This window comes from Cryptomeria japonica, chromosome 5 (genome assembly GCF_030272615.1).
Source record: "Cryptomeria japonica chromosome 5, Sugi_1.0, whole genome shotgun sequence".
NCBI lineage: Eukaryota > Viridiplantae > Streptophyta > Pinopsida > Cupressales > Cupressaceae > Cryptomeria > Cryptomeria japonica.
In genome coordinates, this window is record NC_081409.1 from 700,793,901 (window position 1) to 700,865,989 (window position 72,089).

Below are 72,089 nucleotides of genomic sequence, written 5' to 3' on the forward strand. Positions count from 1 at the left end.
GTGTCCGGGTGGGAATTTTTAAGCTAGGCATGCCCCTGTCATGCATCCCAAAGCACCAGAACATCGAGAGTCATACCCTATCGATGAGATCTCTCAAGTGCCCTGAGTCCAAAAATTTGTCAAAATTTGACAGACTGTTTCTTCCAATCCATGACACATACGGTCAATCTGTTTGATCCTATGGGGTCGAGTGAGGGTCCTCTACAATGGCCTATCTCAGTTTTCGATGACTCAAAGCCATTTTCAATTAGTAGCATTTTTTCGCCTGCTCAAAAAACTGTCAGTTGCTTGCAAGGAAAAGTTGCAAGATTGGCTAGAATTGATTATGTTCCTCGTGTGCATAAACCGATATCACGAGTATGTCCGGGTGGGCATGTTTACACTAGGTATGCCCCTATCATGCATCCCAAAGCACGAGAACGTCGAGAGTCATACTCTATCGGTGAGATCTCTCAAGTGCCCTGAGTCGAAAAAATTGTCAAAATTTGATGAACTATTTCTTCCAATCCACGACACATACGATCGATCTGTTTGATCCCGTGGGGTCGAGTGAGAGTCCTCTACAATGGCCTATCTCGGTTTTCAATGACTCGAAGCCATTTTCAATTAGTAGCATTTTTTCGCCTGCTCAAAAAACCGTTAGTTGCTTGCAAGGAAAAGTTGCAAGATTGGTTAGAATTGATTTTGTTCATCATGTGCACAAATCGACATCGCGAGCGTGTCCGAGTGGGCATGTTTACACTAGGCATGCCCCTGTCATGCATCCCAAAGCACCAGAACATCGAGAGTCATACCCTACCAGTGAGATCTCTCAAGTGCCCTGAGTCCAAAAAATTGTCAAAATTTGACAGACTGTTTCTTCCAATCCACGACACATACGATCAATCTGTTTGATCCCGTGGGGTTGAGTGAGGGTCCTCTACAATGGCCTATCTCGGTTTTCGATGACTCGAAGCCATTTTCAATTAGTAGCATTTTTTCGCCTGCTCAAAAAACCATCAGTTGCTTGCAAGGAACAGTTGCAAGATTGGCTAGAATTGATTTTGTTCCTCATGTGCACAAACCGACGTCGTGAGAACATCTAGGTGGGCATGCTAATGCTAGGCATGCCCCTGTCGTGCATCCCAAAGCACCAAAATGTCGAGAGTCATACCCTACCGGTGAGATCTCTCAAGTGCCCTGAGTCCAAAAAATTATCAAAATTTGACGGACTATTTCTTCCAATCCACGACACATATGGTCGATCTGTTTAATCCCGTGGGGTCACGTGAGGCTCCTCTACAATGGCCTATCTCAGTTTTCGACGACTCAAAGCCATTTTCAATTAGTAGCATTTTTTCACCTGCTCAAAAAATCGTCAGTTGCTTGCAAGGAAAAGTTGCAAGATTGGCTAGAATTGATTCTATTCCTTGTGTACACAAACCGACATCGCGAGCGTGTCTGGGTGGGCATGTTTACGCTAGGCATGCCCCTGTCGTGCATCCCAAAGCACCAGAACGTCAAGAGTCATATCCTACCAACGTAATGAAGAAGTTGCTTGACAACTTTTTTGACAATTTTTTTGACAACAATGACAATTTTTGCTCAAATTGTATCTAGTCTCAATCTATCACCCCTATGACCTGATAATGACTCAAATAATTATCCATGATTATACAAGAATCAAGAATGCTCATGATTGACCAGGGACACATCACATATACTCAAAACATACTCATAAAACATTGACACACAAAATAGTCACAAAACATTGTCACATATTATTCAAAAATTTGCCTCTAAATATGGTCAAATCAGCTCTTGGCTATTTGATTATACAAAAACTTGTCTTACAAATAATCTCATGGGCTTTTATAGAAAATTTGGCATTACAATATATGCGATTCAGCTCATCACCATTTTAATATACAAATCATCTCATGGGCTTTTATACAAAATTTAGCATTACAATATGTGCGATTCAGCTCATCGCCATTTTAATATACAAAATTTGGCATGTACATATATACAAATCAGCTCATTGCCACTTAAATATACAAATTATGCCCCTAAACATGTAAAAATCAGCTCATGGGCATTTATATATACAAAAAATGAATATAGAACAATTCGTCGATGATTTATACAAAATTCTCAAAATCATTCTACTCTAAACCGTAGAATCAATCAAGTGAGCCTTTAGGATCGGCTCTAACCCGTATTGTGTCAAGTATTGCCTCGTGGTTAGATTCATGAACTTTCCATAAAATCTTGTTATGAGGTCTACGACGATACTTCATCAAATGAATATTTGTTGCAACAACAAGGTTAGAGAAATGAAGAATATGTATGTGTGTTTCAAAGTCTTCGAACAACCAAACATCAGAATTCTTGATAGGGTATCTCTGAAGCCATGTTCTTGTCACGACAACAGACCCTATTGGGTACTCAATACCCTCTCCGTCAATGATTGTGGTTGTCAATTTTCTTTTAGGATCAACACAACAACACAAATAGTAATACGTTCCTTCTTCATTGTTCTCTTCTGCAACAATTGCATACACATGACCTGCATTTTATAAGGTGTTAATTAATACCAAAAATAAAGTATGATGTACAACAAAATGAACCAAAAAGAATACTAGCAAAAAAATTAACTCAAAAAATCACCTGAATCCACTAGGTCGGATACATGGTCCAAATCCATAATGTCTCCATCTGGCTCAATTATAGTGCTTTGGGAATTTGATATGAATCAATGGGAACCAATGGTCTACAAGACCATTTGTCAACCCACTCTTCTGATTCTCATTCTTCCCACAAACAATACATGCATGAAGAGCAAAAACATACCATCTATCTCGTATAAATTACTAGTGAACTTGAATTTGAACTCATAAATGAGTGCATGTCATTTGATCCTGCAACTGTACAACAATCTAGATAGTTTTCAATGTTAGATTCAATAATCAACCAAAAATATCTACGAACCAATGACGTACCTGGATTACCTGGACCCATCGTAGACTTACACCATCGCACAATTGTTTCTACATCTACCAACTCAGCACCACCTTCGTACTTCAATTCTTCCCTGGCTAGGGCTCTTTTCACACATGCTCCTGCACCATCATGCTCTCCCTTACCATGTCCAGCCTTAGTGAAATTCCAAAAATGTTGTACACCACTTGTCACATGCATCCTTGTCAGCCAATAAAACATCCTTGCATTCTTGAATTGTGCGGTGCAATTATCTGACCATATTAAGTGTCGGTTGTATCGTATGTTCCTTTCCCTTAAACTATCATAGAAAACTTTAAAGCATCCTTGTACAAACTCTGATGAATGAGTATGATCATCACTTATGTAGAAGTGATACTCTCTTACAACCTTTCTATCCTCCTCTATGCTATCATTTGCATGCATGAATGCTATGTGTACAAAAATAGAAACTTGTGTAGAGTGATAATACATAGATTGCACTTCATTTTGAGGTTGTATTGTATAATTTTCAGTGAAATAAATGATAGAGACAATGGTGCCAAGAGGAAATGTGTCCTTACACAACTTGAATTGCTCAACTAACCATCAAGCTCTATGTGTGCATTATGTACTCATAAACTAGTTTCTCTTGAAACATTTTCATAAATTGAGCTACACATATATCATTTTTCACTAGCTCACATCTCTTCAAATCTTTTCCATCTTTAACTCCATATGTGACTGTCTTGTATTTTCCAAAAGAAACTAGTTTCATACCAATTTCATGTGTGCTCTCCAAATGTATGCATCTTGGTAAACATTGTAAACCACCACATATAGCACAAGAACCTTCCAAACAAGGCATCTTATAATAAATGCAACCATCATGTCTATTACATAACACACTTGAAATAAATTCTCTTGCCGACTTAAGAGGTGCTTGTATATTACATTCCTGCAAAACATCATTAGTGTGCAAAGTAGAACAAATATGACGAAAAATATCATAATGCATGGAAAATTCAATATGCATCCTACAACAACACGTGGTGCGTACATGATTAATCTTAATATAAAAAGGTTTTGCCATTTCAAAAAATCTTTGAGAAATTTTTATTTGAGGAAACTTTTGAAGGAATCTTTCATAAAATTTATTTTGAGTCATATCCAAATAGTGTTTCGCATGTGGCTCACGATTTTTAGACCCAATTCACCTTCTAACAACATCTCTTTGGTTGGGCGATACTCTTGTGTTGTCATGCCAAAAAAATTCAATTAATATTTTTAGTGCATCTACAACAACCTTGTCTTTGCATGGTAGTCTACTTGAGAATGCCCAAAGAGAATTATTGTTAGGTTCCTCTATTTGTTCTCGCCTCTTTAATGCTTTACTTAATGTTGTTCTACTAACATTCAATGACTTACTTGTTTTGCTTATCAAACGATCTTTTTTTATTTTCTTGCTCATTATGGTTGATGTAATGACACGTTGAGTAGCATTAGAATCTTTACTACGTGATTTTGAACCAATAGATTGATATGCATCAAATAGATTTTTGACAATAGTTCTTTCACTGTTACTTTCAGATGATCTTAGGCCTAGAATTTTCATTGTCTCTCTAAAATTCAAATTTTTAATCATTTGAACAATTAATTGACATCTTGCGGTTTGATTTAAGTTTTTAAAATAGTTTTGCCATATTCTTTTAACCATTCTCCTACAAGTTTGTTCATTCATTTTATTGGGCAATCCCAACGGTATTCTTGACTGATAAGTAACGCATGCGTTACTAAGCCTAAAAATGTTATCCCAGGGTATTGAATAATGGGAATAGTACCACTTATGAGTAATAATTACCGCGTATGCGCTACTAAGCCTTTAAAAAGTTATGGAAGGGGTATGGAGGAAGGGAGAGGGAGAGAGGGAGAGAAGAGGGGGGGAAGGGAGAGAGAGGGAGAGGAGAGGGGGAGAGGGAGAGAGAGAGAGAAGAAGAGGGGGGGTGGGAGAGGGAGAGAGAGGGAGATGAGAGGGGAGAGGGAGAGAGAGGGAGATGAGAGGGGAGAGGGAGAGAGAGGGAGAGGTAGAGGGAGGAAGAGAGGGAGAGAAGAGGGGGAGGGAAGAGAGAGAGAGAGAGAGAGAGAGAGAGAGAAAGAGAGAGAGAGAGAGAGAGAGAGAGGGAGGGAGGGAGGGAGAAAACCCTTTCGGGTAAACAAATGGGGAAAACCCTTTCGGGTAAAATACATGGGGAAAACCCTTTTGGGTAAACAAACCCCATAAAGCATCATAAAATTAAAACACTTACAAATATAGTCTATAATAAAATAGACATGAACCTGGGGACACTCCAATACTTCCACATGGCCAATAATACCTCATATGCATAGTGATACAACTCACCATAAAGCTCCAAATTCACACACCTCTCAAATGAGAGAGAACCTCCTTAAATATAGGAGGAAGGGTGACTTCACTAGTCACACCTTTTCAATAACCCCCACTCATAAATAATTAATAATCTAATAGTTATTAGATTATAATTATTTCAAATGGGATATGCTTATAAAGCATTTAATATATAAGGTTTTATAACCTTATAATAGAACATTATATATAAATGTTATAAGGATGTGATCCCTAATAACATTATGTTCTAACAATACATCATCATTTATGGCTAACTTGCCAAACAGACATCGTGAATTAGAATTTTTTAAGAAAACACTAGAACTTGAAGATGACACAAATAACATTATGGATTGGACTAAGATAAGTTCATCACCCATAAATGAATACAATACTGAAGGGTTACTCAATATGGCATTTCCAATGCTCTTTCCTAATGAAATTGCACTACAAACGCAACCATGAATTAGGGAAGTTCAAATGCACGAGTATGCATTGCACTTGATGAGATATCATGACCAAAGATTCAAAAGGCATCCAAGGTTTCGATATTTTATGCTCAATCTTATGATGCGCCATCGTAGCCAAGGACTTGTAGTGGTTTTCATTAAAAAAAATACAAAATAAAATATGCCAACCACTATTGAAAACCTTGTGCAACTACCACCTGTGATGGACAAACCTATTTGCACATCACACTCAAATGCAAAAAGATAGTGGGACCAATTTATGACCATTGTCACCTTACAAATAGTTTTTTGCCAGCAAGGTGAGACTCCAACATAAAGACAATTTCGTTAAATATTGAAAAACATATGGAATGTAGAGTCAACACAAGAATATTGACAACTTTGACACGCACATACAAGCAACTCACATCAAGTGAAAAAGAATAATTTCACAACTCAATGCACTTGTTTGCTACCAATGATTTAGTTAGAATGCACAATGAAAGAATGTTGAGATTGTTGAATCATCCAATTGCAATAAGTATTGTGACAAGCATTAGGGCCAGAGTAGATATTGCAACTAATGATAAACAACTTGAAAAACAAGTACTACTTTGTAGAGGGAAACACATCATGGTCACAACCAACATATGGACAGAAGCGAGACTTGTAAATGGACCTCTTGGTGAAGTTGAAATCATTTACAACCCTAGTTCCAAACCACTAGATGTTCCAATGTATATTGTAAAAAGTATCGATAATTATAGTGGGTGACTATGGAATCAACATGACCCCAAAAGTATACCAATAATACCTATATCGCTAGGCAACTGGAGGTAGATATCACTCACAATGGTGTGGGCTATTACCATACACAAATCCCAAGGCCTAACACTAGAAAAAGAAATGATTGGCATTGGAAAAAAAGAAAGGCAATGAATGGCATTTATTGCCATATCCAGAGTTAATTTATTGAGTGACCTTCGCATTTAACAAACATTCTCCTTCAAGAGATACTCCAAAATGCAAAATAATCCATACACAATTAGAAGGATAAAAGAGGAAGCTCGATTACAACAACTATGTCTCTAAAAAATGAAGGTACATGAATCTTAGTCCTTTCTCCCTTACATCTTTGTCAATTGCCCATGGAGCATTAATTTCATTGTTACAAAATTCTCTTTTGTAAAAAATTTCTCCACGGCATGACAAAACCAACTACAACTAGGCAATATCAAGACTCAACAATAAAGAAGGCATTTAAACAACTAGAAACAAATGAACTTAATATAATTTTGTTAGGGTAATTGTGCTCATACATTTTCTCACACATTTTGTAATAATAGTAATGCTATACATTTATTACTTATAAATCATTATACAACTCAAACTTTAAACACAAAAATTAGTGCTTAAAATCTATCTAATTTTCCTCTTGTAAACACAATTATGCATTTTAGCTATTTACTCAAGCTACAAATTTTTTACTAAAATTTAATGCCTAATCTACACATCTAATCATCTCATTACTTTTTTTTCTATAGGTCTTAAATAAAAATGGTATATATTACAAAACCTTGTCATCAAGAAGGAAAAATGATTTTGGAGAATAAGATTCTTACAATATTATCATGATGCTTAATGGGGTGGGAAAACTAAACTGGAAGACCACCTCTCTCATCATCAAGTGTCACTCTCTCCTCCCTACTCTTAGTGATCTTAACTTCTACCACGCGTGGTGGGAGGGCAACTGTGTGGTGGACAAGTTGGTTGGGTTTGGCTCTTGTTTGTTAATAATTTTGATTTATATGGACTCGATTGCACAAAATCCTGATTGTGGCTCATGCCATGATTTTAAATGACTTACCTATTAATGATGCATAATCTCAAGATTATCCTTTTTGTAATTTCCATTCTCACCTTTTCCTTTCCTTTCTGCACTAGGCAATGAGACTTAAATTTTGTCAATACTTGCCACTCTATCTCTCAAACCCATCACTTTCTCAATCTAGCTTCACATTATTTGGATATGGGTGGTAATTTGAACTAGATTAAGCCTAATGAATTCTCTAAATTCAAAAACAATAAGGAGCCTCAGAGTAAGGTGATTTAAGGAAATTTGGACTCTTATGTGGAGGGAATGACTAGTCATGATCCTAAGTTTTTGACTGATTTTGTCCAAGCCTAGGATAATAGTGTCATTAAGATTGGAATGTTGCATTTGTGGTTTCTGTGGAGACCATCAGAAAGATGATTGGTTTGGTCATCAATGACATTCTCTTTCCTAAGAAGCCCAAACAGAGTTATAAGGAGGATTTTGAATGCTTCTTCAAACTTGGGGAGGGGGTTTCCAAGCTACAAAGAGGTTATAATAGGGAATAACTTCCTTGTATCTAGAAGGAGGTGACCCTTTTGTTCATGAAGTACTTTACCTTGGACAAAATGAAAAAGGAGATTTCATCTATAAATTTGTGGAGGGGAAAAAGCGAGACCGGGTGACTAGGACCTAATCCCACTTTTGCCAACACATTAGGAATACGAAAGAACCTAGGGAGATAGCTGACTTTGACTACTTCTTGTGGGAAAGAGAGAGCCAAGGATTATCTCTTAGGGTTTCTATTCCTCTTGTTGTATATGAAGATAAGATATGAGATATTGATCAACTAGACTAGGAGATGAACAATGAAGCATATATGAATTGAAATTGCATACACTTGCAGATCTAAAACTAAGATACTGAAAGAAGAGAAGGGGGAGGAATTTTTATGTGTACCTGGTGTTGAAAAATGAGCCAAACTAACCTAGATAGAAGTGCCACACTCTGGTCCTATTTCTGCAAACAAGAAGTAATTGAGAGACTGCAAACTGAAGGTTTTGAGCCCTCAACTTGCTAAAAACCACTGAAATTGAGAGGGAACAGGGTGCCATGCCCCTATCCTGGGAAGGACTAGGGCGCTACACCCATGTCCCTAATGGATTTGGGCCAATCTGAGGGTTTAGGATAGTCCCCATGTCTTCTACTGATCCGGGAAGCCTTCTGAGTACCTGTACTTGCAACTGAAAAGAGAGGGTTTGGGTGGCTATATAGGATTTTTCCTTAGTCAAACCCCTATTTTGGTGATTTCTACCTCAACAAATAGTTGATTTGTATAGTAAAATAGTGTGTGTAGGAATCTTTTATGTGTGCAGGAATCTTGTGTGTGTGCAAGACCTTGAAATGATGAATGCAAACAATCTAGAGCAACCCTAAAGAGTAAACCCTAAATGCTTGTAATTGATAAAGTAAATGCTCTAAATCAATGATGCAAAGTGATCTAAAGCATGAATGTAAATATGCAAATTGATGCAATGAAGCTCATGCAAAGACATGAGAACAACATGAAATCATACCGAACCCCTAAGGGGGGGATACAAGCCAATCGTCAGTTGGTGATCTCCTATTATTCTTCAATGTCTTCAAGGCTCCTAATTGATGATGAATTCTTGACAAAAACTTGATGAATCATTGATAAATATTGTTGAATGTTGTTGAAGACTCCACATAGACTTCTCTTTCACTACATAGAAGGCTCCTTATGCTCGAACTCCTTTTTCGTAGATCTTAGTTGCCTTCAAATGAAGAAAGAGAGATATTATGTATGGGTTAGTTTCATAGGGGGCCAAAAGGTGGCGATGTGAAAAGAAATAGCCTTTTCCACTCACCTAAAAATCTGAAAATCCGTGTTGACTTTTTGTTTGGCCTAGGTGTTAGTACACCTTGGCATGGTAAACACCTAAGCAAATCAAATATCGGATAAAATCGGTTAATTGATTAAATTGGATATCCAATAATATCAGATATCCAATTTTTATAGGTAATTTTAAATTAAAAAATAAATTATATAATATGTAATGTAATATAATAATATATTATATATTACATATTATATAATATATAATATATTATTATATTATACTATATATTATATAATATATAATAATAATAATAATATATTATATATGTATTGGGAGTACATGCCATGGAACGACCGTGTTCCAGTGTGAATTTCAGAACCCTCAGTGGCTTTTCATGGACACATCAATGATAGGGACCTCAACCAACTGTTTCTTCTGCACAACCCACAAATGAGAAGAGCAGTCAAAGATTTCATTGGTGAGGAGATTTTGTCCCCTCAAGCCAAAAGAATTCTTTTTCCCTATCAACTTCTTAGTTCCTTTATGTCCAACACTCTGATGTCCAAAAAAATTCCTCTTCTTGAACTTGTGTTTTTTAAGTTGGTAAGACATGATGTGCTTGCACTTGACTCGTTCCATGAAACCTTGGTCAATTATAATCTATGGTAGGGGTCGGATCTCCTTGGGGGCCTATTTCCACGATATTCTATTCAATCCAACCATGCTTACATGGTGCTTTATGACCGAATCAAGCATGCCCTCGAATGACAAAACTTTTGCCATGTGAAGAACAACCTACAGTAATTTGGCAGACAATTGGATGAGCATATTGTGCACAGAGTCAGAATCAAAGTTGGGGCTCTCATGGTGATCCTAGAAATAGAAAATGTTGATCCCAGTCTGCCAATTTCGTAATCGGTGGAAAGGGGACGGGCTCCAGATAGGGTGCCAGACCTCAACACACCAGTGCAGGATGAGGCCTTGGGATGGACTACCTCCTCTCAGCCCGAAGTGATAGAGGAGTGGGAAAAGATCGCATTGACCCCTTCGAGAGATGTCAGACTGTGACAACACACGAAGGTCAATATCTGGGAGGTCCTTCGTCGCCCTCAAGAAGATGCAGTGTTAGTGCAATGGGAGGTAAATATTCCAACCTTTGATGCCCCTAAAATTCAAACCTAGGGTGATGCAACCATGGACGAGTAAAATAATTATGGCTCTATTTTTTGCTGCTTAGAATATGCTCCATTTTGATGTGTAAGGAAATCTATTAGAAATCGATATGACCTGAAATTTTTTTACTGCTCCTTGTTTTTACCGGTGTTGGTCTATTCATTTATTTCCACCGATATAACAGAACCAATAGTGGAGTCATCTTGTTATTCAACCAACTAGTACCGGTAATGGAGGCTCTTTTATGAACTAGTTAAGAGGACAACATACTGGTATCAAAGTTCCGGTATAACATAACCAGTAACCGGTCGTGGTAGCTCTACAGTGTTCCGACATCTAGAATTTTGCTTTCCAAGTTTTCATGATAACCGGTTGTGGGGGTAGTTTTTTAAGGTTTCTTTTGGACTTGTCTCGACCCGCTACTCTAAATTTGGCCTCTATGAGGCTTATACTATGGATAGGTTCTATCTCTCTCTTCAGATCTTTGGGGGGCTCCTTCTCATAGCCTCTTTTCCTCTTTGTTCATTGTATCTGAGCAAGGATTTAGGGTTTTCTTCCTAATTCTTTCCCTATTGAGCTCTTGAATCAATTATCTTATTAATATATATATCAATGGTTTGCCACTTTTGTTCTGTATATATATATATAATATAATATATAATATATAATATATAATATATTATTATATTACATTATATATTATTATATTTTATAATCTAATATTATATAATATATAATATAATAATATATTATTATATTATATAATAATATATTATTATATTATATAATAATATATTATATAATAATATATTATTATATAATATAATAATATATTATATAATAAATAATATATAATATATAATATATAATATATATAATATATTATATTATTACATTATATTTAATTTATTTTTATTTTTTTTGGTAGGTAATAGGCCGAAGCCGTAGTATTTTGAATTATTATTATTATTATTATGTTTGATTAGATTGACCCTAGACCTTCCCCATTTTTATGGAAGGCCAAGATTCACAACTTAGAATTCATTTTAGATGTCCCTATTGGGAGTTGAACTTCAGTCTCCCCAGTGAGAACCCAGTGTTTTAACTAGTTAAGCTCAACCCCTTGGACACATTATATAATATATTATTACATTATATAATATAATGTTATTTTAAAATAATTAAAGTATAAAAATCAAATATCCAATTTTATCATATATTCGATTTTCTAAGACAATATAAGTCGATTGTGACAGCCCATGAGTTATTTTTCACCCACATGTTGCACGATTTTTTAAAATGCGATATCTGGTTGAACTTGATATTCGGGTGTTTGACCCAAATTTGCTAAAAAAATACATTAAAAGGTAGGTTTTTTATTGTTTTTCATCATTTTCATTCAATTTTTTGTATTTTTTTTAATGTTTATTTGTTTTTTCATTCAAAATATGTTTTTTTAATGAAAACTATGTTTTTTTAAATGAAATACAAAATTGTTCAAATTTTTTAACTAAATTCATTTGTTTACATTCAATTAGGTTAAAAATGGGGGATAATAGTGAAAACATTGATCAACCACAACCACAACAACCAAACCCTCCTGCACAAAACCCTCCTTTGCCAAACCCCCCCTCAATTCAGGATTTAATTGCACAAAAATTGAACCAATTGAGGTGGATTGCAGATGTCTATCGTAGGATCCCTCACCTGAACCCAATGTTTGATCCCCTCACGTCGATCATAAAGAGTATAGAAACCGTCATTGAGGAGCGGAATGTCTCTCTTTTGTGGCGAGATTCTATGAGGGAACAATATGCGGATGGCTTGTCCTATAAGGAGATCAAGGATCTCGAGATATCCAAAGCCGCTATCGCCTCATTGTTTGAGAATCCCCACACTAGTCAACCCATAGATCCCTAAAAAATAAAACTTTCTATTAAATGGTGCACAAATGATGGTATTGTGACAAAATTTTGGGATCGTTGGTGGATGGTTTTCGATAAACCACCCAACAACAATCTTGATGTCCCCTTCTACTTCATCAAAAAATTGTATGCTGAGTTTATTTTAGGAAAACATGTGAACTACTTTCACATCCAACCTTTCCAGGGTGTGGGTTTAGGTATGCCCCAAAATAGACCTGGGGCAGTCAGAGTAGTCCAGGGCCCATATGTCACCCTCCTCCTGTTGATCCCCCACCTCCAGTGCAGCATCCAGATATCATTTATGAGGCGGCATCATAGACCATATCGGTTATTCACTCTTTGAGTAGAATTTTGGTTTCTCAAGTTGGGGCAGTAATTCAGCCTACTTTTGATGGTAGCGGTGCATCTAGTGGTGTTGACATGTCCTCCTCGGCTCCACACATTTGTGTGCCCCATAGTTGTGTCATGTGTGGGCACATATGCTTGGGTCCAGTTGGACAGCCTGTTGATCCTCCTGCACACATTGTAGATTATGAGGTGCATGAGATGCACGATGCACCAGATGTTATGACACATACTAGAGGATACCTTGGAGAGTCCTCTCATGCTAGAGGCGAGGAGGCACCTTCATCATACATTGATGATGTAGTGGTAAGATTTGTATTTTCACAGTTCATTCTATATTTTAAATGAATATTTATAATCTAGATAATATTAAGTACTAATTTTTAGACACATACTAGAGGATACCCTGGAGAGTCCTCGCATGCTAGAGGCGAGGAGGCACCTTCATCATACATTGATAATGTAGTGGTAAGATTTGTATTTTCACAGTTCATTCTATATTTTAAATGAATATTTATAATCTAGATAATATTAAGTACTAATTTTTATTTACATGGTCTATTTAACAGTTGATTATAGAGGAGGAGTTGATATAGATCCAAGAGGGCACCTTGACGGCAATTTCATTTGGCCTTGATAGCTTTACGGTACATATATTATTGCACCTAGTCGTTTGTATTTTATTGTACATACATGCTCATTATTTATATTGGTATTAATTAGATTATGTAGTAACTTTCATGTATATCTTATTTTACTCTTGTAGGGCACAAGTAGCATGAGTGCGAGGCTGTGTGATTCAGGATAGATGGTAGTGCAGTTGGAGACAAGGGAAAGGTAATTGAATGCAAATATGATTGAATGAATAGTTTAAATAAATTATAATGATTATACGCATATAAACATAGTTGATAGTTTCATATACTTGTTGTGTATATGTACAGAGAATCTAGTTTACAAACTACTAAACTTTTTCAAAATTGGATAAGATTAAGGGGGTCAAATCCTTCGAGCACAAAAAATGGACACTGATTTTTTATTTAAAAAATAACAGTGTATGATGTGCGCATCAAAAAAGTCATAGTTAGATCTAGTATTTTTACAAATCCTTTGGAAGGAAGATAGTTAAGAGTGAGCACTAGAAGATTTGTATTTTTTGTAATTTTTTGTTGAGTATATTTTTTTTATGATTTTTCCAAATCAAGCACATCCTGAAAATTAGGTACCTGTTTGTGCGCAAATCATAAGTTAAACTAAACAAATTGAAAATACAAATTTATTTTTTTTAAATTGTAAGGAATCAAGTGCACTACAATAATATATAAAGTTTTTTAAATTTTCATAAGTATATCAAAAGTTATTAAAAAAATGGTGCACCTATGTCTGTGAGAACTATAGAGACACTGGTAAAAGAAATCAATAATAATATGTTATTGTTGTTCAAATTTTAAAAAAAATTATATGGTTAGAAAGCTCAGAAGATGGGTGAAAATATGGTGGCAATTTTAGAAATACCCACTTGATGAAGTGTAAACCTAATGATTACAAAGTCGATAAACCAAGTTGATAAAATAAAACACGTCAAAAATGAGGGCAATGGAGGGAAATCAAACTTCCAAACCATAGCTTTGTCATCCAGGCCTATTTCCAAGCCTAAACAGTCAAAAGCACGTACGGAGTACTTATGGTATAAAAAGCGCATACGAGGTACTTATGGTGTAAGAATTGTGTATGCGCTATGTTTACTATAAACAACGCATATGCGCTATGTTTACTATAAACAATGTGTATGCGCTATGTTTACTATAAACAACTCGTACGCGCTATGTTTACTATAAATAGCACATACACGCTATGTTTGTTTAAATTTTGGGTGTGTGTATAATATGATATTGTATATATAATATGTGTATATACATATAATATATAATTTTTATATATAATATATAATATTTATATATATATATATATATGTATATAATAATATATAATATATTACGTATATATATACACACATATAAGTATATTGTCTCCCCCTCTCAAGCACATACAAGGTGCCTCTCTTTCTCTCCCTCTCTCTCTCTCTCTCTCCCTCTATCCCCCTCTCTCTCCATCCCCCTCTCTCTCCCTCTCTTCCCTTCTCCCTTCCTCCATACCCCACCCCTCTCTCTCTCTCTTCTTCTCTCCCTCCCTCCCTCCATACCCCACTGCAACTATGCATGCACTTCTATAGAAGTAAGTAAATTTATTTCTTGTCTGCAACTTCCTCTTTGATTTTTATCATGTATGCTCTCCTAACAAAATTGACTGATGGATTTGTGTGTGTATATTGAATAGGAGGAAGAAGGGTCTAAAATTGAACCACTGGTGCATTACCGTGACAAATAAGGAAACCTGCAACAATATTCTTCTTGAATGTGTTTTTAATGAGCAGAGCAGATGTGGAAAATAGTGTCAACAAAGCAAAATGATGAGTCAAAGGTACCTGCAATATGTTTTTCAGAAGGAAACAACCGGTAGGAAGAGAAAGAGGGAGAGTAACACAGATGATGTCCTAGAGAATGATAGTGGTGGGTATGTGAGAGTTCCCATGTTGTTACACAACGCCTGTCACCTAAAGAAATTAAAGTTTATTGTAAGCATGGAAGTGGTAGTATATGATGACCATCACTTGTCAAAAGGCTTGGAAGGGTACATACCCATGAAAGAAATCAAGTGTGTAATTCCTATAGTCATAATCGAGATCAGTCCTATAACCTTGCAAATTTAATAGCATCATATGTTTTAAAAAGGCAATACTCTTAAGGTTAGGTCAAGCTCTTACACTTTCTTTTTAGTGAAGCCTCATTGTTTGTTTGCTTGGAGTCTCTCTTATGTTGACAATGGTCTAACTTAGCTATATCAAAACTAAACTATCGATGTTCTATTGTATGATGTTCTATTCATAACTTTAAATAATATATCATTTTATTAGCCCACCATATGACCCCTTAGGTGTCATTAGAGGTAAAAAAATTTCTTAAGAGATCATATGGTGTCTTGTGATTCCTTAGCACACCATATGACCCCTTAAGACATCATACAACCCATAACAACACCATATGGTGTCCTAAGGGGTCATAGGATGCCATATGACCCCTTGGGACACCATACAACCCATAACAACACCATATAGTGTTCTAAAGGGTCATATGGTGTTCTATGACCCCTTAGAACACTATTTGGTGTCGTTAGGGGTCATATGGTGTCCTAAGGGGTCATATGGTCTCCAACGACCCCTTAGGACACTATTTGACCCCTTAGGACTCCATATGGTGTCGTTATGGTCTTTCTCTCTCCCTCTCGCTCTCTCTCTCCCTCCTCCCTCCCTCTCTCTCTCTCTCTACCTCCCTCTACCTCTCTCTCCCTCTCTCCCCTTTTCCCTTCCTCCATACCCCTTCTTCTCTCCCTCTGTCCCCCCTTCCCCTCTCTCTCTCCCTCTCCCTCTCCCTCCTTCCCTCCCTCCCCCCTCTCTCTCTCTCCCTCTCCCTCCTTCCCTCTCTCTCTCTTCCTCTCCCTCCCCTCCTTCTTCTCTCTCTCTCTCTCTCTCTCTCTCTCTCTCTCTCTCTCTCTCTCTCTCTCTCTCTCTCTCTCTCTCTCCCTCTCCCTCCTTCCCTCTCTCTCTCTCTCTTCCTTTCCCTCCCCCTCCTTCTCTCCCTCTCTCCCTCTCCCTTTGTCCCTCTCTCTCTCTCTTCCTCTCCCTCCCCCCTCCTTCTCTCCCTCCCTCCCTTCCGCACACTCTCTCTCTCCCTTTTCCTTCACATTTTTTCTACTACAAATAGTGCGTATACGATACTGAACCTATTAGTTCACTTCCCTACCATAACATTTTTAAGGCATAAGAGCGCGTATGCGGTACTTATTACTTGTAAGTGCGTACAGGGTGCTAAGCCTATTAGTTCACTACCCTGCCATAACATTTTTTAGGCTTAGGAGCGTGTACACGCTACTTATTAGTACATAATGGGAAAAAAATACTGTTGGGTTTGCCAACATTTTATGGACTAGCAACGTGCACGCGGTTATTAATATAGTGCGTCGGGGGTATTTAGACATAGCTTTAGTTGCCCAAGATCCTCAACGGCCTCAAAAGAAGTTTTTAGGTCATTGAAGGCCCCACTGCATAATGCATACACATAGAGCTCAATAGTTAGACGAGAAATTCAAGTTATGTAAGGACACGTTTCCTCTTGCCACCATTGTCTCTATCATTGATTTTGCTGAAAATTATACACTACAACCTCAAAATAAAGTGCAATTTATGTATTATCATTCTACACAAGTTTCTATTTTTGTACACATAGCATTCATGCATGCAAATGATAGCACAAAGGAGGATAGAAAGGTTGTAAGAGAGTATCACTTCTACATAAGTGATGATCGTACTCATTCATCAGAGTTTGTACAAGGATGCTTTAAATTTTTCTATGATAATTTAAGGGAAATGAACATACGATACGACCGATACTTAACATGGTCCGATAATTGCACCACACAATTCAAGAATGCAAGATGTTTTATTGGTTGACAAGGATGCATATGACAAGCGGTGTACAACATTTTTGGAATTTCATTGAGGTTGTACATGGTAAGGGAGAGCACAATGGTGCAAAAGCATGTGTAAAAAGAGCTCTAGCTAGAGAAGAATTGAAGTATGAAGGTGGTGTTGAGTTGATAGATGCATAAACAATTGTGCGATGGTGTAAGTCTATGATGGGTCCAGGTAATCTAGGTACGTCAATTATTCATAGATATTTTTGGTTGATCATTGAATCTAACATTGAAAACTATCTAGATTGTTGTACAATTCAGGGATCGAGTGACATGCACTCATTTATGAGTTCAAATTCAAGTTCACTGGTAATTTATATGAGACATATGGTGTGTTTTTGCTCTTCATGCATGTATTGTTTGTGGGAAGAATGTGAATCACAAAAGTTGGTTGACAAATGTTCTTGTACACCGTTGGTTCCCATTGATACATATCAAATTCCCAAAGCACTACAATTGAGCCAGATGGAGACATCAATGGATTTTGAGCATGTATCTGACCTAGTGGATTCAGGTGATTTTTTGAGTTAATTTTTTTGCAAGTATTCTTTTTGGTTCATTTTGTTGTACATCATACTTTATTTTTGGTATTAATTAACACTTTATAAAATGCAGGTCATGTGTATGCAATTGTTGCAGAAGAGAACAATGAAGAAGGAACGGATTACTATTTGTGTCGTTGTGTTGAGCCAAAAAGAAAATTGACAACCACAATCATTGACAGAGAGGGTATTGAGTACCCAATAGGGTCTGTTGTTGTGATAGGAACATGGCTTAGGAGATACTCTATCAAGAATTATGATGTTTGGTTGTTCAAGAACTTTGAAACACATAGACATATTCTTCATTTCTCTAACCTTGTTGTTGCAACAAATATTCATTTGATGAAGTATCCCAGTAGACCTCATAACAAGATTTTATGAAAAGTTCATGAATATGACCATGAGGCAATACTTGACACAATATGGGTTAGAGCCGATCCTAAAGGCTCACTTGATTGCTTCTACGGTTCAGAGTAGAATGACTTTGAGAATTTTGTATAAATCATCGACGAATTGTTCTATTCATTTTTGTATATATAAATGCCCATGAGCTTATTTCTACATGTTTAGGGGCATAATTTTGTATATTTAAATGGCAATGAGCTGATTTGTACATATGTAGATGCCAAAATTTGTATATTAAAATGGCGATGAGCTGAATCGCACATATTGTAATGCCAAATTTTGAATAAAAGCCCATGAGATGATTTGTAAGACATTTTTTTGTATATTCAAATAGTCAAGAGCTAATTTGACCTTATTTAAAGGCAAATTTTTTAATAATATGTGACAATGTTTTGTGACTATTTTTTGTGTCAATGTTTTGTGACTATGTTTTGAGTATATGTGATGTGATAAGGTCAATCATGAGCATTCTTGATTCTTGTATAATCATGGAGAATTATTTGAGTCATTATCAGGTCATAGGGGTCATAGATTGTGACTAGATACGATTTGAGCAAAAAATGTCATTATTGTCAAAAAAGTTGTCAAACAACTTTTACATTGCGCCAGTAGGGTATGACTCTCAACGTTCTGGCGCTTTGGGATGCATGAGAGGGGCATGTGTAGCATAAACCTGCCCACCCAGATGTGCTTGTGACGTCGGTTTGTACACACGACGAACCGAATCAATTCTAGCCAATCCTGCAACTTTGCATTGCATGCAACTGACGGTTTTTGCAGCAGGCAAAAAAATGCTACCAATTGAAAATGGCTCTGAGTCATCAAAAACTAAGATAGGCTATTGTAGAGGAGCCTCACGTGACCCCACAGGTTCAAACAAATTGATCATAAGTGTCTTGGATTGGAAGAAATAGTCCGTCAAATTTTGACAATTTTTTGGACTCAAGGCACTTGAGAGATCACACCGGTAGGGTATGACTCTCAGCGTTCCAGTGCTTTGGGATGCATGATAGGAGCATGCCTAGTGTAAAACTGCCCACCCGGATGCACTCGTGACGTCAGTTTGTGCACACGACAACCAAAATTTGACCATTGCGAGCGTGAGGGTGCTCTCACACCAAACACATATTGTTGGTTATATTCATATTGTTGATTACATATGCAAATATTCATTTAAATTTATAAAAGGGAAGCCACCAAATACAACGAATAAACAATAATTAACTAAATACAAGGAGTTTTGTAGGGTTAATTCAACATTTTAAATTTTTTATCAAATCATATTCCACAATTGCAATGTTTTATATCATATATTTTTGTTGTTTATATTCATATTGTTGATTACATAGGCAAATGATCAATTAAATTTATAAAAGGATAGCCACGAAATACAACGAATACAAAATAATGAACTTAATACATGTATTGGTCATTCTATGACCAAAACTAACACTATATGATCCTAAACTTGTAGTGGATCATCAAAATCAAGCCTCTTCGATGCAGTTTGCGACTCTGTAGATGGTTGCAAAACTACAATTCAAAAGCCAAGTTAGAATTCTTTTGTAGAAAATAGTTCACAATTAACAACATAACTATGCATTTAACTATAATTCCTTTGCAATTGAAATGTAGATTACCTCATCGGTTGATCTAGGAGCTAAGTCTTCGCTCTCCTCTCCTTGTCACTCTTAGGAGTTTTCTTGATGACATACTTAAAAGTGTCCACATTATGGTTGTACTGCGAAGGGGTCTATTATAGATTAAATGTACAATTAATACAATGTACTAACATAAATATATCAAAAACACTTAAAAGATATAATATAGAGAATAATGATGTACCTGTGTCTGAGATGCTTCTCCAATGGACTGAGGATGGCTTACCATCGATGGAGAAACTGTCACTATTACCTATACAAAAAATGATCAAAGATTAAATACAATTAATATAATGATAAGTATTGTAGGTTAAAAATAATTAATGTAATATATCAAACAAAAGTGTATCAGATTCTGAGATGCTTCTCTAATGCATAGAGGAGGGCTCGCCATTGATGAAACAACTATGGATATTTCCTGTATGAAAAAATTATAAGATTATAATATATCACAAGTTCACATGTACGCGTGCATATAATCATGAAATCAAGAAAATAAAGTATAGATACATACCTCCACCCTCTCTTGATCCACGGGCGAATCAGGTGCATTCAACAAATCCACATAGCTCAATGGTCGTTGTACATGTAAAATAGACAAAAAAAACACTAATAAATCTACAAACCCCAACTAATACTTGATTTCAACATTTTCAAACAATTGTACAACTAAAAATTTGTTCAATTACCTTCTTCTCACGTTTTGGCGGCTTCGAGAAATTCTTTTTCTTAGGACGAGGCCTAGATGCGGAGGGGGTACCCTAAAAAACCAAAATTAACATGAGATATTAGTACAGATAATATATTAAACATAATTTTAAAAATCTAAAATGAAATGAGTTACATATTTCATCAAAACAATACATAAAAAGGGTTTTACAAAATATGATACCGTATAGCCTTGTAGGCCAAAATCGATCGCTGAGAGTGTGATGTCATCAATCTGGGACATTTGGTCCCCTATCAACACCTACAAATCAAAAATTGGACCAAGCATTAAAGATAGTTAGTATATCTTGTATTTTTTTTGAATTCAAAGTGTACTATTCTATTTTAACATGTTACAAAATTTATACGTCAGGCATCGAAGTTGCAGCTGTAGTAATCGGGGGAGGAATATGGGACACTGCTGCTGCATCCTGAAATGCATATTATTTCTCAATTAAAATCGATGTATAAATTAAAATTCATTTATGTAATTATAAATTTAAAGTGACTAATAAATACAATGTTATAAATTCAAATCATCACACCTGTGTCTGGTGATGATGGGCAAACACCATGTCCATCAACTCATCTGTCAGCATGAAATCCTTAGCCGTGCGGGCCTAACATCTATTAGGATTCCCAAAGATACTGAGAGGGGGGGTGAATCAGTATCTAACTGGTATAAATAATTTCTTAACTTATAACATGAAAAGCTTATCAAAACTGTGTACCAGTAAACCAAAAATAATGCAGCAAATAAGAATAACAAGCACAACATGAAAAGCACACCATAACACAATATTTTAATGAGGAAACCCGGTGTGGGAAAAACCTCGGTGGGATTTGTAACCCACAATATTCGCTTACTGGCCAATAAGGGAATATTACTCTTACAATAGGGACTTGCACATGCAAGAAGGCCAAGCGCCTAGAGCTCACTGCTCAATTACAAAGGAAGTCACACTGACTTACAAAAATGGATTATACTAATCCAATGTGTTGTACTGCTTCAGATTAGCATCTGCTATGCCAAATTCAGTACCAGTTTAAGCTCTGCTACATACATAAACCCTTATCCAATAATTTGCATATTAGGTTTGCTACCTTCTATTCATATTTCACATATTCTGCTTCTTACAAAATGATCTACAATGATCTCATACATATATGAGTCATGTTACAATCTGCCATGTCAGCTTTACAAAAGATTTTACAGTTAATTACAAAATACATTAATACAAAATTGTTGTCGGTCAGGGTGTCAATATTCTTCTTTTCGATGTCGGTGTTCTATATGTCGGTGTAAAATCTGTTGGTGTTGGTGCCTGTGTCTGTCTGTCGGTATCACATGATTGTAAGGTTGCCATCAATGACAATACCTTCAATCACCTAAAATTTCTCATTGGAGTGTGCATTTGCCAACAATCTCCCCCTTTGGCATTGATGGCAACACTCATGAGAAAAATTCAAGAATGTATCCAAAAACTGAAGTCCAAAAATCTTTGCCAAAAATTGTATGTCAAAAAATGTATGCTCCCCTTGAGCAGATAATCTCTACTTCCTTCTGACCATTTTTCTCTTCACACTACTTCCCCTTGGGTGAATTCACAAAGCTGGTTCCCACTTTTTACAACGAAGGAATTTGGCGAAAGTGGGAATTTCGGATTTTCCAGTGTTCGAGCGAAATACAAATGTTCGCTCGGACTACCCCTGGGAGTCCGAGCGAACCAAACTGTTTAGTTGGGTTCGCTCGAACATCGAGCGTGCCAAAATCGAGCTCACTTGTTCGAGCAAATGGGGGTTCGCTCGAACCCCTTTTGGTTCGAGCGAACCCAATCCGATCGAACTCGTGTTCGTTCGAACCCCAAAAATTAGAAGTTTCTCCCAAAAAATTTTAGAGTTCTGAAGAATTAATGACTTCGGAGCTCTGGTTCAATGCACGAATGAAATAATCTTGATAACCCAAAAAAATTAGATGGTAGTACTCGAAGCAAGCTTTCCAACGAATATAAATTTGATATATTTTGAATTTATTATGTTCTTGATTTTTTAATTTTATTAAAAATTGGTTTTTCACCGAACATGAACTTCTCTGTTCAACGCATTGGGAAAAATAAGAAACTAATTCAAAAAAATTCTGAAAAATATCTATGCCCTTGATATTGATGTCTTCTTTCTAACAAAAAAAAAAAAATTGAATTTCGATTTATATAGAACAAGTTATGTGTTCAAACGTAAACCTATGTTTGAATTATGACTAGTCGGACTTCAAAACTTTATAAAATGAAAAATATTGAACATATCACTATAAAACCAAATGCAAGCCCTGGATATTGATGTTACAAACCAAAAATTGAAAGAATTGAGTTTTTATCATTTATAGAAAAAAATTTATGCGTTTCGGGAGGCACACCACTCTTAAAAAATGTAGTTTGTTGTAAAAAACTACTTTTCGAGGGAGATGGAAAATTTTTAAAAAAATCTTTCAAAAAAATTTGAAAAAAATGTATATAGAATCTACAAACAAAATGCTAGAAATCACTAATTTACATCATCTTCAAATTTTTAATAGTTTAAAAGTTATAGTTCTCGGAAGTTGAAGATTATTTTAAAAATGTACATCTCAGTGTCAAAAGTGGCAAAAAAGTGGGAACCATTATTGTGAGTTCACCCCCTTTGACATCAATGACAAAGGTTGTCATTCACTATCAGTGGAGTCTTGCCTAGATTCTTGTAACCGGTGGGTTACGATCTGAAAAATATCTGTCAAAATCAAGTTTAAACCATTACTGAATGTTTTGTTGTCTTTTATTGCCTCTTGAGTTCTCTGCACTGTACCAGTGAGTATGTGCATTTGCTCTTTTGGTGTCTTCAGTTTGGGAACTAGAGCCTCAGATATTTCTCTTCTCAAAGAAATGAGGTAATCTAGTTTGGGACCAAGTCTACATTTCAAGTCCTTTGCTTTATCCTTTATTCTCTCTTTGTCCTTCTCAAACTTCTTGATTTTCTCTTCTAGCTCTGCAATCTTCTTCTCTATCTCCAAAAATGAATCTGATGTACCTATCAAATTGTCAACAATATTGTTTATCTCATCTTGTGCTTTGCTGATTTCCTTGTCTAGATCCTTTGTTAGAATGTTTGTTTTATAGGAATCTCTATACAGTTTCTTGAAATCAAAAATTATTTCTCCAAGTTCCAGTAATAGGGTATCCATTTTCTTTTTGTTCTTCTTCACAATTTCCTCAAAGAATTTCTCGTTTTCCTTAATCATTCTTTCTTTGAATGTATCCTTATTTATTTGATCAACAGTCAATATGTTGTCGGTGATGAACTTAGACAATGTGTCTAGTTGACCTAAAGAATCCTTATTATCAACAATGCACTTTGGTGCTATCAATTTAAGAATGGGAATTGTATCATCAATAGCCTTATAGGCTTGTGCATTACATTCTGTGATCTTCTTTATTCAATCCAATAAAACCTCTGTTACATTTTTAGGTCTGAATTCTGCTATAGAAGTACCAGATGTCTACCCAATTGTTCTTACAATATCCATACTACCGATTGTAGTGATCACCTTGCTTGATTCGACCTCTGGTAGGTCAGTCAGTGTCTGCATTTCTATAAGTAGAGGTTTGGGCTTTTCATTATTAGTCAGTGGCACTATTTCTGTCTCAACCTATTTCGGTTCCTATTTCTCCATCCGTGTCTCAGAAGATTTCTCTGAGCTCTCAAACCTCAAATCCATAATTTTGTTCTTACACCCATATATCTACCTCTTTAGGTTTTACAACAATCTAATCAACATAATCATCTTCAAGTTTCACTATGGTAGCCACTTTATCTCACTGAGTTGCACAGATAATCAGCCTCATCAATTACTAAGTAGACTAGCTAATGGTACATGTTGCCTATTTCTCTCTATTTTTTAATAATAGAACTTTGGGACTTGGCATAAAGCTTGCTTAGGTACCTATTTATAGTTGTTTACAATCACCCATCATTTTTGTATGTCTTTTAAGTTTTAACATTTTACTCTCCTCTTTCTTGAGTGATCGCAAGGTATCCTTCTCTACTTTCTTTTTTTTTATATTACCAAAGTTGAAGATTCTTCTAAACCATATGACACCTTTTTTCGCACCTTTTAGAAGTTTCTTGCAGCCATGCTCAGTGTGCAGTTTATGAGCAGTCAATTGATTACATTTGTTGGCATTTTTTAATATAATTTTATCTTGTTAGCATTTTGTTCATAGTAGTCGGAAACTCCTTTGTTTCTTCTTGGGCACGTGTATCCCCGTATCCGTTCCCGAATACACATTGAATATTGTACCCAAGCATGTCCAAAATCTCATGATTTACAACCATGTTAGATACGATTTTTAAAAAAATTTGATGTAAATCTTCTTAAATTTAACTTTAAAAAACTTCACTCATGCATTTTTGTTAAAAAAAATTGGTATTAACAAAACCTACACTAAATGATAAAGACAAATGAAGTGTTTTTCTATTTCAGTGACCCATTTTTTGGGTTATCTTCCAATGCAACTCTACTATTTTTTATTTATGTAGCAATTATGTGTCTATATTGCTTTTGAAATAATGAAAATCTCCAAATAACTTAGAAAATTGTGTTAAAAATGTGTGTATGTGTTTTTTATGAATAGATATGGAGCCATATCCATATTGGAGATCTTAATATCTGATATCGTATCCATGTCCATGCAACTTTGCTTTTGTTTACAGATGAAAGGAAGTTGTGGATTTATTTCCCTATCCTCTCTTTAGCATATTTTTTGACCAAAAGCCTTTCATGTTCCTTTTGTGCCCATATAATGAAGTCTTTACTGTATTGCTTTTTGTGTATGTTTTCTTTGTATTACCAGGGTTTGCAAAAAAACAAAATTCAGGTTCCAATAAAATTCTTGAAAGACAACTCTGGTGGCATCAAAGTGCTGCGCACTATTGGGATTTTTCTGAAAAAAAAATTAGAAAAATATTTTGCAAAAAATTAACGTCAAAAAATAGGGCAAATCAGAAACCCTAGGTTGGGTTTAAAAGAGAGCCGAAAACACTCGAAAACGTGCCCCAGTTGCAATAGAAACCCCTGTTGCAAAAAAATAATGTCGCTAAAAATACCACTGAAAATCGTGTAAAATACGAAACAGGTTGGGAATGAGAAAACCGCCAAAAAAAATGAGCTGCAGTTGGAAAACAAAACTCAATTTTTGGAAGAATCAAAACCTGCTGCCATTTGAAAATCGCGCTGTCTGTTGCGGAAATTAGACCCCCCAAAAACGGGAAAGCTTGAATTCGTAGGCAAAAGATGAAGTCCGCCACTGCCACCACAGGAGTTCGTAGAAAAAATGTGGGCGAAAATCGCGCGGGATGTCGTGCGAAACAAAACGTAGATAAATCGTGGGAATAAAAAAAATCCAGGAACGAACATGATCCATCATATTAACGCGATTCGCAGTATTTAAAAAAACCGTGACTTGCACCGACACGGAAGGAAGAAAACATATGACGCCGAAATAAAAAAAAATCCACCTAGAGATGTCGCGAAAAATGGTGTGAAATCCTTTAGAAAAATATCGCGATATACTTGCAAGAAAAAAACCTGCAAAAATCGTGGCTGAAAATTTGCACACAGGCCCTAAAAAAATCCGCGTAAACGAACTAAAACTGTCGCGAATATGAATCACGATTTTTTTTTTTCTATAAATCCGCGATTTTCTAGAAACGCCACAAACCACCAAACCCATCAAAAAGAAATTCTCTGAAAAACCCCTAGCTTGTGATTTGAAAAATCTCAATAAAAAGATTCGAATATGAAATTTTTTTAGAATTACAAATTTTCCAATATTCCATCTGGAACTCTCCCAAAATCTTGGGTTCTCTTGTGAGGGAGTCAAACCCAAACCCGCTTTGATATTATTATGAAAAATAATTGGATGAATTAATTATAAATATACAACATATATAAAAGAATTACAAGATGACGTTCTAACGACGTTCTAAAAAGAATGAATGGATAATCTAAAGCTTCATCAAGAAACTAAAAAGTTTAAAACACTAAATAAAGCTAAAAAGCAAACTATGCATTATTATAAAAGAAGCAATAGTTGCACTTAAAAGACTAAATGAACTAAAAAGCTAAATGACTAACTAAATTATCATTAATAGAACAACTAAAAAGATAACTGATTAAAAGAATTAATTATTCTAATAGTTGGCAAGGAGCTTCCAATCTACTTGTAGGAATTAACTTGAACACATTGTTCAATATATTCCCTATATGGATAGCAGTAGTTGGGGTAGAGATATAATTGCTCCTACTATGAGGACAACATACAAAAACCCAAAGCATGTTGTGAAATACTTATACTTTCTAAGTACATTGTTTTGTCAAAAAAAAAATGAATCATTTATCTTTATTTTTACTTGTAATATCATTTTCTTTTATATTAAATAATACATATGTTTAGTGCAACTCAAAGATGGCATGAGTTTCTTTTGTTGTATCATATCTATTAACTTCCATTTTTATAGGAAAGCTATAAATGCTATTGTTTCATTACTTGTTGCTACTCCATTTCTGCTGGCACTTCTCTTTAGAGGCCCTAATGTGGCTACATTTGATCTTTTCCCATAATTAGTTTAGTTAGGCCTTTTCAAATTAAAGCTCCAATACCTAGCTTAAATTGGCTTTGATATGAATTTGCATGTTACTTTATATGTATCTATTTGAGAGTTCTAGATTCTTGGATACTCATTTCTTATTGTGTATTTTAGCTTGCTTCAACAACTATTCTTGCAGCGAACAATCTCCAATATAGCTTCCAGCTTTGCAAGTTCTTGTCAAAATCTGCAATGTCGATATCATAATGTTCTTGGTATTGTCAAATTGCAAGTAAAACTTATGTCTAGTGAGTGTTGTAATTTCGGTGTTGTATTTTGTCTTTTAGTTATGGGTTGTTTTATTTTGTGGTGCTAATTTAAGCACCTTAAATCTTTAATCATGTTTAAGGCTCTTATGGGATATTGAGTAACCCTGCATTTGAATGGGTTGAAAATTCCCTTTTTTTTCAGTTGTACTGAGAACCGTCTTTTGTAAGTTGGTCGATTAATTAAGTTTTTATGTAATGTTTTGATTTGTCAGTTTTTGTTTAGTCTTTTTCCTAATGATATGTTTGTTATTATTTTACTAGCTTTATATTAAAACTTCACTTTTATCTTTGTTTAATTTGTTTTGTAATTGACTTACAATTGTTAACTAACCTTAGAATTTTGTAATGAACCTTTGTTGTACCTGCCTCGCCTTTCTAATAATTAGGGCCTGATCTATCCACCAAAGGTTGGATTTAGGGCCACAAAAGGAAATTACGGAGGTTGGATTTAGGGCCACAAAAGGAAATTACGGTTTCCTGCAACATTTAAATATTTTATTTTATATGTCAGTAGTAATATTAGATCAGTGACATAATTATTGCAGCATCCAGACCCATCCCGTCTCTTAGGGCTAATAGGGCCACCTGAGGATGGGCCCAGCATACCCCTGGCTTGCACTCATTATCTTGAATGTACTAACAAATAGAGGATATTAGAAAGATAACAAATGCATACAGAAAATATAGATTCATGACTATATTACTTGGTTAACATTTATCCATTATATATAAATTTGTAGGGATTAATTCATTATATTTGTGTCTAGTTGCAGAAACATGGCTATCATTAATTAGCATTCCTTTTCTTTACTTATTAGTTGTGTCTGAGAATGAATGAATTATTTTTATTCTTTTATCTGTCACTAAAGTGTATTTAATGCAGCATACTAAACCTGATATTGTAGGTTACCTATCTGGCGTGAAGATTAAGTTCATTTTATCCTTTTGTACATTACAAATGTGCTTAGTTCATTTGGCAAGACATTTTTTAGGCATGGAACTGATTTAGCAATTAATCTAAGCCACTAGTTAAATTATATTCATTACTGTTATATGAGGAATGAAAGCAGATTTAATACAACTTGCACAAAGACTACTTCATCATTTCGACATTTAAGCGGATTGGCCTAGGGGCATACCAACCTGTTGGCGATGGGGAGGGATGCTTACTAGGCGTTGGTCCTTCATTGCTGGGAAGAACCAGCACCTAGCCCTTTCACATCGTCTGCTGATTGATGCATTCCCAAGACAGTCCTCATGGTTGTCTAGGCATCATAAATTATGAAAACTGAAATAAATATTATTACTGAGTAATGAAGTTACCTGTTGGATGCTTCTCCTTGCCCTTCTCTCCTTGTCACCTCCTTTTCCATGTTTCCTTGGGGTATGGGTTTATACCTCTTTGAAACCACGTGATTCCCCTTGAAACATGGCGTCTATTCCGAAGGTGGCTTGGGAATGGACGCGTCCTTTCATTACTCCCACTAGTTAAAATAAAACGTATTTTAAGCAGTAAAAATAATTTATGTATTGAAAATATATATATTTATGTATATGAATTGTTTAATGTTTCTAATCATTGCCTGCTGTCTACAAGAGAATATGACAAATCAAGTATACTTTCTACAATCATACCATGAATTGTACCATATACAACTTTTGACACAATATACCAATGGTTTTAGATACTCTATTGTAAGATTCAAGAAAGATGCTAATGTTGTTGGCAAACAACTTTCACACATTATTCAACAGATTCCCTATATGGGTAGCGGCAGCTGTGGTAGAGATACAGTTGTTTCCTACTTATGTTGTAGAATACTTGTACATTTTGGTTTACAGAAAATTGAGTCATTTTATTTTATATTTTATATGTAATGTTATTTCCTTTTATTGTAATAGCATATATGCTCAGTGAATTGTAGAGATGGCAGAAGTGTCTTTAGTGTAGCATATCTACCAACTTCTAATTAACTAGGTAAGTTGCAAATGCTACTGTTCCAGCATCTGCAGCCATGCCATCTCTGCCAGTAATTTCCTTTGGAGGCCCGAATATGTTGCCATTGTGTTTTTTCCCACAAGTAGATCTATATTGAAATTCATGAAACCTTATGTATTAAATTTACATACTTTAACCTGATTTCTTTTTAATAGGGTGAAACCAATTTTGATGCTGTAGGTATTGGAGTTGGGGCTCAATTTCTTATGTGATCATCCACATTTAGTTTTCTACGCCACTTTACTTCTCTATATTAAGCTTCTTTCAGATGTAAATATCCATCAAGTTCAAAGTATGTTGGTGCATTATTGACTTTATCTGCATCATGAATTAGTAAAACTAAACATTTTTGATGTTCACAATATGGTATATAGTAAAACATGCAAAGTTCTGGGAGTTTCATATTGATTTTAGAAGGAACAAATATATAAATTTGAAGTTGACCAAGAGTTAGAGCTATATGGGATGCTTTTAAGCATCGGCAGTAACATTAAAGGAATTTAGGTATTTACAAATAAAATATCCTCTTTTGTAGATGGCATTCACTAGAAAACATAAGGAAGATGATCTTATTCTATGAGGATGTTAGGTGCTGTTTGAATTAAGATACAAAATTGAAATATCCACTTTTGTAGATGGCATTCATTAGAAAACATAAGGAGGATTATCTTATTCTATTAGGATATTAGGTGTTGTTTTAATTAAGATACAAAATTGGCTCTTTTTAGTATTGATAAAATAGGTAAACATGATAAATGTTGTTTTAAGATATTATTAGTTATTTGAGGTTGTCGCTTAACTTAACATTTTTGCATTCACAATTCTTGCTTAGGCAGATTTGCTGAGGGACATTCCTTATTTTTGCATGTGCTACTCTTTATGTGTGAGAGTATTTTCAATATGAAACCTATTGTATTTCTATCATCTTATTTACATTGTAGTCTTTCTATCAATATTTTTCATATTGAATTGCAAATGTTTATTTGTGTGAATCAACTCATTTAAGAGATCTTAGATTTAGTGATTCTAATGCATTTACAATGCTAACTTCTATATTATCTTCAAACAAAATATAGGAATTTTATATTGTAATGTCCTACCCTGCTTGCCCTTAATTTTTTTTTATTTTCACTAGTAAAGATTTTTTTCTTGCCCAATGAAGTTAAGTTTATTGCATGTGATTGCATAAAGGTTTTTCATACATCAAAGGTAATGGTATTCAGATATCGTGAATATGCACTGTTTCCAGGTGTTGTGGCAGCTGTTGAACTTTTGATTGTGTTCCAACATGTTGTTGGTCAAAGATGCCATCACGAAAATGGTGGTTGAACGAGTGGTGGTTGAACGAGGTCAACCTAGTGAAAGCATAAGACAGAAGAATCTGATTCAAAAATCAGAATAGAAGCACCTGCTAAAAAAATTGAAACCTTGAAGGAGAATTCAGGCACAAAATCTGAGGCAAATTTCGAGGTTTGGAAAAAATTAAAATTTTCTGCAAACTTAAAACTACGGCTCAAAAATCGAGGTATGAAAAATGATGCACCTAAAAAAATTTGACAACGACCTAGTTGAGGTCTCTAAAAACCCACCAAGAATCTGCAAACAAAATAAAATTTCAACTTGAATTGAAGGGTTGAAACCCTAGTCAAAAATTGCAGAAACCTAGGAAAATTTTCAACATGCAAAAAGAAAAATCTGTCCAGAAAGATAAAAAGAAGATAAAAAAACCCTACTTTCAAAATTACAAGACGATGTTCTATAAATAGAACTAATCATTAAAGTGAAATCAAATAAGCTAAAAAGCTTAAAAAGTTAAATATAACTTAAAAGGCTAAATAATAAAAAGCTAACTTAACAAGCTAAATAAATCGACAACTAAGATGACAACTCAAAATAAAAGATGACCATTATAAAAAATATTAATATTATTTTAACAATAACAAGCTTGAAGGTAAGAGTAATGAATTATTCATTCATAGTTTCCAAATTCAAAGTACCAAAGTACCTTATACACCTTCCTGAATATTTCAGACCTGTAGATAATCTCTACTATGACCAGTTTGTAACAGCAGCAATGAAACTTGTTCAGAACAAGGAAGAACCTTTCTGGGACAGCAATTTGTTATTTTGTCACTCCTAGGTTGAATAAAACACCATCCAATTGCTCAGAAATAATTTGCAATAACCTGCAAATGGAGTTGCAGCGCTCCAACCTTACATATCAGTCATCATGAACCACTTGAATCTTAAAAAGAAGTAACACCAGGCCTCTCAATTCTGTAGCAGCAGGTACATACTAATGACAGTCAACAGAGCAATGTTAAAATGAACATTTCATTGTTTTTTGCAGGAGTCCAATGGCAGCAATAAGGTCCCTGAGACTACCCAAATACACAAAAACTCTTCAAGCATGTTCAGATCCAGAAACTTGTTTCCACCAGCAAGATTCACTACTGTAATGACTGGAAACAGATTCAGAATGCCTTGAAACTCAGAAATGATAGTCTATTGGATTGCTATAGCAACATAACATGCAGGACAGACCTTCAGTTAAACTCCAACCATGAAATTAATCAACCAATAGGCACTTCCAGGTATGGTAATAAGACTGAAGTAAACCCAGCAAGCTCAATGAGGTCTAAAATAAAACAACTAAGGAGCCTCACACATCGGGAACCAATCTTCACAACTTCCCTTATTACTGATGCCACCATATATTAGCCACAACCCTTTGTTTTTACTCTGTTTGTCTTTTCTGAGACCTGCCTTCTTTAATTTGTCAAGTATCTGAGTGCTCACTTTTGTCTTATTCAGATTGTCTTACGTGACCTGTCTTTTAAGTTCCCTTCTTTCTTAACCCTCTGCGATTTGTTTCTGAAAGCTGGTTTGAGTTCGTCTTTTCCAGAATTTGTCTTTTATCAGCAGGTCAAATTAGGAGTTTTGTCTCCCAGCAGTTTGTCTCTTTCATCACCACGTGAGCACAAATCACACTCGCATTCTTTTCCAGCGGGCTCCTTTATTTTCTCTTGTCATATGAATTTTGTCTTTTGTGAATATTTAGGGCCCGACCTCTTAAACTTACGACTTTTCTACAAACAATTTGTCTCTATTTATTTGCCTCCATTCCTTCGAATCAGACAAGAAAGACAATAGCTGCCACAACGAAATCAAAAGTTCGCTACCAAACAAATACTCAAACTGAGCTGGCAATAATTTATGCAAACCTAAATAAATTTTTGGCCCCACTAAACGAGGGCTTCTGTCCTCACCCAACCTTCAGTACACTGTCAATCCCTGAATGGAATTGCTCCAAGAAGCATGAGGGTTTTCGTCCTCAGCTTCAGTCCTTTAGGGTTTCCGTCCAGCTGGCTAAGTTTGGCCTCAAGCACAAATCAGAAATATCCGCAGAGAAACAATGAATCAATTTTCTTCTGTATATGTCCAAAAGAGACCCCAATCCCTTTTTATAACTTGCTTGGGAAACTTCTGGAAAGTAAGAATTAAAAAACACTTTTTAATTTGATGTATCTTTATAACTCCAAAAAGTGATTTTATTTTAAAATATTAAATATATTATCATTAAGTCATTTAATAAATAATTAATTTAAACTTTAAAGTTGTCATTAAATATATTTTTGTTAGACAACTTAAAAATTAATTTAGCATATATGCAATGATTCTAGTAAATTTAGATCTCAAACTGCAATTTGAATATCTTTTATAAAATATGTATATTAACATTCAAGAATGATTACTAAAATTCGTATATGTAAACTTAATAAACAGTAAAATTGATTTTTGCAAATTGTGTATGTTAATGCTTGAGAATGTCACATCTTTTTTGTATTTGAAATCAATATGAAGGGAAGGGTTGGAATTAAACTCTTTTTAACTTGGTTTATCCTTGGAACTAATATTAAGGAAAGGGTTGAAATTATATTCTTTGAACTTGGTTTATCCTATAGTATCTTATGTTTGTAGGATAGTAAGATTGAGAGTTTGAGAAATCGATTGCACCAAAGCTATCACCAGTGATCTTTGTGTGTAATATAGAAAGAAATGGGATATAAATGCTTTGAATGCCCTGTTGGGGTTTGTATTGGGTCGTGCAGATAATGACGATGTACAAGAGGAACATAAAATTCCTCCCTTGATATTATTTGATATTATTTTCAAATGTTGAATGTGAGTAGTCTTAAATAAATCACACACATGATAAAATCCAGTTACCGATGTCTAGTTAATGAATTTTTTTTTCTGTAATATCTTACTTTCAGATAAAATTGTAAATTTAGAGAAGGATTGTTTCTATGCATTGTCTTGCTCTAAATCGCATATTTTTGGGTAGTGTAGTTTGAAGGATTGGAAGTGGTTTTATAGCAATGCTATAGAACTCGTGAGATCTCTTTTTTTATCTATGAAATCCTTTGGTTAATTTCATTAGAATGTCAATATGTTTAAAAAGTGTGTTGTCTTCATTAAAATTCGTGGATGGGCTTGGTAGAAGTTAATTGCTTGACTGTAATAGCTGGTCATGAGCATTGGCAAATGTTGATTTTATCTATTTGATTTTATCTATGAGATTCTTTTAGCTAATTTCATCAAAATGTCAAGAGAGGTTAAAGAACATTGTCTTACTCATTGAGAAAAGCAGTGAATTGGCTTGGTAAAAGTGAATTGCTTGACTAAAAAGCTGTCATGAATCTTGGGGATATTGCTTCGCAACAAAGATCAGTACAATGTTTTTTCAACCTTGGAAATGTTTTGAAATTTTCGAAATAGCTGGTCATGAGCATTGGCAAATGTTGATTTTATCCATGAGATTCTTTTAGCTAATTTCATCAAAATGTCAAGAGAGGTTAAAGTACATTGTCTTACTCATTGAGAAAAGCAGTGAATTGGCTTGGTAAAAGTGAATTGCTTGACTAAAAAGCTGTCATGAATCTTGGGGATATTGCTTTGCAACAAAGATCAGTATAATGTTTTTTCAACCTTGGAAATGTTTCGAAATTTTCGAAAATTTTTCGATATGATCAGAACTATTACAGGAATAAATTAATGAAAAATGTTGGTGTAAATGCATGATGGTCTTTCAAATTATGCTGATGTAAATGTATCGATCTTTATGATTGTTCTGCCAGAAGTTTAGCAGAAGTCCACAAACCTAAAATTAGTATACTATCTTGATAGAAACTTAGCTGTGTTTAAGTTGGTTTTGGAATTTCTCAAATGACATCATTTCGTTTTTAAGAAAATAAATTGTTGATTTTTGGATAGCTTGTAAATTGACACTATGTAGTTAGAGTGCTAGTAGAGTGAGAATGTTAGCTCACATTGTTATTAAGTTCATATATAAGCTTTCTCTCATTATACTCGAATTCTGTAGATATGCTGTTTTCTTTATCAATATAAATTGTTTGTCACTGGCTTTATTTGATAATGACTGATTCTAACTTTTTTTCTTGCATAACCAATGCTACAGGAGCTGAGCAAGCAGAATCCTCAATTGACAAGGCTTATTCAAGAGCATAATCCGATTTTCTATGCTTATTGAAAGAACTAGTCAAAGGTGTAGAAGGGTGAGCACCATTTTTAATTCAATATTTAAAACAAAATTCTAGCAGTGTGCACTATTTTTGTTGATATTTAGTTGTTTTCTGATGTTTAAAATCTGTGTATTGAAGATTTTGTTAATGATCTTACTGGAGTAATGCCCAGGTCATCAATATTACCCCAGAAGAATGCTATGCAATTGGAGTGCAAATGTTCAGGTGCATTATTATGTTCATGTTTGTTATTTTTTAGAATTTAAGATAATTTATTTATTGAAGTGCTAATTGAGTGAGAATGTTAGCACACATTCCTATTATCATACATAAGCATTCTCTCACTAATACTCAAATATTTTAGGTATGCTGATTTCTCTATCAATATAAATTGTCTGTCATTAGATTCATTTGATAACTACTAATTCCAATATTTTTTCCTCCATAGCCAATGCTATAGGAGCTGAACAAGCAGAATCTTCAAGTGATGAGGTTTATCCCAGCGAACCAATCTGATTTTCTTTGCTTACTGAAAGAATTAATCAAAGGTGGAGACAGGTGAGTACCATTTTTAATTCAACATTTAAAAAATAATTCTAGTACTGTGCACTTTATTTATTGATATATAATTGTTTTCTGATGTTTTAATTCTGTGTATCAAAGATGTTGTTAACGATCTTATTGGAGTAATGCCCTAGGTTATCAATGTTATCCTAGAAGAATGCTATGCAATTGAATTTGTAAATGTTTAGGTGCATTCTTATACATGTTTGTTAATTTTTAGAATTTAAGATAATTTATTTATTGAGAATTGCTTTCTATCTGCATCTTGAGGATTTGAGTTCTGATTGTGCCTTTTTATAAGACTAAGCAACTTACAGCAACTGAAAATATTCTCTACTAGAACTATATATGAATATTTATCATTTAGTTCTTGGTTTTGTCATTGAACTTATGCTATCAAAGGAGACACGATTGTTTTGTTGACTTTCATATTCGTACACTAAAGATACTTTACAATGTTGCAAATCCTAGATTGATGCCTGTTGCCGCCTTCATCCAAATGGTAATTTTGCCACTTCTAAAGAACTGAACATCAGGATGTATGTTTTATAATCATTTTCTATTTTGACTAGTTTCTTGTGTGAGGAATTTTGCCTCTAATATGGAGATAAAATTCTGAGAGTTTCCTCATTGTTAAAGTGATATGTGTTAGGGTTTCAAGCAGATCCGAAGCAAATATGAACTAACAATTATATGCAAATTTAAATACAAAAGATAAAGAAATAAAACAGGACACAGATAACACAGAGATTTAACGTGGTTCACCCAGAATGGGTTACGTCCACCATACACAGCCGTCCAATCTTTCTTATTATCCAGCAAAAATAGTACATCAACCTTACAATGCCTTAAGCATCCCAGCTGCTTATAACATGCATTTTTAGGGAAACAAACAAAGTCGGCCTTTTTAGGATACGTGCTGAGTGTACAGTACTTTGCTGATCAATCGCCACATTTCAACAATATGTGTGCTATTCAAAGCTGATAATTTATTGTTGAAGGTCCATTTGAAATTAAAGTGATATGTGTGCTATTCAAAGCTGATAATTTATTGTTGAAAGTCCATTTGAAACAATAATTATCTTATTTGAAGGACCTATTCCTATTTTTAGTATATGAAAACTTTCACAAATTGTTTATGCAGACATGCCTAACAGGGTATTTGCACTGATTTGATTTCCTTTTTGAAATCAAAATCTTGTTATTTTTATGTGACCAATTTGTTTTGATATATTTAAAATATATTTGAAAGTAGGTGTATAGGCCCAAGTACATAAAGAAATGTTGATGTTAGGCCATGTTGCAACAAATGGGAGTGACTGTAACTGCCAAATTATTGACCAAAGTTGAACAAAACAAAACTAATTCTACACTTTAGAGGTGAAACAGAACATAGACACATTTTTAGGGCTGTTGGAATTCTTGTTGTGGGCTTCTGCAATATTGTTTTTGGCGATCACGATCAGCTCAAGACCTGGGAGGATTTGGACATGTATTCGGTTGTCATCATCATGAGGCCCTCTGGTAATTTTGCATGCTTGTGGAAGGCTATATTCTGATTTTTTAAACAGGTGTAACAGCTTTCATATGCTGGTTACTGAACCACATTGTTACATCCCTCTTTCTAGAATGGTTTATTTTTGAATGATGCGATTGTATGTATGGTCAAACATTGATATTTTATTACTTCCATATGTGGATGAGTAGTCTCAAGTATAAATTGATAGTTAGACATGAATGATCATTTTTAAGGGATGACTGTATATATATATATGAGATTAATGAGAAGATAAGATTGGTCTAACTATTTTCATGTAACCAAGTGGATGCAGGATAAGTTAAGCCCTCAAGATGGAGGGAGAGTATCATCAAGGAGAGGATTGCAAACTTTGGAAGAGACCAAACTTGCTTGGCTTGTTAGTTAGCATGCTGTCGATCTTATCCTTTTATCGTCTTTGTGAGTTGCATGTATGTTGTTTTTCTTGAGCTTAATAATTTTTAATAATATATATAAATTGAGTTGTTATTAAGATTCTTTTGGCTATATATTGGTCTAACAATTTTCATGTAACCAAGTGGATGCAGGATAAGCTAAGCCCTCAAGAGGGAGGAGAGAATCATCAAGGAGAGGATTGTAGACTTCGGAAGAGATCAAACTTGCTTGGCTTGTTAGTTAGTATGTTGTTGATCTTATCCTTTTATCATCTTTGTGAGTTGCATGCATGTTGTTTTCTTGAGCTTAATAATTTTTAATAATATATATAAATTGAGTTCTTATTGATTATCTTTTGGATATATATATACACACACACACACTAAGTTACCAGATTCATCTACAAAATCCCTACGTCTTGGTTTGATTCTCTCCAAATTTTGGTTCGCACAAAATTCTCTAAAAATTGTTCCAGGGTTTGTGTTTTGCCCTGTGGGTTCGCTGAGAAGGACCCGGGGCAAATTTTGTCAAATTTCAAGCGAATTTTGATTCGAGCAGTAGAACCCAGGCCGAATTTGGGTGATTTGACACATTTTAAAAAGAAATTTGAAGTTTTCTTTTTGCCTATTTTGGTCAACTTGACCCTCCAACCCTAAAATAGGCTGAGATTGCTGGTGATCATGAGGTTGCTCCCGAGGCTGAGATTGCTAGTACCACAAGAGGATGATGATGATATGTTTGATGACTTTTGATGATATTTGATCAGTGATGGCTGATTGTTAATGTTGATATTATTATTTTTTAACTTAAACATTGAAATGGTGGTGTATTTTGGCATTTTGCTATGTTACTTTACTTTTAGTCTATTAGCATAGTTGACACTTGACAATGGTGTATTATGAATTTATATGCTGCTGCATATATGTATATATTTTTTATTTTTTATTTTTTATTTTTATATTTTTTTGTATGGACAAACCCAAAGTGAACCCCAACCCACCTTAAAAAAAAATTGAATGGATTATATAGGAATATATCACATACATACATATACATATATGCATATATGCATACGTATATTTATGTAACATGAAACAATCTATGCAAATTTGAAATAACAACTTTTACATCTTTGTAGCCAAAGAAAGAGGGAAAAACTACTGTTTTTTATTTTTTTGAACATCAAATAACTGAAAGGAAACTTGTTCTTAACTGAAATCTGGAATTAAACATAGATCTATGCTATGAGCAAAAATAGTAGATATAAATGTAAACTTTAACATATCAATTTAAATGACAAGAGAGGTTTAGAATATACATTTTTCCAGATGCCAATATTTTGAACTTTCATAACTTTATCAACAGACCAATGAGGAGGGAAAGTATCATCAGGGCACTTTTCTGCCCAACCACGAACTTACTAGTCCCCTGTGCCATATCCAATTGGATTGGCCCGACCCTTCGCAGGGAGGTAACAAAAAGTCTAACTCATGCCATTTGAACTGGAGGGTAATCCTACACAAATCCCTAGTCAGACATACACTATAGGCTACCCCTAACTAGTACGATCTTTGACTAGATTGTGTATCTGGATTAACAAACAGGTTGATGCTTACAGAAGTAACATCACCTTGACTGAGGGATTCTATGTCATTGTAAACACTCTAATTCATGAAGTCAATTGTTCATCATCTTGCTTGGTTGGATTGAATTCCTAAGAATAACCAAGTCCTCATGTCTGTCTCTATACTACTGCATTCTAACTCTATGAGGCTCATTGGCTGTCATTTATGTTTGGACTCAATTTCACATGCTGGTCTACAAACTTGAGGTGACTTATACTCTTATGGTGTAACCTATCTTTTGTCAAAACCCTAGATTAATTTAATACAGAGTCATACTTGTGCCCTCTCTCACAAGTACAACAGTCGAATAGTTCATATTTGACACAGTCTCAATGTTGTTTACACAAGAGAAGTAGCCCATACTTGGCCTTTATTAACTGGTATCTGCCATTAAGTTGCAAATGATTAACATATGATGCCCTTTTTCACACACGAATATTATATGAAATACCAAATAGTCAATACTTCTCCATAGGCATGTTTGATTGTATCGGCCAGAACCCTACCTCATCCTGAGGTTAAAGGCCTTATTTTAATTTAGATGTAGATTGTTCCCTTCTAGTTTTATTGTAGCATTGTATAAACCGAAAATCTTACCCTTATGTGGAAAAGATGAGATAGACAATAGGCTGCTACCTCCCTCATCAGCTTTAGCTTCTATGTTTTGTATGTATTATGAACATTCGTGTTGCTATTGTACCGTCCAATGAAAATGTATGTTCTTGTATGAATGCCAAACTGCATTAGAAAGCAGTGAAGTTGTTTACTATACATACGACTATCTGCATTAAGAAGCGCTATAAGCTCCCTTGTGTATCAAATCTTTTCGCACTATGGTAAGTTTACTAAATATCTAAGTGTACCTATAGTATTTATTATACCCAGTTGCATTAATGAGTACTGAAATATTACTCTTGCCTATCATTTCTTACCAGACCGATGCTCAAGGGGAGCCTTTTAAAACAAAAAGGTTAAATCATGGCTGATTCCTCGAAACCAAAGTGAGGTAATTCTTATTTGCATTACTTAGATGCAGAAAAGTTGGCATATTGTTTGTAATTCTTCATTAGTGAATTATTAAGAGTATAGGTGTTAAAGGTTGTATTGTTACCGGTAAGGAAGTAACACCAGTAAATTATAAGATATTATCGTTTAAGGTCGTACAACTTAACCGTTGTAAAAGTGCACTGAACAACTTATCAAATAAATAAGGAAATGAAAGCTCATTTTGTTTACCTTGCTTTCATTTGTGCATTCATGAGCTCAAAGTGCAATCAAAGGCTTTCTAAATCTGTTGAGTGCATTACGTGCAAAGTAAGTTTTTGGAGATCAAGTGGTGAAATTTTGGTGATCGAAAGCCCTAGCAAAAATGATAGAAGAAGTCAATCTATGAATTCTGTTCAAATTCATCATGGCACAAATTTAGGGGGCTCAGACTAACTTTACACTACAACTTACAATCAGTAAGATGCAAAAAGTATGAACCATGGAAATTCATTAGACATCATTACATTCTCCATTGAAATCAAAGCACTTTACTATGTCTAACTTAAGTGAGGAAGGTGAATCCATGCAAGCTTTAAAAAACTAATTTAAGTGGACACCATTAGAGAACAATGTTCCACTGTTATTATCTCAAAAATTATCGCAACAATTTCATACAAGTCTCTCTCCTATTACAAATGAGGGGTGTCACCCCTTTATATAGACCTCAGGCCATGATTACATATAAAACCCTAATTAGGGTTTCACCCCAGAAGATTCCCCACTCAAGATACAACAAGGTGGGAATCAACAATAAATACCCCATAAAGCCCATATACAATTAATTAAAATCCTTCCAAACATGGCACCCATAAAGCATTAATTAACCATTACATTCAAAAAGTGTCCACTATGCAATGAATGTACCCTCATGCAAAAATCGCCCTTGATGCCATAAATGCACCATCCCCTAAACGTGACGGCTGCATGCAAAAGGAATCTGCCATAATGCCATAAATGTGATGGTTGCATGCCAAGAGATGCTTCATTAATTCAATGTGCATTGACTTGGCTGCCACTTGGCGAGAAAACCTTGGAGAGAGAAAACTTCAGGAGAGAAGAATTTGATCCATAAAGAATTTTCTTGAAGTTTCTCGAACTTTCCTTGCTCTGGAGGAGATTTTTAATGATTTTCCACCATCTCTGATTTTTTAGGAATTTTCCACAAATTAGGGTTCCACGGTCCAGGAGAGAGAAAATTCCCTCATGACTCCAAGTCTACCATCATTTTCAAATTCGGATGATTCTTGATGCTCGAGAATGGATTTTTCAAATTTTTACCTAGGGGGAAATTTCTTGTTCAATTCATCCTTGATTTCTTCCTTGCCTTAGAAATTGTTTTTTCCACCTTCAATTCATCTCAGTGTGGAATTCATGTTGTGTTCTCCATTGGAAAGAAATTTGTTCCTTACCCCTGAGGAAGGAAATTCTTCATGCCTTACCCAATTTTCATGATTTCCAAGAACTATGGCCTTGATTTTTACGTTTTGCTTCCAACCTTGGGCACATTTTGGAACAAGAGAAGAAATTCTAGAAATTTGTTCTTTGAGGAAGGAATTTTTTTTGTGCTCTTTAAATTCATCATGTCCACGGGGAGCTTTTCCATCAATTTTCCACAATTCCTATTTTTTAGGAATTTTCCTAAAATTTAGGACTCGGGTCCAAGAAGGAGAGAATTCTCTCGCGATTCCAAATCTGCAAAACATTGAAATTCGAACAAGATTTGGTGTCTAAAAATAGATTTTTCAAATTTTTTCGCGAGGGGATTTGTGCTTTTCATTCCTCCTTGACCCTTTGATTTTCATGCCTTAGACAAATTTCCCTCCATTCTTAGACTTGAACGTGGAATCCAGTTTGGTGAAGGAATTTCATTATTTCCACGCCTTAGAAAATTTCTTTTCAACTTCCTAACTAGGCATGGAATTTTGACCTTGATGGAGGAAATTTCATCTTGAAGCATTCACCCTTAATCCCTGGATTTTTGCGTGCCTAAGAAAAAAATTTCAGTTTTCCAACTTAGTTGTGGAATTCACTCTTCATGGTGGAATTCATCATTTCATCCTTGATTTTTTTCCCGACTTAGCCATTTCAACATCCTTTCCTTGGTCAAGGCACAATTCTTCACTTGTTTAATGAGGAATAAATTTTTAGTCTTTTCCATGCATCATTCATTTTAGCGCCCTACCTGAGTGTTGGGCGAAGTTTTGCATTGGTGAAGGATTCATGCACTTCTTCATCTCTCCCTGCATACCTCATAATAGTGCCCTTTCTTGTCTTAGGGCGGAAATTCTTCATGGAGGAGGAATTTTGAACTTTTCCATCCTTCCTTGACTCTTTCTATTTGGCGCCCTCCCGGGTGCTAGGGCAGAATTTTACATGAGGCATGGAATTTATACTTTTTCCACCTCTCCTTGGAGAGTCCATTTTGGTGCCCTCACCTGGCTTTGGGCAGATTTTTGCTAGGAGGAAGGAATTTTGACCATGGAGGAATTTTCCTTTATCAAAATATATATATGAAATATAACATTTAAGTATAAGTGGCAATACTTTAAGTTATATTTCATATATATTGTCAGGATGTTTGAGAGTGGTTTCAGGTCCCTAGGAATCATAATGCAAATTCTGGATTTGGGAAGATCTTTCAAATTTTCAAACTTTGTCATATTTTAGGCCATTTTTGGATCAGGATGACATTGGTGGATTGATGTGAATTTCTAGACTTGGATGATTTTGCATGCTTTCCTCTTCTGGAATAGGAGTTCCAAACTTAACCATTATTTTGATCCAACTTGTCTGCCTTCTGAATCTTCTGGATTTAGAAATGATCTTCAGGAGCATTCAATCTTCAGCATCTTCAGGGATGTTTAGTTTTCAGTGTTTTCCTGTGAAGAACCTACCAAAAATAGATTTTTTCAAATAGTAAGTGTTTCAAAATGTCAAGGTTTGGGCAAAATAGGTGAAAAAAGCACTTACTAAAAATAGAAACTTACTAAAAATAGTAAGTGCTCAGAATTTGTTCAAATTTTACTGGGAGGTTCCTTGAAGAGTCCTGATTCCAGTTCTAAGTATAGTTTTTCCAATACCCTAAAATCTAGGACTGAAGGCAAAAACCCTAAAATTAACAAAACAAATCCTAGACTTAACCAAATTCACCCAAACGAAAACCAGGCTTAATCAATTCAATTCCCTAAACACCTACAAAGTGAAGAGACTGGAGAGAATGTTGCGAGAAGACCAAAAAAACAAAGCCAAAAGACCGAAGGGGCCAAAAAAGAAGGGGGTCCCCATTTGCAATGGGGCGATGGGTGAAAAGGTCACAACAATTGGGAAAGGGGAGAGGGCTTCCCCTTCCACCTACGGCAAACCACCATCTAGGGAATACAATCATTAGGATTATTGAGCTAGAGATCATTCGAAAAGGGGTCCACAGGATTATAACCGGTAGAAACAACAATAGGCTGCTGAGGAGCTGCAAAGGGTTAGACAAGAACCGCATCAGGAGCATCTTCGGTAGCTTCCGCAGGTTGTTGTGAAACCGTAGCAGGTTGCAAGGGAGCCACAAAATGAGGTTGCAAAGTCTCCCAAGAAAAAGGAGCAGCAACAGTAAGATGCACCACATCCTGAGACTCCTCACCAAAGAAATAACTCTATATTGCAATACTATATTATCATGCCAAATTTTGCTGGGGTCGAGCATAAAAGTCTATTTTACATTAATCAACAATCCTTCATGTATCTCAAAAAGGAGTGAGTGATGTTATCATAGTCAAAATCTCAAACTCACTTCCATAACAATATGGAGGAAGAAAAAGTGTCAAGAATATTGTTGCCCTATTGCTTGTTTCATCCATACTTTATCTAACTTATTTCTTTTTGTTTCTCGTGCTCTTTTTCACATTTATGATTAACACTTTTCTCTACATCAAGCACATGACCACGTAGATTGAATACTACCTTATAAAAATTGTGTTCACATTCAAGCTCATCTAATAAACATTGAGTGTCATCCGAAGCTCCTTCATATACATTTGAAACTATTAAAAGCCATGTGAGCCTCTATATTTCCAAATAATTTCTCCCATCTTTCTCACCAATATCATGGAATCTACAATAACTTACTAACAAACATGGGAAACAAAGATTTGGTAGTGTTTCATCAAAAAAAATCAAGGATTTGATTTGAAAAAAAGTGATGGAAAAATATACACACAATCGAATCCAGAAAAAAATACACTAGAAATGCAAAATGGATTGTGGAAATCTCATAGCTTTAACAAATATTTTATTTTATTTTTATGATCCAAAAAGTTATGTACCAAAATAACTCTTAGTATTTGATTAGTTGTTATTTATATTAAAATAATATACTTATTTTTACAGATAACTAAGATAAAAAAATTAATCTAAGTAATATGTTTAATTTCCTATGAATTAAAATAAATTATTTATATTATTAAAGCAAGCTTGTTACTTTTGAAAAACGGCAGTTAGTCTATTATAAATCATATTATCTAAAATAATAAAATTTGAGTCACTGATTTTTTACTTGGAATCCATTCTAAGCCTAGGTCCCATGAGAGGCTTCAAGATCTATTTAGAAGGTGGGAGGTTCCGTCGAGCAAGAAACAAATATGCTACAAGATTGATTAAAATCTTTTCCTCAAAAATAGTAGTCCCTACTTTCTAGTTTGGAAATTTGACCAGGTGCATTTGGAATGGAGCTAGAAATTGCCCCACTAGCTAAGGTTCTTTTTAGACCACTTGTCAATCATTTGAGATTTTCAAATTTTTACCAATTATTATTTTTATTATTATATTTTTATTTAATCTGTTGAATTGAATATGCAAAATAATAAAAACCATAAGACCACCAACTTTTATAAATTTGGGAGCTCAAAGTTTTAAGCTTAATCTGCACTACAAAATTCATGAAACCAAGTGCTTTAAAATTTTCCAAAAAGATCTCAGCAGCACCCACTAAATTTTTTTAGGGCACCCCCATCCATGCAACCCCACCCTAAGCTGTCACATTCCAATTAAATGGAAAGGTCAAAATTATATTTTATTTAATTATCATTTGTTTTAAAAATTAAAATTAAAAAACAAATGCCTTCTATCACCCTTTACCAAAACAAGTTACTTATTCTGTTTGAAGGAATATGCCGTTCTGGTAGAAAAGACTTCACTGCCAAACACTAGAAAAACAATTATAATGAACTTGGGTAGCAAAATTTCCATTTTGCAATGACAGCGATTCACTAACATAACTGTGAAAATTCCCAATGATAGATATTCACCAACGTAACTGCCCTCAATAATTCATATGTATTGTGCATTTTCACAACAACATAAAATTCTTTGCTCAGGCTATTTGAGAATTTTAATCCCCGTGATAAGAACTACAAGAGTCTGTGGGAGTTCTTACACCACACTATGGGTCCAGACAAGCAAGATATGCGTGATTAAGATGAGAAAGATGTGCGTCAAAGCAAAAAAAGTTGAACAGCAATCAATTGCATTGATTAGATACTTCAAACAATATCTCCTTCAAGATCTAGTGATTTAACTTTTATCTCATTTAACACAACTACTATGTGCAGCTCTACTTAGCAATCTTCAAATGAGATTGTAGCTTTATTATATTAACAAAATTGTGGATTAGAACTTTCCATCTGCTACAAAAAAAAACTGGCTTGATCACTCTGCTTTCTGAATATAAGAACACAGCCTTCTGATATATATAAGAAACATTATAGAGTGATCTCTTCGCATGTGAATGACAACTCATTTTCTATTCGTTCTAGTACAAATCGTTCATTGGTTGTAATTAAGTTTGTTATCAAACTTTTTTCATTAGAAAATGGCTTTCGGCCAGTCCTGCCAGCCCTGTGTAAGTAATCAGTGGCTGATTTGGGTAAGTCAAAATTGTATATGTGACTTGTTTCTGGCAAATCGAGTCCTCTTGCAGCTATATCTGTCGCAACAAGAAGATGATTGCCCTTCCTCAACTCCTGTACCAAGTTCCAAATCAGCTGTACATCAGTTCTGGATTATATCTTCATATACAGGAAAAGAATCATGCATTGCAGTAAATGGAGAATCTTTGTTACCTTTTCATTCAATTTGTATCATTTCAGTTGGAATTCAATGATATATGATGATTATTTTGGCTTTTGATGCACATTCAATGTTTTGAAATAGTAGAAGGAATTGAAAACTAGAAGTTTGTGGCCTTTATTTATGGTGATTGGATATCAATAAATCCTTATTTCTGCTTTTTAAGGAGTTACTGGCATTCTTACTCCCTCCCTGGGTTTTAAGAATTTGAAAGTTACTCAAGTTCCTCTTTAGGTGTAGCGGTTTACTTCTATTTAATGTGATATTTATTAGATTTCAGAGGATATGCATAGGGATAAGTTGAAGATAGGAAAAAAGAATAAAATATTAATTTTAGAATGGCCGAATGCAGCAGTAATCCCATTTTTCATGTACAGACATTTAACTGACTTGGACTAGTCATGGCAGTTATAACTCCCAATCTTAACACTTCTGACTTTAAGCAAGAAATGATATGACAGTAATTACATCACTTAACAAAAGATTCCATTTCAATAATCTCACTTTACTAGAAGCACCTTCTGACAGTTATTTGCATGTTGATTGCTTTATTCAACACTCAGCAGAAAACTGATCCAGTTTAAGCTACTGCCCCTCGATAAAAGATCTTATACAACTTAAATCTCAACACTTTAGATTGATATTGACATTGTTTGAGACATTGTTAGCATTGGAGATTCCATTTTGTACTCGAACTTACACTTATTCTTAGGCTGTTTTTATGAAGTTGATTTACGCACGTGGCTCTACTAATCATGCTTTGTCCAGGAATAAATTGGATTTGATTTTGTCCATTCCTTCTATTTATTTGCAGGTCCCTTAACTACCTTATCTGCTGTGAAGATGCTATCTTATTTTACTCTCAATAAATATTTTTGCCTAATTAGAACAGTCCATTCCTGCTCTGGATTCTGATATATTCTCCACACAATGCAAGCAATCAATTGAAGATGTGAAAATCTTGTAATATCTTTATATAATAAATCTAGTAACACAATAATAAATTAAACAGAAAATACGAAAGAACAATGTAAACAACAGAATAAAGATCAACAGTGGCTATCGGCAATGGTGCTTGTGTTTATCACTGACAAAGTACATCAACAAACAGAAAGGCGGAATGTGCACCGGATGCCACCTGGTCCAAGTCAATGTCGCAACCATCAATACGTAGTACAACGAGTTACTCTTTTCCAACACACAACATTATTCAAACACAACTTTATTCCTGCACTGGGCTCTGGTATATTCTCCACACAAAGAAAGCAATCAATTGAAAACGTAAGGATTTTGTAGGTTGCCTAGTCTAAAATATACAGCAAAACAATCAAAACCATTATAGTATAAACAAAAATAAATAAAAGAACAATGTAAACAGAATAGAGAGCAATGGTAACTATCTGCAACAGTGTTTTTTATGAACTTCGGCAAAGTACGTCAACAAACAGAACTTGGAGAGTCCACACATGAGACCACCCTCTCGGAGTCCATGTCAAAACCATAAAAACAATAATTTGGTCTTTTCCTAACACACAACTTAACTTTGCTTTATTCAAACACAGCTTCATTGACAAAATATTGATCAACATATTACAAAAATAAATGACATCTATTTTAGTGCGTACATCTATCCTTCCTCCTCAACCACCCTAAACTGCTGGTGCTATTGCCAACAGTAACCCACTACAGGGTGACTGATGCAAGGTTCCAAATTTATACTGTTGAACATTTTTTCTTAGTCAACTGATTCTTCCACATTACTGACTGCATATGACCGTACCAGCTTGTTTGGCAATCTCTGGCAATGCTCAACTCTCTAGCAATGAATTAAAAAGACAGTTGCTTGAAGCCTTGAACCCTCATCAATAAATGGTTGGGGATTTGCTAGAATTCTTATCACTAAATCCAGGAGTGTCTAACTTCAACTTCATGATGAATTAAGTGTATAAAGAGGGAATGCATTTTATCCTCAATCCAGATTCTTGAGTAAAGTAGTTAATTTGCAAGTGCCAAGACAAAAATTTCTTCCACACTTTTTGACATATTAAATGGTAAACATCAAATTTATATTTCCTTGGGAACTAAATAGCCTGTCATCTTATGAGCAGTAAAAAATGTTTAAAACGTTAGTACGTGCACTTTAATGGAATTAAGAACCAAAAATTACCTTATTACATATAGCTGCCCAAAAAGAGCCTTCTATGTTGAGCCCTTCTTGGTAATCATGGATGTCACCATGTGTTAGACAAGACACCATATTCTACATGGGGAGAAGAAATGTTATCTCTATTCCTCCAAGAAATTGATGCCAAGGATCCCTTTATTTTCAGCTACCTCATCTATTATGAGATTTGTGGGAGGTATTACTGTGTTCAGAATCCAGATATTCAAGTTGTTCTCTATCCTAGTTAGCAGGACTCATGGGTGTGCAAGTACCGGTACAGAAATAGTGATGCAATAAAATTAACATGCATGAGTGAATAAGGAAACAGCTATATTATATATAAATGCATTCACCATAAATTGTGGGTACTGGGGGAACACAGTCCTGCTGTGACCTTTTCACACATCGTCTCATTGCAAATGGGGACCCCCCCTCTTTCCTGCTTTCCGCTTTTGTTAGTTTAGGGTTTTTGGCAGTCAGGTGGCAATTTTGAACTTTCATGTCCAAGTCTCATTTTTTATATGATCATGTATGTTTCAGATGTCTTCAATGTGCGAGCAATGTTAAAATTTAAATTTTGAAGTCAATACAATCGAAGTGTTAAAAAAATGTTAAAATGTCAAGGTGACCGTAAGTTTTTCTAAGTGTTGAGGTTGCAACTAGCCTTTAAAATGTGAGTGTAATGTGTTTAAAATGTTGCAAATTGGTGTGAATTTTGTGCTAGAGTGTCAAAAGTCCCTATAGAAGTCGTTTTTCTACTCCTAGGAAGTAGAATAAATAAAAAATGCACAAAGTCCCGATGGACTCTTGTTTTCCACCCCTCAAATCAAGCCAAAATGTTAAAAGTCCCAATGGAAATAGAATTTCCACTGCATGAAATGATTAAATTTGGTAAGTCTAGGCTTTTAAAGTGTGAAAATCATCACGATGGAAAACGTTTCCCCCCCATGAAATTAAGATATAAAAGTGAAAGTCCCGATGAGAGGCATTTTTCCACTCAGTTTTAAAGTTGCAAATGATAAAGTATTGATGGAGCATGAATTTCCACTCCATCTTGAGCAAGAAAGAGTTGTTTTAATGATGAAAATGGACTTTGTCCTAATGAGGTTCACTTTTCCACTCCTAGACTGAATTTATAAGTGATTTTGTGGAAAGTGCCAATGAATCAGAAATTTCCACTCAAGACAAATGAAGTGTCCCGATGGAGGTCATTTTTCCACTAGGTCTACAAGAGTAAAATGCATGAAGAATGTGTGCCCCAATGACCCACGTTTTTCCACTCAGGGGTAAATGACCAAGTTTAAGTGCAAATTGAGAGTCTTGATGAGGTTCGATTTTCCACTGGAGGGAAAATGATTGAAATGAAGTAAAATGATGATGAATTAAGGTGTCTTGATGGAGGTCGATTCTCCATTGGGGACAAAATATGAAGAAATGGCAAGGTTTATGTGTCCAAATGGAAGTACATTTTCCACTTCGTAGGAGATTGTTAGGAAAGTGAATTAAATGATAAAATTTGGTGTCCAGATGAGGGTCGATTTTCCACCCAAGGTGTAATTTTCAAAGTGGGATGAATTTAATTGAAAACAATGTGTCCCAATGACCCACGATTTTCCCCAAATGGCTGGCAATCAAGTTGAAGTGATATTTTTAAGGGTAAAAGTGTCCCAATGGAAATCGGTTTTCCACCATTGGCATTTGGTGGACAAACAATGTGAAATTATTGCTAAGTGTTCCCATCCCAATGCATATCGATTTTCCTATGTGCTGGTAAGTGCAAATTTTTATCCCACATTGGCTGTGTGGTGACTTTTCAAGGTAAAAGAGTGAATAAAATACACTGATGTTTGAAGAGCTGGAAGAGCTGATTTAGAGTGTGCCATTATCATTAGAGGGTGTGATTTTGTTTTGAGGCATCAATTGCCTCTCCATTGGATGTCGCTAGGGCTGAGAAAGGAGGCACCACGGCTGGTTGAAGTCTGAAACAATTGTTTCCAGCTACCATTCCCTTGCATGATATTGTTTCCAGCTCTTAATTCTAGACCAAAACGTTGTTTCCAGCCATTGTATATGCCCAAAACATGGTGACTTTTCAGCTGATTGGGTGAAATTGCATTATGTATGGGTGTGGCACCCTGAATATGAGGGTTTCCAGCTATTGAAGCTCAGTTGCAGAGGTGTTTTCAGACCTTATACTCATGAAATCAGACCTGGGATAACATTTTTGACATCAAATTCTCCTTTTTCTGAGTATAGAGAGGTGTATTCAGACTTAAATGATCAAATCAGATTTGTTTTAAGTCTGAAATTCAAGTTTATGGAAGGCAAAAAGCCTTATTTTGATCAAAATTCATGCATTTTCAGAATTTGTATTATATATAGTTCAATCTCTGATTTTAACGAGCTTATAAATCTGAATTTTTTTAAAAAATCAGAACTTTATCATGTTATTGACTTCCAGCTTCATACAACTGCTATGTCTAAAGTGGGGATAGCTGTGAGGAAGACTCAACTGAAGATTGTACAAGAAGGATACTATTACATAGGTAATTGGTAAATAATTGAATGTTATTAACAGAGATCAATAGATCTTTATATACAAGAAGAAAGACAATGTTTCCTTAGGAAACGATCGTGAAGAATAGAAACATTCTATTCTAGCTAACAACTAACTAAGTATTTACAAAATATTACAGTAGATAATATTCTATTCTAGCATCCGACGAAGCCAGACAGCTTCACAACCTGCCTTAACTGCCCCTCTGTATTCGGCCTCTGTAGAGGGGAGAGAAACAACTTGCTGCTTCTTACTGGTCCATATGACAGCACCAGATCCCAAACTAAACACATCTAGAAGTTGACTTTTTATCGTCAACAGAGCCAACCCAATCTGAATCTATGAATCCACGGAGTCTAGGATTAGAACTCCGAGTGTAGAGAATTCCATAATCAGTAGTGCCCTTCACATAATGAAGCACACGCTTTGCCGCTATCCAATGGTCAACCTTGGGAGCTATCATAAAGCGTGAAATGTCACTGACTGCGAAGTTGATATCAGGTCTAGTAGCAGAGAGGTAGATGAGACTACCTACTAGTTGCTTGTATGTAGTATCATCAACGGGAGGAGAATCAAACTGGGCTGATAACTTCAGACCTTTCTCCATAGGGGTAGATGTAGTCTTGCAATCCTGCATACGAAACTTGTCTAATAGAGCCCTAGCATATTTAGACTAAGAAATGAATATACCAGAAGGCTGCCGCCAAACCTCAACACCTAGGCAATAATGCATGAGCCCAAGGTCAGTCATGTCAAAAGACTGGCATAAACTCTATTTGATTCCCTGAATAAAAGATGTCGAACTGTCGGTGATGATCAAATCATCCACATAAATGACTAGAAGGATGATATCACTATCAGTAGTTTTGATGTACAAGTTTGAGTTTGAAGAACTCCTCTTGAAGCTTTGATCACTGAGGCACTTATCAATTTTCATGTACCATGCCCTAGGGGCCTGCTTCAAACCATAGAGAGCTTTCACCAATCTGAGAACCTGGTGTTCTTTACCTGCAACCTTGAAACCTGGAGGCTGCGTCATGTAGACCTCTTCTTGTAGGTCACCATTCAGGAAAGCACTCTTGACTTCCATTTGATGGACCTACCAGCCAAACTGTGCTGCCATGGCTAGAACTAATTTGATAGTGCTCATCTTTGTGATAGGAGCAAAGGTCTCCTCATAATCAATGCCTTGACGCTGAGAAAAGTCCTTTGCAACTAAACGAGCTTTGTACTTATCCAAAGTACCATCAGACTTGTATTTGATTTTGTAGACCCATTTGCAGCCAATGGGTTTCTTCCCTAGTGGAAGATCAGAAAGTTCCCAGGTGTGATTCTTCAATAGGCTTTGGTGTTCAGATTGCATAGCCTCTTCCCACTTTGGAATACCTTTGGCCTCGAAGTATGTTTGAGGTTCAAACACACTGTGAATGTTGGCCATGAGAGCAAAATTAACTGTCTCTATAGGTTTTCTCTTTTTCCTAGCAGTTCTCCCATCGATGAGTTCATCATCCCAAAGATCAGCAAGTGTCTTGGCCCACCATTTAGGCCGGCAAGGAGAAGGACCAACATTAGCATCAGGAGATGCTCTATGATCAGGTTCCTCATTAGAGGAATCCGGATCAAAATCAGGTGAAGCATCTGCAAATCTGGGTGATCCTGCAGGAGAAGCTGAAGGTGTATGTACAGGAATCACCAGGATAACTGGAGCTACTAGAGCCCTCCCATCTGGTAGACCTAATGGAAGTCTAACTCCCAAATCATGAACCTTCATAGGCTGGTTAGCTGAATTAGGAACAGGAGAGACGGGCATGAAGGGTCGTCACTGCTCATCAAAGACTACATCATGACTATACAGGAGACAAGAAGTCTCAATGTCGATCAAGCGGTAGGCTTTGTGAAGACTACTGTATCTAGTAAGCATAAGTTTTTGGATCTTGGCATCCAATTTGGTGCGTGAAGCATCAGGGATCCAAACATAAGCAAGGGAGCCGAAAACCTTCAGATGACTGATTTTGGGCTTGCGACCTAACCAGGCCTCTTTCGGAGTCTTGCCTTTGATCGCCACAGTGGGTGACTGGTTCAAAAGGTAGACTGCAGTGTTAACTGCTTCTGCCCAAAACTACTTCGGAACATGTCTGTGGTTGAGCATGGATCTAGCCATCTCAGTGATTGTTTCGTTCCGACATTCAACTACACTATTTTGTTGGGGTGTGTGAGGTGTGGTTAATTGGTGCTTAATGCCATGAATATCCAGCAAGCTAGAGAATTCATTAGAACAAAATTCCCCCCCATTACCCAGGAGGGTAGATTATATCTTAGGGAGGGAGATTATTATTATTGTGGGAGGAAAGGAGTTGCAAACGATTTCCCAGATTCTTTTTCAACTAGAGGTTTAAACTTCTGAAATACAGTAAATGCTTTTGATTTCTTTGCAAGAAAATAGACCCACATTTTTCTACTGAAATCATCAATAAACAACAAAAAATACCTGGAGACCAAGAACAAAAGGAGTAGCCATAGGGCCGCAGATATCAACATGAACAAGCTGAAGTACCTGAGAAGCCTACCATGAATCGCCACTTTTGAAGGGTGTGCGATGTTGCTTCCCAACCTGGCATGCATCACAAACTCCAAGCTGCTGAGTCTGAATCTCTGGTAAGCCGAGGACAAGTGCATCCCGAGCAAGCTGAGCAAGATAGCGCACATTTAAGTGCCCATATCGCTGATGCCAAAGTGTATTGAGCGAAGACTGCCAAGCAGCCATAGCTAGGTCTTGAGAAACACTAGAATCTGCAAGTCTGAAAAGACCATGATCCTCAAGACCAACTACAACAACTGATTGAGTCTCTCGATCAGTGATGGTGCACTAATGTGAACTGAAGGTGACATCCAACTATGGAGAGTGTCACAGCATCTGACTGACTGAGAGTAGATTGAGTTCCATCCTTGGAACGTGGAAGACATCGAGGAAAATGAGATTCCTCCCAGCAGACTGAATCTGAATGTTGCCTTTGCCGACAACCATGTATTCTTCCCCGCGACCAAATATAACAGAATCTGAATAAGGCTGGTAGTCAGTGAACCAGTCTCGACGGTGGGTGAAATGATGAGAGGCACCTGAATCAATATACTAGGTAGACAATTTGACATGATCTGCGGGTATTTTAGCCATGAAGGCGTAAAAGGCAGATTCTATCTGCTTAGTGTGCTCTACACTATTCACTTTGGGCTGCGAACTAGATTGCTTAGCTTGGGCAGCTAAGCGCTTCCGACATTCAACCTTCATGTGACCATACTTGTGGCAGTAGTTGCATTGAATGTTCTTTTTCTTGGAGTCTTCTGATGCAAGAGCAGAGGGTTTCGGCTGAGAAGACTGCTGAGAATGAGACTTGCCCTTATCCTTGTGAAAAAATTTAGCAGCAAAGGCTTGTTCTATGGAGGTGGAGCGAGAACTAGTACCAAACTGATGTGTCGACCGATCTTGCTGAAGCAGAAGTGTGCAGAGATCTATGAACTTTAGATCAACACTAGTAGAAGTGATGTTGAGAATTTTGATAAAATGCGCGTAGGACTTAGGTAAAATTTTAAGGGTGATTACCACAATGTCCTCTTCCTCCATCTTACGTCCAATGGCAAGCAACTGATCACGGATTTCCTGAATCCTATTCAGGTGATCCTGGAGCGATTTCCGCTCATCCATGACAATAGAAAACAAAGAGTTCTTGAGAAAGAAGGCCTTGCTTTTATTAGAAGTCTCATGTAGCGTTTTGAGATGTGCCCATATCTCAACAGCTGTTTTGCCAGATGGAATCTGAGGGAGCTGATCATTAGCTACGGATAATTTGAGAAGCATCACTGCCTCCCGATTATGCTGGTCATATGCAACCTGATCAGGACTAGCTGTAGTCGGATGCTAAGTAGTACCCAGACCCACCTGATCGTTGCCGCAATATTTGAAGATGGTTGGCATCCGCTGCTTCCACGTGCTATAGTTTTGACCATTGAACTTCTCATTTCCCTCGAGCAGAATATTCATCAGAGATGCCATGGCATGAATTTCTGTGAAAAACTGAGAAGACATGTACTTCGAGGCAAAATGTCGGAGGACCCAAAAAAATGAAGAGGCACCCAGAAGAGAGCTTGAAAAACCCAGAAAGAAAATGTTGGCAGAATCTGGATCCGCTAGCTTGAAAATCGAGGTACCCAAAAAAATCGGACGACAACCCAAGTGAGTTCTCAAAAAACCCACCACGAATCTGCAAGCAAAAAAAAAATTCGGTTAAATCTTAAGGGTCAAAACCCTTTGCCGAAAGTCAGAAAACGCGGGTTGCAAAAGGTAGAGGCTGTGGGAGCAGAAGGAAGGGCAAGCGAAAACGCGTCGCCTACAAACTAAATCGTGCCACAAAATCCACGAACACGACCCATTGCAGACACACAGAGAGTCTTTGTGAATGCACAAAAAGACAAGACCACAAACTGATTCGAATGCACAGGCCGCGATTTGTAGGTGTTTGAAGATAAAAACGTGATTTTTAGAAAAACAGGATCATAAACCCACATAATAGAAAGCCACAGATGCCAAATACTGCAACCACGAACACAAGAAATGAGGGTGTGAAAAACGAAAAAAAACGTGAAAAAATCGCATTTTTAGACACCCACAGGAAAATACTAGAAAAGTTTTGAAAGTAATCTTCACTAATTTTTTTTTTAGAATTATAAGATTGCTCCAAAAAATTTAATCCTACTTTGGTACCATATTACACAGGTAATTGGTAAATAATTGAATGTTATTAACAGAGATCAATAGATCTTTATATACAAGAAGAAAGACGATGTTTCCTTAGGAAACGATCGTGAAGAATAGAAACATTCTATTCTAGCTAACAGCTAACTAAGTATTTACAGAATATTACAATAGATAACCATTAACAGTAAATAGAAACTATCTATTATCATAATAGATACTACTCGGAGTCGCAAATATCATCCCGATGGAAGAAAATTGGACATACAAACATGGAGTACCCAGATCGAAAGAGGATGAAGCAGAGAATGTTTGGAACGAAGCATCATCTACCATCTCCTTTGGTGGTCAATATCATAAAGAGTGGAATTTACCACGCAGTTGGTTTTCCACCATCCATACAGTGCAATGAACTCATGGTTGAGTGTGCAAAGCATTACAATCCACAAACCAAAATGATCAAGACACCTAAGGGGTTAGTGCTTGCATACCTAGCTGAAGTGTCAATTGGGGAGGCATTTGGAATCCCTTGATATCAAGACATGCATGAGAAAACTAAGGAAGCCCAAGCTAAATTTGAAAGGAGATCGGAGTTATGTTTGACAATTATCAATAACGAGTGGGCCCTTGAGACAAGGCGTCACCACTCTAAGTTACCCAAGAGACTCATATGTTCATACTTCAAGGAGGAGTACAACGATTTGATATTTCTACTCAGTCGAGTCATGGGAGCACCTCAAGGAGCACTATTCGAGACATGGATATATTACTTTATTGAAGATATAGAGGAGGGCATAGTGATGATCAACTAGGCGAAGATTATAGGTGACAACTTGGTTATCCAATTGAGGAGAATGGAAAGGACCAGGATGTTCTACATGACTTCCTACCTAGTCTACATGCTAGCAAGGCAAATATTTTACAAAGGATTGATATGCAAGGGCAAAGTTGGAAACAGGCCCAGACAATATAGGGTGTATGAGTGTTACCCACAACTCCACCTGCATGAGATAGAGAAATATAGAAGGATGAATGATGCTTTCACCAAGTACATCATGAGGTTATTGCAAGGCAGAATACAAAATTGATTGTCTAAGGAGGCGATGTCACTCATTGAGAAGTATGGATCATTGTATATTTAGTTTCCTAGCTTCACATACCTAGGGATTCAGGGATTCACTTCCAAACCATACAATCTTCCTAGGTATCCAACAGATAAGATGGTGTTACTTGAGGTAGTGAGGCAACTCTCAGAGTTTGATTGCATCCAAAAGGAAAACAATAGGCAAAGTATTACTTTTCTTATCGCGCTTGGGAAGATGATGGAGGTATGCCCCACCGCAACAACAACAAAGACAATTAATGAAGAATTGGAGTTCTTTCATCTTGGAATTTATAGAGCCAGGGATCGATTTGATTAGTTTTAGAGAATTGTAACAATGAAGGGAGGGAAGTTTACACACATAGTTGACATCGAGGATTATTGGGCTAATCTCATGGATGAGCTCGGAGTTAGAAGGAAGATGTGGTCTCGGATGTCAATGGACTTCATGAGGATATGTAATGTTTTCTCTATTCCAAACCAAGTGAAAGATAATGGGGATCACATCCATCCGCAGTATGCAAAGGAGAAAGACAACCTTGAGTTCCTCATCCATGAAGGAGAACAAAATGACAAAGAAGGACAATGAGTTCGAATAGGGTTCCAACCCGGAAATCCTACCGGAGAATGATCGAGATGTACATGCATCAACACAATCGGCACCATAAGAAGATGATGAAGAGCAGCCAGGATCTCCCACAATTCAACTTGAGGTCCATTTGAGCAATGACATGGTGGATTTGACTAAGGATAAAACAGATGATGAGGTTATTTCAGCCTTGAGAGGACTTGATGAAGATCGACAACTTGAAGATGGGATGCAATTGTCTATAATTCCTGATTGGTTGTTGAGCAGCATGGAGAAGAAGAAAGTGATAAAGGCGCAGCCCGCTGAAGATATTGATGACTTCCTAGCCAGAATAGTCATGGTTCTTATATTCATGTTTCTTATTACTATTAATGCTGGCTATTTTCAATGACTGCCATCAGTAATTTCAGAACTGAATATGAATGAAAGGTACAAATTCCTTGTTGACTGCTATTATCTATGTGTAATCACCATTATAGTATTTGCTGCAAAATATGGTCAGGGATTTATTACTTGTAATCTGCTTTGAATAAAAAATTAAGTTAGTCTTCTACTTCATAGAAAAAATTTATCATTTCTGTCATGATTAAATTCTTTGAGCACAAATAACATATTTCATGTGAACCCCTTGCAAACAAACAAACAATCAACCTGCAAATCTGATAATGAAAACAGCAGTACAGAGACTTGAAGTTATCTTTAAAAAAGAAGGCATTGAGATTGAATAAAATTTTGGGTAAAATTTTATTGGAATCTTATATCCTACCAGCATCCTTCAACTAAACCCATGACTTCCTAGCCAGAATTGGTAAGCAAAAAGAGAAGGAAGCAAAGATGTTCTCTAGGATTACTAGAGATGATACAAGAGCACGCATTGCACAAGTGGTTGTCTCGACAAGTGATATGACTTGAGATGTGATCACTCCTATGGACAATCAAGTTACCACAATTGACCTTGGACCTGCTATAAAAAAACAAGAGTTTCAAGAGCTCAATGATACTGTCAAGGCAATTGAGGCAGTGTTAGACAAAGCTATAGAAAAGAAAGAGATGCTAGAAATTGAGAACAAGAGACTCAAGGAGTATATTGAAGGGCCGAATTCCCTAAGGCGTGAAGATCCTACCTTTGTCTCACCTGTTGCTATTGCTCATGGATCCCCTTTTGATCATGAGGCAATGAGGAATGCATATCAATTAGTTTGAAAATGGATAGAAGATGTTTCAAGGCAAGTAGATGATTTCCTAGCTCGGTTCATCTGAGCATATGATAAGACAACAATGCTCATATTCAGGATGCAATACTTGGAGGGAGTTTGAGGAGATTTCCAACCAGTGCAAGAAAAGACTATTCCTCGCATCAGGCGTTGAAGCGGATTTCTACTTCTACGTTGATCCAAGAGGGAGTTGTTCAAGAAGGTAATGTGTATGATTTCCATGGTTGGTATTGTTCTTTGGCTATGAGGAAATCAGTGTTTGATCATGCAAAACAAGAGTGCATGGAGATGGAAGGATCAATCCAAGATCCTCACATCTATTAAAGAGTTATTGGGACAAGATGTCCACACTTCTAGCAACTTGAATTTGGAAGAGTTGAAGGAGAAAATGAAGTTTATTCGCTTCAAATAGTTGGAATCCATAAGGAAGAACCAGCTAGATGATTTGATTTCTCTCATGATTCACATCAACAACTTGCAAAAGCTAATACTGGATTGGGAAATCATTTTCGATGCTTGTTAAAATGCCTTGGATGTGATCGATTTGTAGTAGGAAGGTCTATCAAATGTTACAATAGAGGAACTCGGTCTTGGCTGGATTCGTTGAGTATGCACCTAGAGAGAGAGATGCAGGCCAAAATCTTCTAGAAGATTCCCTACTTGATAACTAGGCATCATCCCATTGGACCTTTTTTTATTCCACTTTTTTATGTAAACCCTAATTAGGGCAATGTTGGCATGATCTCGGCCCTTGATTCTAAATGAATATTGGCCATTCATTTCAGTTGGAGACTATATAAACCCCATTCCTGTCATTTGTAAGAGAGAATTTTTAGAATTGTCACCTATATGCTGCTAGATTGAATTTAATCATTGAAGTTTGGTGATTTTATTGAGATTTTGAAGCATTGTGTGGTTCTCATACCTCCAAATTTAGATTAGAAATTTGCTTAAAGTATTTTCAGTCAAATGAAAGAAATTGTTGAGTGCATTCCTATGAAATTCGTTTAACCCATACCACTAGCTTCTTGCTGATTGTAAGTTTGCTTTGTGTGGTCAACAAGAGTCAAATTTGAACTTAACTTCAATTTATGTTTTCCTATTGATAAGCATCCAATTGATGGTGTTAGTGTTTTTATTATGAATTTGAACATCTATTAATTACCTTAGATGATTGTACTAATCTCGTGTAGAGTTGTTCTTTGATGACAATACGTAGCCTAGTTGAGTTTCATTGAATCATTCGCTATCTCTTGTATTCTAGGTTTAAGATAGGATTAGAATAGAACTTCTAAACCCTTCCTCTTTTGCATTTTATATGAAAATCTTTGTTAGAAGTAGAACGAGAGCTCGTCTTGCAAAATCATAAGTCATTTTGAAATCATTGGCGAGCCAACCCCCATTCATGATAAGTTTGAAATCTTTAGAACAATTATGTAAGTCCCTTTGTGTAAACAGCAAAATCACATTCGCCATTGAGTTACCCACATGTCAAAAACTGATATTAGAAACCTTGGAATCATCTTAGTTGATCAGATATTTAGCATCTAAGGTGGTTTTGTTCAAGAGGGTAAAATACTTTGGTATTTTATTATGTATTTGAGGTGCCTAAAAAACACATCAACAAGTCCACATTCCTATGATGAAGTTGTTAGTTTTAGCAATCAGATTAGCAGTATAGAACAGAAAATCAGAATGCAAAGTAAATCATATGCATAACACACAAGAACAACACAACAGTACCCTGGGAAAACCTCCCTCTTGGAGGTGAAAAACCCAACAACAATTCTTAGATCTTGATTAGGCAATAACCAATTGAATTTACAATGAGTTTCACACTTGAAGCTAACAACGTAGTAACCTAGAACATACAACAGTGATAAACTTATATGAAGTACTAATGTTGTTGTCACACAAAGGATGACAGACTGAAGTTTGGTTCACTGTCACAGTGATGATATTCGCTGCCCCTATTGTGCATCTAATCAAGTTCGATGTCTTTAGGTTATGTTTTTTGATCTACCAATCAAGTTCGCTGATTTCTAATACTGATTCGTTGTCCTTAGGTATGGTCGTTGTCTTCTAAATTAGATTTGCTGATCACTGAAGATAATTTGCAAATTACAGAAGGCAATTCGCTACTTGATGAAGATAGAGGATATTTGCTGAATTGTGTGTTAGAACAATGAAGTTTACATTACATATATATGTGACACTGGCCCTCTAAATTGCCTTAGGTTGGCCTTGTTAATATTCCTGCCAAGAAGAATAGGTCTAGGTTAAATACAAGTTACATATTCAATAGGTCCCGACCTATTGAATTACAAGTTACACAATGAATAGGTCTTGCCCCATAACCATTATAAGTTACATAAGTTGAGTGCCTAAATAAGGCCTGCCCTTAACATATACAAGTTACATTGATATCTATTTGGGCTCTACCCAATTACAAGCTATCCAAATTGGGGCTCAACCCTAATTATATCAATACCATTAATTTTAAGGCCAAGGGCCACATTAAAATTAATTACGCTAGGGATTCAACCTAGCTATATTTCAACACTCCCCTCTTAGCTAGGGAGGATCCCTTGAATAATCAAGTTAAAATGTGACCATGCTTCATGGACTCTTTCCATGATATCCATCATGCATTCCCACAGAGGATGGTTCTAGGATACATCATGAATTCCTTCCATGATATTCACCATCCATGCCCGCAGAGGAAGAATTCAATATACATCATGGACTCCTTCCATGATAACCATCATGCATACTCGTAGAGGATGGATCCACCTTGCATTGCCCACAGAGGGTGGAAGAGGTCTTTCACCTCAACTTCTTCTTGAGAAGGATCCAATGTCACCTTGCATTGCCCGCAAAGGGTGGAAGATGCAACTTAGTGCATCACTAGGACTGAGACTCCCTCTCAGCCAAAGCTGTGTTCTCAACAACTCCAAGTCTCTCTTTGAAGTATTCAAACTTCACACGATCTAGAGGCTTGGTGAGAACATTTGCAATCTACTCATCAGTGCTGACATATTTCAGCTGAATGACACCTCTTTGTACCATATCATGAATATAGTGATAATGAGTTTCCACATGTTTGACCTATCATTAAACACAGGATTAGCAGACATCTTAATACAACTCTGATTGTCATAATGAATGACAGTGGGTTCCCAAGGTTGTTCGAACAACCTAGCAAGAAGCTTGTGAAGCCACATTGCTTTTTTTGACGCCACACTTGACGCAATGTACTTAGCCTCTACAGTACTTAATGCAACCAAGGACTGTTTCCTACTAGCCCAGGAGATAACAGTAGAACCCAAACTGAAACAAATTCCTCAAGTGCTCTTCCTATCAGTTACACTTCCTACCCAATCAGAATCAGAGTAGCCTTCCAAGGTGATGACAGTGTTGATTGGATGCTTCAACCCGTAGCCAATTGTGCCTCGCAAATATCTTAGAATATGCTTGGCTGCAATAAGATGAACATGCTTCAGTTTATTCATGAACTGGCTTAGGGCACTCACTGCATAACAAATATCCGGTCTAGTGTTAACTAGATACATCAAGGATCCAATCAGTTGTCTGTACTCCGATGGATCTGCAAAATCAGAGTTAGCTGTAGAAACATTGCAATCCATTATTCAAAATATCAATTCATTGGATCCTTGGCATACTTCTAACTTTAGAGAGTAATGCATTAGGCCTCTCTTAATCCTTAATATAAAGTTGTGACAACCAGATCTTATGAAGATTACATAATAGAAGCATCCACTAAGGAAAGCAACCATCATAAGTTTTCATAAGCCGTAATGAGAAATGCTGATTTTTCTTTTCCCTTACTTTCACTTTCTACGAAAAAATGACCCATGGCACAATCATTATGAACATGGCATACCTTTAACCATCTTCTCAAGTGAAGGAATGAGCTGAAAGCTTGTATAGGCTCTCATGTCTATTCCCAAGCTCCCTCTGAAGCTTGAAGCATAATAGTTCAAGACTATCTTGAAGAGAAACATCAATCAAACATGATTCAACTTCCCAATAGAATGAATTAATAATAAAATGAAAATTCATGAACATGATTCAAATATAAAAGAACTTATCTCTTTATTGGCTAGACTCCCACACAATCCACCAACGTTCTTAAGCTGTTCCATTTTCAAGCCCATGGATCTTCGATGGCTACGTGGCCTTTGGCCCTTGCCATCACATATCATTTACCTTCAGCTCAGTGATGACATATTTGAGTTACATGCAAGGATTTCTTGGAACTTCACCCTTCAACCTTGTGAATTGCCTTAATTCAAATTTGGTGTCTCTTTGGTTGATGAATTCAATGTTCGAGTCAATATATATCCACTGACTTCTCAATGAGAGCAAACAGTCATCAATCGCTCTTCCTAAATAATATGATCAATTCAGATACCTTCAATCATAGTATAAAACTACACAACATTCTGTAAATTGTTGAACAAATAACAGTAAGATAATCACGCCTGTGCAAAGAATTGAAAAATGTCATATGTTGATAACATCTAATCATATTTTTGTATTATTGAATTGCAAAAAATAATGATTGATCAGAAGAACTAAAACAAGTGTATGTCTTCAGAAAAATAGTGTACGTAAGCCAAGTTGTCTTTCCAGCCAATGCGTAAAACTAATCAAAAGGAATACAGGATAATTATGTAAGCACCAACCACTCAATTGAAGAGACACATTGTATAGTTGAGCACAAACATATGATTGATAAATAATGTTGTCATTTTATGACACCCTTGGTCCATCAGTAAGAACCGATCAGAGATACGATCCATGGACCAGCGCTGCCCTAGTTGATCAAGGAGAAAGCAAAAGAATCATGAAGTGTGAAGTGCCACCTTGTCTGGAGGAAGTTCCTCCCTTGGACTTTTCTTCCTTCCCTAGAACCCCCAGGTTCCAAGGTTCTTTCCCTTTGCCTTCTCCTATTCTCCTTCCTCGGAACTTCGGAACCCCGAGGTTCCGAAGTTCCTTCTCTTTGCCTTCTCTCAGTTTTCCTTCTCCAAAACTTCGGAACCCTTCCCTCTTCATTTTCTTCTTTCTCCGGAACCGCGAGGTTCCGAAGTTCTCTCCTTTGCTTCCCTTCTTCCTTCCCGGGCTCCTTCCTTAGCCCTTTTTTCAGTTCTCCGGAACTCCAGAACCCCAAGGTTCCGAAGTTCCTTGCTACTCTCTTTTCTCCTTCCCAAAACCCCAAGGTTTCGAAGTTCTTTCCTTGTCTTCCCCACTTCAGGAACCCGAGTTTCTGAAGTCCCCGAACTTCTTTCCAGTTGGCATGATCGACACTCAAGGCTTTAAATGCTCCGACAGTTTTTGTGACTTATGCACCTTCTTTTGTGGAGCCACAGGGGTGCATTTAATGTTTTTGGTAGGATTTCCATTAAGGAAGGTACGAGGCCATGCTTGTTGTGGTGACTTATGTCATGTTTGCATACTCTGACTTTGGAAGGTCAGTCAATCCACTCTTCTTAGGGTTGCCTTTTGTGGGTATGGCTAGGTTGCTTGCATGTGCAGAAGTCAAGGGCATGCACTTCCTTGCACTCCCAGATTGACATACAGGGGTCATGATCACTCTTGTAGCCATTTTTTTATATAAAGGTTGTTAAGCCTCATTGTAAAGGGTTCTCTCCCTATTGGCTTGAGCTATTCTATGCTCTCCCACTTCTCTTGTATATATCTTGCATTTATGCAACTGTAAGTTTGGCCATTGGGGTTATAATTAATTGAAATCGCCATTCTTGCCTTCTTTCAACTTATATATGTTGTGTATGTTTTCTTACCTTCATCATAGGTGTATGTTTTGTGGCTCTTCTCTCATTTATATTGTGTTAACTTATTTCTGAGTGTGACTTGTGGGAAACCTTCTCCCCTCTTAGCATTCGGCGAATTCTAACCTCCATACATGCATTGGGGTCAGTCATACAATTGAAGTTTGTGCATCTCCTGGGTGTTTCAATTGATTCTTTGTGTCATTTCGGGTAGGGAGAGAAACAATCTCTTCTTGGTGCATCACCTCCTTTTATTTCAAGCAATTCTCTCTTCCCTTTACCTCTGCAAGTTGTTAGGATAGGCTTAGGATTAAGTTTTGAAGTGTTGAGTTGGTTCAACACCTACACCTGGATTGAGAAGGAAGTCAGCCTTCTCCGGAGATTTAACCCTCTTGCGCAAGGTCCCACACTTCGGGGTTGTCTCCATGTTTCACAAGGTTGCTGAGTTGATAGCTCAGCAAGGGTGCGAGCTTTTGTGATAACAAATACCAAAAAGAACTAAGGCCACAAAATCTCCATGGTGGGAGCACTCGCATCATTCTAACTGAATAATGTTTGTTCAATAGGTTAGATACTTTTATTCTCCATTGTTCTTAGGTTTCATCATCACGGAATTGAACAAAGTCTCAAGTAAATTCTACTTTAATGAAAAGAAAGCAGAAGCTAATCAAATTTAATAAACGTTTACTTCAAAATGTAATAGGAAGTGTTCCCCATACAAACTAAATACCAAGCATATGTGCCATGATGAATGAAGAAGAGTAGACCACTATATATTCAAATCATCGCATCAAAGCATCATCAGTATTTAGATCAATAACATCATTGATATTTTGATCATTGCATATTTCTTATAGCAAATCATGGATTTGGGTTAAGAGGTATGCATACTTAGAATAGAGAATAACCGAATACCAAGTTCCATAACTCGAACTAGGGTTGGAACAAATTCTTAGCACAAAGACAAAGCTCAAACTAGGGTGACAGTCACAAACCCTAGGATGACAATTATACAAACCCTTAATAAAATACAAGGAATACTGGGGTTTGAAGCTAGAAGAAAACAAATGCACAAAACCAACATATCTTTAGTAAGATAGTTAACAAACAAGAAAACCCTATGCTCTAGCTGACCCCAAACTAGGGTTACAGCTAAAAGAACTAATACCAATAACAACAAAGCAAACAGATACAAATCCTCAAACTAAGCAAACCCTTCTTAATAGAAGTAAACAAAAGAGAGTAGAGGAATAAGGACACCTGTATTCTAATATTTTATTTGAAGCCTTCATACTCTTGTTACGGCCCCATCAATGCCCTCAATCTTCAAGCTATTATGTTGTTGTAGAACTATTTGATACAATTGATTCCCAATCATTCACGCTACACTTTTTCATCCCTAGTCTGCAAAAAAGGATACGAGATCTACCTTCAAGCTGTTATGCTTTATAGAAGGAACCCGCTCTGATACCATGTTAGTTTTAGCAATCAGATTAGCAATATAGAACATAAAATTAGAATGCAAAGTAAATCATACGCATAACACACATAAACAACACAAAAAACAACACAGCAATACCCTAGGAAAACCTCCCTCTTGGAGGTGAAAAACCCAACAACAATTCTCAGATCTTGATTAGGCAATAACTAATTGAATTTACAATGAGCTTCACACTTGATGCTAACAACATAGTAACCTAGAACATACAACAGTGATAAACTTATCTGAAGTACTGATGTTGCTGTCACACAAAGGATGACAGACTAAAGTTTGGTTCACTGTCATAGTGATGATATTCGCTGCCTCTACTGTGCATCTAATCAAGTTCATTGTCTTTAGGTTATGTTCGTTGATCTTCCAATCAAGTTTGTTGACTTCTAATACTGATTCGCTGTCCTTAGGTATGGTCGTTGTCTTCTAAATGAGATTCGCTGATCACTGAAGATAATTTGCAAATTACAGAAGGCAATTCACTACTTGATGAAGATAGAGGATATTCGCTAAATTGTGTGTTAGAACAATGAAGTTTACATTACATATATATGTGACACTGGCCCTCCAAATTGCCTTAGGTTGGCCTTGTCAATATTCCCACCAAGAAGAATAGGTCTAGGTTAAATACAAGTTACATATTCAATAGGTCCTGACCTATTGAATGACAAGTTACACAATGAATAGGTCTTGCCCCATAACCATTATAAGTTACATAAGTTGAGTGCCCAAATAAGGCCTGCCCTTAACATACACAAGTTACATTGATATCTATTTGGGCCCAGCCCAATTACAAGCTATCCAAATTGGGGCTCAACCCTAATTATATCAATACCATTAATTTTAAGGCCAAAAGCCACATTAAAATTAATTACGCTAGGGATTCGACCTAGCTATATTTCAACAGAAGTTTCCTGGTTATTATATGAATCTCTATCCACCTTTTGCTATCATGATCAGAGATGTTTGGCCCTATTCATTTGAGAGGTTGTCACTTTCAAAGTTTTAATCATAGGACCTTATAAAATACCTCTAGAGCTAATAAGATGACTATCTTCTCCTTGCATGCATTCTTCATAGTGGTAACAAACATTAAACACCATTTTCTATCAATTTGTACAAAGACGGGTATAGAGCACTGCATTATGCTCATCCTTGCATACCACCAGGAAGGCATTCTAACCTTACTCGGATTCTAGGTGTGGTTGATTTAGTTCATTTAAATAATAGAGGCCTTCTAACTCCCTTGGCCTGCAGTTGATGTCATAGAGACAGGTGCATATCCTTGGATGTTAGGAGGAGACCTTGTTTCCTCCTAGGGGTTGTCGAGCTTGTCCAATCAACTTAATCATGAATATCATCTTAATCCTGAATATCATCAACAACATGAATAATGGTATCATCCTTCTTCTTGACGGGATGGACCTCATCGGCTTGAATAATTTCTTCTTCATCCATTTTGGGTTGATTAGCAATATTGTCAACATTATCCTCATTCAAGGAGGATTGGATGTGTTCTTCCATCCATTTGATTTCACAGGCAATTTGATGGGTCTCAGTTTCAATAATTGCCCTCTTTCCACTTAGTAGCTTCAATCTTCTTGCTTTGAATATAAACTGAGATTTGTATCAAGCGATTAAAGCACTAATATCATCTTTAGAAAGTTCTAGAAAAATATAGTACAAATATCTCATCAATGATTTCTTTTTCTAATTTTATAGCTTCCTCCCATTTATCCAAAAGAATAGTGTACAAAGAATTTGAGATGTCGTTCTCCAGTTCATGTGGATATCTGTTGTAATGACACAAATGAGTGATTACCTGTTGAATGACTTGCTCTTTCTCATTTTCAATGAAGGAATAAAAATGCTCTTTGATCTATCAAACCTATTCCTCCCTAGTGTCTTCATTGTTCTTTCAAAATGGGTTTTAGGCTTGTAATATGTTATATCAATAGGCACAGTTTCCTTTGGCACTTCCTTAACTTTTTTTTCTGCTCTGTCAACAGCCTTCATCTTCTTAGGTTCTTCTTCAGTATCTAAACCTTCAGATTTTGGTTGGAGAATAAATTTTTGATTTCTCTTCTTTGGTGCATTCTCGTTCTTTGTATATACTTTAGGTGTCAGTTCCTTTTTGGTTAGGACACTCTGAGTCACCCTTGTAGTCTTTACCACTGGAGGTGAGTCAGTTTTCTTTCTCTTTCCTTTCACATTAGTAATAGGAGCAATATTGGTTTCTACTGGTGCAACTTGGACTGCCACAATGTCTAATTTTGCCTTCTTTTTGTTTTTGGGCGATGCTAATAGGGTATTAGCATAACCAACCAGTAGATCATAGTTCACCTCATAACTCATGTCTTCCATCTCTTCTTCTCTTGGCTCAATTGCTTCCATCAAGCAAAAGTTAGCGGTAACAGTAAAGACTATGTCTTTTGCAAAGTATCTTACCACATCTTCTGGTAGTCTCATTCTCATGCTCATCTTTTTCTAAAATTCATTAAAATACTTATTCATGGAAGCTAGAAAAGTATTATTTACATCCTTAATGTTGTTCTTGATTTGTTCAGTGACCGGTAAGTCTTTGGACCATTCAATGTCTCCAATTCTCGATAAAAAGTTCTGGAAATAGAAGAATAACCCAACTAATAGTTGACCATATTTGAACTTTTGACTGTTGTCCTTTTTAATAGATTGCAAATTTAGAAACAGTTGACTCCTGATAGCTTCACAGAGATCATAATTTGCATTATCAACAATCATTATGTGAGCTGTATGAACTGTTGCAAATGGAACACTATTAAGTCTACTAGAGTAAAATACTCGGTAGCCTATCACCATTGCTGCTAGTTTTACTGCAAGGTCTTTAATGTTGTTAACAAAAAAGGCACACCCATCAGAAGTAGAAACAGTTAAAGAGAATATCGTATCTTTTGAAATTCATCTTAGAATAGGTACTTCACTGGTTGAGAAATAACCAATTACAACCTGAATGACTTCATTAGTTATTGTGTGAGTTCTTTCTAAATACATGTTCTCTCCATGAACTCGACTCAAAATGATTCTAATGTGTTCTTCCTCGAAATATTCAAGAAAGTAAGCGGCATTATGACAACCCTTTTCAAAAACCCTAGCATACTTTGTTTCAATCTTTTTGTTCTCATCACAAAGTGATTTCAACCATGTATAAATGTATGGAGATCCTATATCTTCTATCTTGCAGTCAATATAACTAGGTAAACCACCTTTGACAAAAACTCCACTCAGAACTTGTGACAATGCATTATACGACACAATTTGTTCTACCTCTACAACTTTCATAGGCTCAGAAGTAATCATTAACCTCTCTACAGTCTTTGAAGATGATGCTCTTTCAGATGAACAAGATTCGAAGTAGGATGTTCAAAGAAATACCTTGTTTTGCACATGTTGCCCTGTTTACTGGTTGAAATGCCCAAGTGCACACCAATTCGACTTTCTGCAACCTTCAATTCAGCTTGATTACACAGATCACAAAGCATTTCAGCAATTTACAATAAATAATCTTTCTCAGCTCAACAAGCGCTCCAATTTCTTTCTTGAATGCGTTAGGGTAAAAATGACAAAGTAAAAACTCAATTTATCCTTTTTAGCTATTGCATTAAATGCTCTCCCATTAGGGTTACAAACCCTAATTTCACCTCTCAAGGAGAAAACTGGTTGATAACATATTGAAAAAAAGTTACCAAAATTTTATGCTTCAAAATTATTTTACTGCTCATTTTTCTCAAGGGGTCCAGAGGTAATTTGACCATTAAGCAACCCTTAGCCATTTTAAAAAGGCTTAATTCACTAGTGCAGGGTTCTCTTCATTGGGTGAACGAACAGTTTCTTCTCCAGGTGAGTCATCACTTTTCTTCTTCCAAATCCGATTCATATTCTCTCCAGTTTCTTCAACATCAACTTTCTTCTTTCCTTTCTAATCCTTAGAAAAATTGACCAGTTTGTTATTTTTTGATCTACAAAATTTTGCTAAGTGCCTTGGTTTGTTACAGTGATAACAGGCCATACCAGATGATCTCCAAGGTCTTGCATTTCTTCTTCCTGTTCTTCTTCTACAGTTCATAGCCACATGACCAAATTTATTATAGATGGCGCAAATAACATTTGTTACCTTTTCCATCTCAAATGGACTAAACCAGTTGCCGTAGGGGTTTTGCCAATTTAGGTTTACCCAATTATCAAAATTCCTCATTCAGTCACCATTTGGTCTTGGATGCATGTGCGGTACAGGATTGTTTTCTCCATATCTACACTCAACAAATCTATGTCCATACATTCCACATGTGAAGCAATGACCTTCAAATTTCTTGGACACATACCTAGCATTAGTATTGTAACTTGCATTTCTGTTAGGTTTGTCTCTACAAAGATTTGTAGTGTGACCAGGTTTATGGCAAACATAACAAACATGTTTAAAGACCTTCTTACAAGCAAGTTTATTGATCTTAGGTGCAGATTTGTTCTTAGGAATATTTCTCTTTGTAGCGGAGGATTCACCTTTTTCAGATGTGTGAAAACCAAGTCTAGAGATATCACCCTTCGTCCTTTGTGATTGAATTTGTTCTTCAAGCATGGTAGAACTTCTGATGAAATTATCCAATTTCTCATTAACTTTAGTAAGTTGTTTTGTCAGATCTTCATTATATTTCGATAGGTTCTCTCTCAAAGATGATGCAAGTTCAAGATCTAGCTGTAGATTCTCCTTTTCTTCTCTTTCAGCAACCAAATGCTCATGCATAGTGACATTTTCCCACTTGATCTTAGCAATCTCTTGATCTCTTTCCTTGATAAGATCTTCAATAGCTCTTCCGGCTTCCAGTTCCTGACTCATGCAGATAGTAAGACCTTCTCACTCTCTCCTCGGATTCAGTTTCTCACCGTTTAACATTTCAACTTCCTCTGTTAAAGAATCAATATTGGCTTCATCTGAAGAACAATTATCCGATATCTCTAATACTTGTTTAGTTATCTCTCTCCTTTTTCCTTGAGAAGCTTTCAGTTTGACCCTAAGGGTTTCAAGCTCATTTCTGCTAGCTTCTAGCTCTCTAGCCATCTCAAAGTGGCTCATGTCCCCCATTGTAGTTTCAAGGCTCCCTTCTAAGTGATTAGGATTCAAAGAAGTTAGGCTCTCATACCAATTGATGTAATTGAAAAGCACTAAGAGGGGGGGTGAATCAATGACACCAAAACTAAAACTACTTCAAACACTAACCCGTAGATGAACTTAACAAAACTTTTAAACACAATGCATGCAATCCAAAATGATATAACAACATCAACAAAAATTAAATCATCCACCATAACAAAAGTGTTTGTACGTGGAAAACCCAAATAGGTAAAAACCACGGTGAGATGGAACTCACCAGTTAACTATCTGCAGTAATAGATAACTGATCGGTTAAGGTCTAAAAAGTGCTTTGCTAGGAGCGAATCTTGCTAGAAAACAACATGATTGGTTTGATCTGTCTGAGTAGCACAATACCTACTTGATCAGATCCTTCTAAGCATATTCAACACTGCTATTCTGCATACTTTGCAACTTAACTCATTTTCACCTTCACACATAACATAACACTTTCACTTTCTTCAAATAATTCATTGTGGTGTCAATATATAGACCTTATGATTTCATGTCGTCCTTAAGAAAGCATAACACAATTTCCTAGGTGCAGTGTATATGAACAAGTGATCATAACTCATCACAAAAAAATATTACCGCCAAGCAATCGGTGGGATAACTCATCACGATCTATGGTAAC

At 36.0% G+C, this 72,089-nt stretch overlaps 1 long non-coding RNA gene across 1 annotated transcript; it reads left to right on the top strand.

Annotated features, from left to right (window-relative positions):
• The first annotated feature begins 29,951 nt into the window (after positions 1-29,951).
• LOC131070647 (uncharacterized) lies at positions 29,952-36,082 on the top strand. The gene is made up of 4 exons (XR_009112360.2): positions 29,952-30,009; positions 35,267-35,363; positions 35,469-35,555; positions 35,779-36,082. It is a non-coding gene; the product is annotated as an uncharacterized LOC131070647 (long non-coding RNA).
• The last annotated feature ends 36,007 nt before the right edge of the window (positions 36,083-72,089 follow it).